A 60,107-nucleotide genomic window follows, 5' to 3' on the forward strand; every position below is an offset into this window, starting at 1 on the left:
TGACCCCATAATATCCACCATGAACCCTAGGACCACCCAAAACCCCAAAAACTAACACCTTAACCCGCGAACAAGTCATGAGCTATCATAATGCACCAGAAAATCTAGAAGAAACAGTCTGAGATGACCCATCTAGCTTTTAGGAGCCAACACGATGATTGAAACAATCTGAGATGACCCATCTAGCTTCTAGGAGCCAACACCATGATTGGCAATACTAGCTCCGATGACCCATCTAGCTTCTAGGAGCCAACACCATGATTGAAATATGGGCCATCTAGCTTCTAGGAGCCAGCACCAAGACCAGTAGCTCCAGCTCTTGGGGCCATCTAGCTTCCAGGAGCCAACACCATGATTGGCAACGCCAGCTCCAATGACCCATCTAGCTTCTAGGAGCCAACACCATGATTGAAACATGGCCCATCTAGCTTCCAGGAGCCAGCACCATGACTAGTAGCGCCAGCTCTAAGGGTAGCAATGCCAGCTCTGGGGGTAGCAATGCTAGCAACACCGCAATAGCTTCCAAGAACACTCCGAAATAGCCAAGTGAGCTACCAGACTTCAACACCATGACTGGCGACGCCAGTGCAGGGGGTGGCAACATCACCATATGGGCTATACGGATAGGATTAGGACCCCCAATGTCATTGCTGGTAGGAGTGACATCATGAAAATGGTAGTTCAAATTATGGGCCTACAAACTAGATGTTGGGCCTCGAAATGCAACTGCAGAAGCTCATGATTACACTACGATAGGGGTAGTAGCAATTACGACATGACTAGCAACGCCAGTCTCTCGTTGGTCCATACTCCCACCCACATGTCAGACCTTAAAATACTTGAATCGCAATAGAAAGTAGCCATCATTATGCTGGCGATGGTAGTAACAATGTTGGATCCACGACAAACAATACCCATACCGATCCCAAGTAAGCATTGCCGATCATTAGCCATCTGACATGCTACTGCCCAAGATCACATCACTCATAATGAAGGGAGTCGCCTATTACATAATCTGTAATGACTTTGCCTCAACATCATCACTGACATCTCAATTTTAATAATTTGATGGCAATAAGGCTGGCCGTTGCTGGTGGCAATGTTAATGTGGCCACCAATAACATTGAGAATAGACAGTCCAGTTTCAATCATGGATTTTTGGCATTACTTAAGGGAGGTCTTGTCTATAAAGAAGAGGCATCCCAATATGGTTATACCAAAATAATCATAAAATTAAAAAAAAAAAAAATGTCTTTAAAAAAATTTGAATCCCTCTCTCTTTTTCATTAAAAAAATAATTTCCCTCTCTCTCTCGTACTCCTTCCCTCTTTAGCCGTGCTTCTTTTTAGTTTCTCTCTCTCTTTCCCTCTTTTCTCTCTCTCCCGCCTTTCTCTCTCTACCCTCCTCCCTCTCTTCTTCCCGTAGGAGCTCTGTACCCTTTTCTTCTCTCCCCCTCCAGTTTCTCTCTTCTTCTTCTAATAACCCATCAAGGCCTCCACAAAAAAACACCTTTCTCATATTCTTCCCCAAAATCAACGACAAATCAAAGTTGATTCCTTCCAAGAATGGGATTTGAAGATCAAGAAAATGGCTCAGGATTTCTTCAGCTAACAAATCAAAGAGCAAATAAAACAACAAAATCAAAATCAAAATCAAGTATGTTGATTCCTTCCAAATTTTTTTTTTTTTGTGAGAAAGTCGAATTTTTTTTTAAGTTATGAAAATCTAATCCCCCGATTTTGGGTTGCAACGAATCGGTTGTGGATTTTTATTTTTTTGAATTTTTAGGTTGTAGGTTTCATGAGCTCCTGGTTAAAAAAAAATGATTTTGTTTTTATTAATTATCCTTACTGGAAATCAATGTATTTTAGGTAAAAAATAAATGATTTTCTTTATAAGGTATAAAAAAGCCCCAGTCATATTTTTTTAGTGTGTAACCAATGAGTTGTGGTTTTATTTTATTTCATTTTTTTATGTCGTAGATTTTGTGAGCTTCCTTGTCCAAAAAATGAACTCTATATCAAGATATGTGTGATTTTTTATTTGATTTGTGAAACCCTGTATCTGATTTTTGTGGATTTTTTTTTTTTTTTTGAATTTTTAGGTTGTAAACCCTACGACCTGATTTTTTCGGCTTGATCATTTGGGTTTCCATGTTTTATCTTAGTTTTGTTGATTGGCACCTTTCTTTATATGGATAATAGTTTTGATGACATGTTAGTATGAATTTTTGTTGCAATGGTTCATGCCATAACATTTAGCTTTTCTCTTGTGACTGCAAATTGTCTAAGTCCAATTGTATGTTTAATTGTACATGGAAAACAAAATCTGTATTAGATTAATTTGATGAGCGAGGGTTCTGATTACCATTGATTTAGCTTATCAATTTATCCCTTATCAGGTGTAGTAAAGGTTTATTTTTATCTTTTAGTGTATATTGTTGATCAGGGAATGGGAGATGGTAGAACAAAGTTTAGGGATACCATGGACCTACAAATAGTTGTTGAAGAATCAAGCAGTAAACTTTAAGAGTAACAAACTTAGCCTTGAATCTGATTTTTGTAAAGAAAAGAAATCATAGTCTTCTTGTTTTGTATATGTTGGTTCTCAAAAGCAGCATAATTTTGATTGAATCTGATGAGATTGAATTGTTGTTGATATTGTTGGGCTCTGTGTTGTGTGATTGATGATCATTTCTTGTCGCTTGTTCCTTGATTAGCTCTAACCCTTTAGATTAGCCAGCTACATTGTGGGAACTAGAGAAGAAATCATAGTTTTTTTATTTTGTATATGTTGGCAATGTTTTCAAATGAATTTTCTTATATTAATTAATTAGAGCATCGTGTGGCCAAATCCAAAGATCTAGCTGCAAGCAATAGCAACAACTCGGTTTGATGATGGGTTTGAAGATGGAAGTTGGATTTGGAACCATTCTCGATAATTGGACATTAGGTCTTAAGCCTTGTGAGATAAGCTCAAGCTCCCCATAGGTTCTATGTTCAGAGCGGAAGTGTAATTTTCTGTCGAAGAAACTTTTAGCGAGAAATTATTTGTATAAATTCATGGATGCATGGGGGTGTTACCAATGTAATAACGATTGATCATTGTATTCCAAAGAAATACATTCGGGATGTGAAACATCGTATCAATTTGTATACATGGGTGCTCTTTGTTCTCAATTTTAAACAAGGATTTTTATTTTTTATGTAGCATGCCTTGTGACAATCTCTATGAAGGAATTGTTTCTTCTGTATATCTTCTCTATGGTTTTTGTAAGATAAATTCAACAATTAATTCAATTAATGATCCACACTTAGAAGTCTTAGATACCCAGATTGTGGTCAACTGAATGTGCATATGGAATAGTTTTTCGTAATATTCTTTTGACAATCGTTTGATCTAGATATGAAATTAATGACATTTGCACGAGAGGAAACCAGGGACCATAACATTATAGATTCAGACTTTGCATTTGGGTCCAAGAAATATTCAAGGCATTGCTTAAATAAAAATAAAATAAAATAACTAAATAACACTCCCCAATTAGTATGTGTTCTTCTTTGTCACTCATTTTGGATTTGCATCCTTAAGATAAATACGTGTGTTAGGAGGAATTTGATGTTGGAAGGTACATCATCCCCACGAGGACTACTATGCATGTCATCATTGTCCTCAGTTAAGAAAAAATCAACATGGCTTGCAATCAAATCTAAATATAACCTACAAATAGACCAACTTAAAATTTTGGATCTTTTCATGGTACATTTTTTTATTTTCAAAATATTTTTTCTCATCCAAATCCGTAAGCTTTCTAATATTTATAAGCTTATTTATTTATTCTTCAGACATTTGTTCTCACCAAATCTATAAGCTTTCTGATATTTATAAGCTTTCTGATATATTCCTTGAATATAAATTAATGAAATTCATTTATAATGCAATTTAGCACTATCAATGTGGTTTTTACGCTTTCCTAAAGATGGGTTTTGCTATATAACATTATCTGTCTCTCTCTCATGTGGATTTTATTCTCATTATGAAAAGATGCAATTTCATCATTGAGCAACATAAAAAGCGATGATGAAGGCTGAAGTACATCATTGAAGTTTAACACGCATACCCAAAGTTCTTTTAGAGAAAATTTCATATAGAACCCTAATTCCTCATATTATTTCATGGTAGACCCTCATTCTGTTTTCCTTTCAAGTGTCATTCGAAAACCCCTAAAGATTTCACTGCACCCTTTCATCTTTTATCTCACTCTTTAATTGACTTTTGCCCATAAAAATTAGCCCTAACAAAAAATTTATACCATTTCAACCTAAAAACTTTTTTAACCCTTTTTTTCCCTTTTCACCCATTAAAAAAGTTTTTGAGTTAAAATGGTATAAAAAGATTTTTTGGGGTTAAAGTTTATCATCAAAAGTCAATAAAAGCGGGGGAGAATAGATGAGGGGATATGGTGAAATCTTCAGGGGTTTCCTTATGCCGCTTGAAAGAAAAATGGAATGAGGGTCTACAATGAAATAATATGAAGAATTAGGGTTCTATATGAAAATTTTCCTTCTTTTTAATGCGTTAATTGTTATATTAATATAAAGAGTAAATAAAATACAAGTATCATGTAGCCCACAAATAGGTTGCTCTATACAAAATCCCCATAAAAGGGCTCAAAACAATGTTTTACATCCAAAATATGAATAAGAAGTTAAGATACAAAAAATGGGGGTGCCCAAAAAAATCTCACATTTGTTGTCTTGCGTTGCTCCATCTTTATAACAGTGACCTCTTTAGAACCATCATTATTGCTTCCTTTTACCTATGATTCCATTGGTGCATATAGACTTTTCATGGGTGTCTGTTGTCATTCAAATGATTATTAAAAAATTATTAGAAATCTATGGTATGTTACTATATTAAAGTCTTATATAGAGAGAAAGATACAATAACTTCCATACAAATGCTATCAATTCTGATACGCTTAATACCTTGATAGTAATATCAATTTCTTCTGTATTGGCACCATACCATAAAGGATGATCCTCAATGGTTGCCTCCATGGTTAGAAGGAAAATCAATTTCTAGATCAAAATTCCCACACAAAAATTACCTTTATTTTAACCAATGGAAGCTTTGCGAGGAGAAAGCCAATAAATATAAGGGATTATATAGAAGCAAGGAGAAAACCAACAATTGAGCATCATCGTATAAGAAATGTTTTATCTTCTATTGGAAATACGACATTATGATGACATAGAGCATACCCAAAACTCGTATTTATCTCCAACAGTTCCAGGAAAGGGAAATCTCGTTTGCATTTTTTGACAAGCGCATCAAGCCCATAACCAGAAAATTCAAAAAAAAAAAAAAAAAAAACCCACAATCCATTCTTTATAATCCTATTTAAAGTCCCCACTACAAAAATTAGGTTCCATATAATTTTGTTACTCTCAAAGTTTACGGTTTGATTCTTCCACAGCTATTTGTATCCATGATCTTTGTCCTACCATCTACCACTCATCGATCAATAATATACACAAAGAAGAAGAAAAAAAAATTTAGAAAAAAAAAAAAAAACATTACTATACATGATGAAGGATACGTTGATAAGCTGAATCAATGGTAATCAAAACCCTTGGTCCTCAAATTAATCAAATATTGATTAAAAAGATACGAGACAATATTCCATGGACAATTAAACATCCAATTTGTACCCACAAGAGAAAAGCTATATGTTTCACATGAACCATTGCAATAAAAATTCATATTGGCACATTCGCTAAAACTGTTACCCATATAAACAAAGGTCTCAATCAACAAAACTAAGATATAAAACCTCCAAACCCAAATGATCAAGCTGAAAAATCAGGTTCAAGGTTTACAACCTAAAAAAATAAAAATCTACAAAAATCAGGTTCAATGTTTCAGAGCTCAAAAAAAAAAAAAAATCTTTGACAAAATCACATATATCTCTTTCTTTCTTTTTTCTAAGAAAAAAATCACAGATGTCTTGATATAGGATTTGTTCAGGAGAAGAAAGACATTGTTGTTTCTAATCCATCCCTTGCCCTTGAAAATATTTTTTATTTTCCTCTCTCCCAATGGGAAGATAGAAATGCCTGGAGCTGTCTTACTTTGAAGAATCCTTAAGGGCTTGCTTCTGGTCTCTATTCCAGATGTTCCTAAGATTCCACCGGTGCCGATCACTAAATCCTCTTCTGAAGAGGAAGACCTTAACCCTAAGGATGCTAACTGGTTTGCAGAAGCATAAGAAGGCCATAGCCAAGGACCGTGTGGCAAAGATGATGACTGGCATGCGGCTGAAGTTCAAAGGAACTAAATGGTGGTGCTGGCTTGCTACCTAATAGGATCAACTTTGGGACCAAGTCATCTTTGGGAAGTATGGTCGTGATCCTGATGGCTTCATTACTAGATGCTGCTCGAGACTCTCTACTCTTTCACCAATCTGGTAGGACATCAATCGAGTTCACAATTTTTTCCTATCTTACACTAGGATGCTGGTGGGAGATGGAAGAGCCACTAGATTCTGGCTTGTCAAATGGATAGGGGACTATCCCCTTAAACTTATGTACCCTGATGTCTATGCAAGATCTGTTTAAAAACAGGAGGTGATAGCCAATTTTATCTCTTCAGATAGAGAGAATCCCCTATGTAATGTGATGGTGAATATGCGAAGAGTTGACCAAGGGGTGGCGAACAACTATACCTCTTTATTGGCTTCCTTATACAATTTCTACTTTTTGCTTAGAAAGCCTGGTAGACTTATATGGTCTTTGAAATCAGATGGCTCCTTTTTTTGTCTCATCTCTGTACGATGTGCTCGTTAAAGATCGTTTCATTCAGAGCCATAGCCACCTGACAAAATTATGGAGGTATAAAGCACCAAGCTGGGTGAAATACTTCTTGTGGCTTCTTGGTAACAAGCGGTTACTCACTGGAGACAGGTTAAGGCGTTTAGGGGTTTGCTTGCCAAGTGTTTGTTTATTCTAAAAAAAATGCAAAAGAATGTATCGATCATCTTTTCTTGTGGTGCCCTTTTGCATAAAGCATTTGGGATTGGCTTAGTACAATCTCATGCTAGTAGACTCCTCGCCCCCGAAAAGTATATTCGACCTAATGCAACAGATTTGAACCCCACCTTTTTCGTCTCTAGGTATCTCTTTGTGGGAGTCTTTGAAAACAAGGGAACTTGAGGACTTTTGAGGGACGCTCCAAAAACTTGCTATTCCTTATCGACTCCATCAAGTGACTGTCTATCATGTGGGCTTTTGCGATGTTCCCGATGCTTTTCTTTCCCAATGACCTTCTCTTCCATAATTTTTGAGATATTGTCTTTTTGAAGAAGCCTCGCAAGCATCTCAACTGCTCCTGGTTTAAACCTTTGATGGGCCAAGTAAACTTAATTTTGGCAGAAGTGCTCATCGAAATGTTAGTGGGTATGGTGGACTTCTTCATGATAGTTTGGGATTTACTATTTGGTCCTACAAAGGCAAATTCCACTCGTGTGAGATTAATGAGGCGAATCTCTGGGCATTTAAAATGGGAGTGGAGCATCTGGCCCAAGATCATTCTAAAGTGACTATTGAAGGAGATTTTGCGAATGTCATCAATTGGTGCACTCAGCCGGACCTTATGTCGTGGCACTTAGTGGAGTTATGGATGCTATCATTCTAGCTTTAAGGTCACACGAGATTTCATTTGTTCACGTTAAGAGAGGCTTCAACATTGCAGTTGATTGACTTGCTAAAGCTGCTACCTGCTTAGGGCCTACCTGGTTTTAACGTTGGCTCTTTCTTCTTTTATTTTTCTTTTCCTCTTTTTTATTTTTCGCCTTGTCCTTTGTAATATTTTCATTAACTTATATATATATATATATATATATATATATATATATATATATATATATATATATATGGGTGCAGTTTATATAGAGCCTAGGCTCTAAACAATCAAATTAGAGCCTACCTTCAAATAGTGTTGAGAAATGTGGTTTCAATATTGGAAATCTTTGTGATAGCCTTAATATATATTTTCATAATTATTTATAAAATTTAAAGCTTCAAATATAGTGTTGATCAACAGATCTATAAAAACTTGAAAATCTTGAATATTGACAGTCCAAAAATGTGTTACAAAATACACTATTTCCAAAACTTTAAATCCATTTTTTTCTCATGTCCATCCATCTTGATGTCGAGATGATCAATTTGAAGATATTTGGGCATCAAAACAACGTCTTCTAGTGAAATGTTTGAGGTAGGCTCAAATTTGATTGTTTAGAGCTTCCATCTTAAAAATGGATGCAAATGGGTGGTTCATATAAAAACAATTGCAACTAACGGTCCAAATGTTTGTCTTAATATAATTATTATTTTTAGTTTTAAAAATTTATTTATTTTTTCATATTCATGATCTCTATGTTAAGGATTATATATTCTCTAAAAATTATGATCAAATTATGTTTAAAAAAGATATTTATTGCCAAGCTTGCATTTGTACATGTGCGGGCTTGGCCGCATGCTAACCGCGTCCAAAACTAAAACAAGTTATTATTTCATTTGTAGTTTTGAAAGCCCATTTTCTTAAAAATTCAAGGCATACTAAACAATAGAATTTTATATTAATACAAAGGGCGAGGTTTCCATAAAACACAAACCTTAAACAATCAAAAGTAAATTGTAAAATGTACTCTGTATCAAAAACCTATACAATGACCTACAAATCTAATGTTATTCATAATTATAAAATTTAATGCTTAAAAAATATACAAATCAAGCAAATCTATAAATAATTAAAATTTATAAAAATTGAAGGCATGCCCTATTTTAATAATATAAAGTTGACACCTTCTATAAACTTTTTTCTAATGCAAATTTGAATTTCACCTTGAATAAAACATAATACTCGAATTACAAATTTAGTTAAATTATAAAATAAAAAATATGCCTATCAATTTTTTCTAAATTTCTTTCAAATTAAGATGTATGAATAGAGAGTACCATATTTTGTCTTCTCAAGTTTTCTAAAATGTGACTACTTTTGGAGAGAGCACTCCCCCTGAATAACACAAATTTCCAAATATATACAGTAGCAAGTCTAAATTTTTAAAAAAATAATAAGGGTTGTACTTTCTCCTCAAGATGGTTCAATCAAGACGAGAGAGAATGATCTCCACAATTAAATTAGCAAAAAAAAGTGAATATATTTTTTATTAATACCTACTCAAAACAAAAAAATTCACCATTTTAAACTAAAGCCCAAAGCAATACTTTTTTTTTACTTAATTAATGTACACTGGTTTGTGTAGAGCCTAGGCTCTAAACAATCAAATTAGAGCCTACCTTCAGTGTCAAGAAATGTGGTTTCAATACTGGAAATATTTGTGATATCCTTAAAATATATTTTAATTTTTATTTATAAAGTTTAAAGCTTCACAATAGTGTAGATCGACATATCTATGAAAACTTGAAAATCTCAAAAATTGACAGTCCACAAATACATTATAAAATACATTATTTTCATAACTTGAAATCAAATTTTTTCTCATGTGCATGCATCTTGAAATCGAGATGATCAATTTGAGGATATTTGGGTACCAAAACAACCTCTTCTAGTGAAATTTTTTAGGTAGCCTCAAATTTGATTGTTTAGAGCCTCTCTATATAAACTTCTCCCTTTAAAGGGACATTTGAAACTCAAAATGATTCATTTTCCATACTTTACAAAGTTAACCCAAATTTTGAGGGATCATCTCTATCAAGCAGAGAAAAATGTTGTTGTTTATTAATTCAAAACAAATTATCTAATCCACAACAACCATACTCCCAAAGAACAATTATTTTACAACCATACCAAAATCCAATGGTCTAGATCAGTTTTTAAAAGAATGGTGATCTAGATCAAAATCCGTTAATCTGGTTCAATAATCAAAGGGGCCCATCCAATACCAACAAAATATCAAGAACAGCCCAATCCTCTCTGAACTAGAAAAATACTTAAAGTTAGGGATTTATCAATAGGTAATGTTGCTCCAATACCTAACCAAAGACTTATTGTCGTACCGAACAAGAGGACTATTGTAGCTACTGGACGACAAATGGATTTTGGAACTTATTAACACTCTTCAAAAAAGGTACTATCAATAATCCCCGTTAAGGCGGAACCTCAACCTGTGCTTGAGAGATAGCTATCCATACACAGAGATAGCTATCCATATGCTGACAAGGGATGTATGGATTTTCGAAAAGAGAGGAGCCATGATAGTCATTCGGGACCGCTCGGATCCCACAAGTCAATAGAAAGTTGGATCTACATTGAATCTCATCTGAATCACCCCATCTATCCTCCTGGGATAAGTTTGGTTTCAAACTCTGGCTCGCACTGGAGTGATGAACCTACCCAATTTTACTTTCTAATTTTTCAATTTTTCTTGTTCCCTTATTTTTTTCAAAATTTTCAATTTTTCTTGTTCCCTTATATTTTCAAATTTTTTATTAAGTTTACTTGCCAAGATTGCCAATCTACCAAACTAGACTTTATAATTTTTCAATTTTTCTTGTTCCCTAATATTTTTAAATCTTTTATTAAGTTTACTCGCCAGATTGTCAAATTACCAAACCAGACCTATTTTCCAAATGGGCCATGTGAGCAGTCGATCAGATGAGCAAACTAAATCACAATCAGACCGATTTTCCAAATGAGTCATATGAGTGGTGGGCCAAATGAGCGATCTAAGTCACTGATCCACTAGGATTGTATACAATGAGACCATTTACCTTTGGTACAGGGAGTTCACAATTACTCATAACAATCTGATGTGAAACCTAATAAATTGGGTGTGTCACAAAGTTCGAGAAAAAAAATTTTGAACTTTGAGCTTGGTCAATAAAATAAATGCAGCTACCCTATTTCACATCCAATGGTTAAGATTAATTATGACCATTTTATACCAAAGGTAAATGATCTCATTATATACTTTCTCTTGTTTTAAACCTTATTCTAGTTGAAAGTTTTTTTAAGTAAATTCCCCAAATCACTAACAATGTTAAACCTATTATTCAAAAAAAATTATCACAAATATACCTTAATTTTCATCTATTTAGAAGAAGAAAAAAATCCAACTTTTATAAACCTCATCCACACATTTTCTTCCTTCAATTTTAGGTGTATTGTTATCAAAACAACCTTAGTCGCATTAACGTAAAGCAGTACTTTAAGTATCATAATAAATACTATATTTTATACAATACTTAAAATACTGTAATAAATACCCCGTTTTATACGGTAGAAAAACAACCGTGATTGTTTCTAAAAACCATTAAAGCCCTTGTGAAGGTCCTCTCCAGTCCAAACTTGGATAGATGAAGAGGTTAAGAAACAGGGTGAAAACAGCTGGAGCACGCTGCTAGAACCAGTCCCATTTCGACATTTCTCTCTCTCTCTTCACTGAGATCCAGAGCCCCACTCTCTGTCTACATTTATACAGGAATTTGTACCCTCCCTTTCTGTATATAATTTTTGCCCTCCCTCTGCATATAAATTTGGCCAGGGCCCTGTGCATACCCTCATTTTCTCTCCCACTCTCTCTCTATTTATCACTCTACGCTTTCTCTCTCTCTATACTTGGCTATTTTTTTCAAGAGCCCTGTGCAACCCATTCATTCTTTCTCCTGTGGTGAATTTGGGCTCGTATCTTTTTTTTTTTTAAATAATTTAATTTGGGCTGGTTGTATCCACTTTAATGGCGCTCTCCATGTCTCTTGGCCAAGCTCAAACCAAGGCTCCTCTCGATAAGAACTCAACTTCAAAACCACGCCTCTCGTGGTAAGAACCCAACTTCAATTTCATTCATCTCTCACATGCATCAAAGAAACCGATCAAACAAACAGTAGCCAAAGCCAAACCCTTAATTTTACACTTAGGGTAATTGGAGTATCTTAATAATCTTTGATTATGTCCATATTATAAGATGACGAAAAACAAGAGAATTCATTACCGTACTTAAAATACCATAATGATACTAAACCTTAAAAATAAATATTCATTACTAAAATGAAATATTCTATTACAGTACTTTAAAGTACAGTAATTATACTAATCCGAAACAAGAAAAAAAACAAATAGTGGAGGAAATTTATAAAAGTTTGAGATTCTTTTCTACTAAATAAGAAAATAAGGGGGGAAAAGAGGGGAATAAAACCAATATCGCATCTGCTGATATCGAGAGCATAAACACATCTCCACAGGATGGGGAGACTGAGAAACTATATCAAACATGAATTTTTCACAAGTATTGTTAAATTACGTCTCTCAGTAAACTCAAACAACTATTTTCCAAAAGCATCACTAGCAATAACGTATTTTATTTGAAACAAATAAAGCTACAAAAAAAAGGCATCCTCCAACTCTTCATCAAAAAGGAAAAGCTGAGAGCACTTATCTTTCGAACAAAACGATCACAATTAATCTCGACCCTTCGATGGGAAATTGGGTGGTTGCATTTAGGGTAGTTGCATTTATTCTATTGACCGACCAAGCACAACGTTGTACAAAGTTTAAAAATAATTTCCTCAAATGTAGAACACTCAAGCTATGACATTCACATTGGACGATTATAAGCAATTGTAATCGCATATACAATAGGTTATACAAGCCCCATAAATAATCATTTATGGAATTGGATTTCAATATACTTCATCTCAAACAAATAACATTAAATCCTTTCCTCAAGTTCTCGTACAAAGAAATTAAGACAATTTGATTTTGTTAATATTTTGCCAAAAAACAGTGATCCCACCGCTTAGTTTCTGTTATTTTGATTCTACTACAGTCTTTCCGCTTATGCACTACATTAAAAAAAAATCAAAACTACATTAAGACAACCACATGCACACACTCAAGCTAGTTAGTGTCACCATTTACAAAATGGAGGTTCACATAGTGGTAACATTGCATATATAAGAAGTCTTGCTCAATAACCAGATCAAAAAGAAACACACACCACAAACTATCACCACCCACATCACCATCACCACCACCACCACCACCAAGCACCAACACCACCATGATATCATCTTCCTTTCCACAAAAAGCAGATCAAACCCTAACAATGCAAACCAGAGTCTATAACATCTGGCATAAGGAAACCCTACCTTCAGCTACCTAAACACTTAAATCTAGTTCCTCCAGCTACCTTCAGAAACACCTCCACTCCTTGAAGAATAGCGGGAACCACCACCTCGGCTATAACCGCCACCGCCACCACCACCATCACGATTTCCATAGCCACCATCACGATTTCCATAGCCACCACCATCGCTTCTGCGCCCATAGCCACCACCACCACCACTTCGAAATCCACCGCCACCGCCACCTCCACCGCTACCCCTCGACTGAGCCTCATTCACAGTAATGCTGCGACCATCGAGAGTGAAGCCATTCATTCCCTCGATTGCATCACGCATGGATTGCTCATTGCTGAAAGTGACAAAACCAAAGCCTCGGGAGCGGCCAGTCTCACGGTCATTAATTATCTGTTGAAATCAGAACAAGAAAGAGAGTTTCATAAGGTCCAATGTTTTCAAGAGATAGCCTGTTAAAACTAACATTACAATAGATTTTTAAACTAATGGACAAAGTAATGTCTGAAGAAAGCAGCTCAAGTAATGCTCAACGTTTCTTACTTTTATCTTCACAAAGTTCAGTAAATGACATTAGAAACATTTCAGAAGGAGATAGAGAACAATAGCTTTTCAAGATTGAATCATTAAAAGCTAGCTAAGTAAATAATAGTGTTGCCTCAAGCAGAGTAATTAATGGTGTTTTTTTTGAAGGGGAAGATCAAAAAGGAAATTAATCATCCATCATCAAACTCAGTAAGAACATGAAAGACAGAACAGACCTAGACCATCAAGAAAACTAATTCAAAAACAAGAAGAAACCACAAGATTGAAAGATCGGGTAACACTTAAAAAGTAAACATCCAAAACAGACGTAGACTATCAACATAACTAAAACAAGAAAAAAGGGGAAACAGGAATGAGGGAGATAGATCAAACCAGGCAACCAAAGAAGAACCATGAAACCGAGAACCATACAAGAAAAAATAAATCACAGATAGATCGGATTCATATAACCAAATCAAAGGAAAAAGAGAGCAAGTGAGAGATCCATTTAGAGAACCAAATCTGAGGAAAAACAAAACAGAGCAGGTGAGAGATCAATCTTTAAAACTAAAATGAAGGTAAAAACAGAGCAAGAGCTTCATTCAACAGAATATAATCATCAAAAGCATAAATCAGATAGAAGCAATACACAGAAATTCGTGCACATAAAAATACACGAGCCACATGAAACAACTAAAAAGAATACATAATTTCTGCAAACAAAGCAAAGGAAAATACAAAACAACGAAAAATAAAAATAAAAAGAGAATAAAGAGGGGACAAACCTTGGATTCGATAACATCGCCATAAGAACTGAAGGCCTTCCCAAGAGTCCTGTCGTCGGTGGTCCACGCGAGACCACCTACGAAGCAGCGGTATTCGACATCAGAAGACGCCATGGAGTCCCAGAAACAAAGATCCAAACCCTAAAAACGAAAAAAAAGAAAAAGAAAAAAAAAGAGAGCCGAACCTTGGAGAGAAAAAGAACCAAAGAAAAGAGGGGGACGACCCACCTCCACTGCGCACAACAAACCCTAGACCTCCTTAGCTATTTTATTTATAGGATTTTTACTGCCCTTTAACCTAACCGTGGTTAAACCTAATCGTGCTGATGGGTTGAGTTGGCCTCCGTGACGACTTCCGTGCTAACATTTTCCAATTAGAGATCGCCACGTCATTATACTTTTAATTCGAGGTTCTTGGGCCCCTCAGCCACGTGACCATTAACAAAAATATCTTCTCTTCCTCCTCTAACAAAAAAATTTTGGAAAAAATAAAAATACCCTAAAACAAATCTTTGCATGCAAGTTATCCCAAGCTAACACCTTTTTTTTCTCTTTTCTTTTTTATTTTTTTTATTTTTTTTTATTTTTACAAATACTCCCAACAAAAAAATAAATAAATATCTAAATTACCCTCCTTTACTTTTTTTTATTTTTTTCTTTCTTACCATGCCTCCTTCTCTATCTTACGAAAATAGGGCTCTAACACTGTGTAAGTACGGTTCGGCAGTGAATCAAGCACTTCGGCACTATGTAAGTACGGTTCGACAGTGGAACAATTTGGCACTGTCTAAGTGCAGTTTGGTAGTGAATCAAGGGCTCCGGCACTATATAAGTGCAGTCCGACAGTGGAACAATCTGGAGTCACAAGGTTTCGACATTATGTAAGTGCGGTCCCACAGTAGAATACTCTGAAATCATAGCGCTCCGGCAATATGCACAACACTCTGACAGTGGAATACTCTGGAATCATAGCGCTCCGACAATGTGACGGTGGCCTCCGACAAAATGCACAGTGCTCTGGCAATGCGATGGTGCGCTCCAGCAATGAGATGGTGCACTCCGGCAATGCGATGGTGCATTGTGGCAATATGCTATGGCCAAATTGATTTTTGTGCATGGGAAGGGCATTTTGGGCATTTTCATCTAAAAAAATTGAACGTTTTCCCTTGGGGGCATTTACATAAAAAGTTTGTTTTGGGGAAAAAAATGAGAAAAAAAGTCAGGTTGGGGTTAAGTTGCATAGAAAGTGTACTCTTAGAGTTTTTTGTAATTTTCTCAAATATCTTCTCTCTCCCCTTTTCGTCTCTCTATATTTTTTATTTTTTTACAAGAGCACAGATATTTTATGAATTGGTTTCTATGCACCCAAGCCCGCATATGTAGAAATATAGGCCTTTTAAGAAATCTATTTTTGAGATGGATTTTAAGACTTAATTTTTAAGAACATGTAATATATAATATGGAGATCATGAATATGAATAAATAAATAAATTTTAAAAACTAGAAATAATAATTCTAGTTAAAAAACATTTGAACAGTTAGTTTTCATTGTTTTTGGATGGAACACCTACTTGCATACATCTTTAAGAATGATGCTTTACATTCTCTTGATACGTAACTACAAAAGAGTTACATATCAAAAGCATAAGTAATAGTGCCAGAAAGAACCTGAACATCATTTTTAGCTAAAGAATCAGTCATATCGTTAGCTTCTTGATATACATGTTGAAAATAAACCACCCGATTTCGACAAAGATTCAAAATTTATTTCCAACATTCCTGCATTCCTACAAAGTCCATGGTGTTATTCCAATCAAATTACATCAATTGATGAAGTTTAAAGAATCCCCCTTCACTACCCAAAGCTAAATCAGCATAATTTAAACCTTTTAACAAAGCCATGATTTCAGCCTTATTAGCAGTTGCTTCCCCACACAGCACTAAAAAAGTAGAGATTACCATTGCCGCAAATTTTGATATTATCCCTCAAACACCAGCTGGTTCTGGGTTCCCAAAATAACTTCTATCAAAGTTTTAACTTCACACTGCCTTGCAAGAGTGGAACCCATTAACCATGTGGTCTAATTTTCACAACATTTTGTAAAATCAAATTATTTAAATTTCACAAAACATCGACTTTTGAACCTCCATATCCTTCTTTCGTGTTAGATTATCAAAACCAAACAGTATGAAGAATCATCTCCTTAATTCTTGCCATATCAGATTTCCATTAAACATACGTCTATTTCTTTCCAACCATACCTCGCAAACAGATAACCACTGAAAATATTCCAAATGATAGTACCTTTCTTTGGTAAGGTAGATAGCAAACAGATAAGCTCTGAAAATATTCCAAATGATAGTACCTTTCTTTGGTAAGGTAGATAAAGAAAGTTGTTGCACAATATCCAAATGTCATGTAAGCAACGGTACCATACATCCTATGATATTCATTGCCCATATCCACAAATGAGAAGCAATAGGGCAGTGCAAAAAAGGTAGTCTCATGTTTCCCCATCCCGTTTCCATAGAATGCACATATTAACGATCACATTTCTTCTTAGTCTCAAATCATCCACTATTAAAAATTTATTGTAAAGACTTTCGATTTCCATTAATTTATTTACTTTCCCTTTGCCGTAAATTCTTAGTTACAACAAGTCATATTTCTTCTTTGATGATTAGATTTTTGCTTCATTGAATCATCAATTGATCTCGCTTGATCAATGTAGTTTAAAGCTTTATCCAAACACAATTTGATATAGTCTTCCATAAGCTTTCTCCATAGATTTTTATAATATTTTTGGCTGATATTTCTTCAAGTTTTTAAAATATTTCTCCATGTAGTTTATATCTTTATCCAAACACAATTTGATATAGTCTTCCATAAGCTTTCTCCATTGATTTTTATAATATTTTTGACGGATATTTCTCCGAGTTTTTTATATTCATATCAATCACTTAGATCACCTTATTGTATTCCTAAATTGTTGATTTTACAAAAGAGAGACTACGCCAAAATTTCATGTGCCACCTTATGAACCAATTTTGCTTTTTAAAAAACTGGATCTCTCCCACGAACTTCCCACTTGTTTCATATATTTGAATATCTGCAAATCTTTCCATATTTGAAGTGTGTATCAGTAGATACTGGGCTTTCCATTTTACTGGATGATGAATTGGCTCGGATTTGTAATATGACATCACATGTAACCTATTGGTACATAGCTAAGACCCAAGGCAGTAAACTTAGCACCTGAGAGCTTCGATTGGCTTCCCATAGTCATTATGCACTTTATACTTGAGCAATTATATGTTAATGTAATGGAGATCATATTGTGATATACTAATATAGGGTGCAGTTTGTATAGAGCCTAGTATCTAAACACTCAAATTAGAGCATGCCTTCATATAATGTTGAGAAGTGAGGTTTCAATATTGGAAATCTTTTTGATAGCCTTAAAATATATTTTCATATTGATTTATAAAGTTCAAAGCTGCAAAAATAGTGTAGATCGCCATATATATGAAAACTTGAAAATCTTGAAAATTGACGGTCAAAAAATATGTTACATAATACACTATTTTCAAAACTTACAATCCATTTGTTTTTCTCATATCCATGCACCTTGATGTCAAGATGATCAATTTGAAGATATTTGGGAATCAAAACAACCTCTTCTAGTGAAGTTTTTGAGGGAGGATCAAATTTGATTGTTTAGAGCCTCAGCTCCATATATATATATATATATATATATATATATATATATATATATATATATATATATATATATATATATATAGGGTATAGGGTGTGGTTTGTATAGAGCCTAGGCTCTAAACAATCAAATTATAGCCTCTCTAATACTGTCGAGAAATGTGGTTTCAACACTGAAAATCTTTGCGATAGCCTTAAAATATATTTTCATTTTTATTTATAAATTTTAAAGCTTAAAAAATGGTATAGATCGACAGATCTATAAAAACTTGCAAATATTGAAAATTGACAGTCAAAAATTTCATTACAAAATACATTATTTCCAAAATTGAAATCAAATTTTTTCTTATGTCTATGCATCTTGATGTCAAGATGATTAATTTGAGGATTTTTGGGCATCAAAACATGCTCGTTTAGTTAAAATTTTGAGGTAGGCTCTAATATGATTGTTTAGAGCCTCGGCTCATTATAAACTTTATATATATATATATATATATATATATATATATATATATATATATATATATATATATATATATATATATATATATATATATATATATATATGTGTGTGTGTGTGTGTGTGTGTGTGTGTGTGTGTGTGTGTGTGTGTTGGTAGACTCATGTCCATGTTTGAATGATAAATTCTCTAAATATATTTTTGGGATTCAAGCCTGCCCTTGATCTTGTTGAATCTTGGGTTTTTGACAAGAAGAATTATGAAAAATATTGATGATACTTGCAAAGCACCAAATATTATTGTTACTAAAGAAATATAAATGTACTTATATTCATGAATAATTATGTAAAGCTCTATAAAATTATATAATCTGATAAATAAAAGTCTAATTACAAGTACATATATGATCCATTATTGGTGATCGAGTTTTAAAGCCTGGTAATTATAATTTTCCTACACCTCTGCTCTATATGATATTCAGTCAAACCAAAATCTTTTTATTTTTATCGATATTTAAATGAGTTTTTCCTTGCAAGTAAACAAAAATTTAGTTTTATTACAGTCATGCATTCACCCACACAAGAATCTTGTGAGTCATTCGGTTTTATTATTTTGCATGAAGAGACATAACGGAGTAGGCCAAACATAATACGTACTTAGTGCCATTTTTATCATAATTTGTGACAGTATTAACATGAAAGTTTTGAGAAGGATAAACTTGGGTTTCAAAAATTTTACAATGTTCAATAGAGAGGGCCTCTAATCTGCTGTGAGTGGATCATGGTAACATTGAATTTGATATGTAATTGGTATAACTATGTAGTGAGTAGTGTAGCCAATTGCATACTAGTTGCATTTGGTTTAGGAACTAACTTGTAGATGGAAGCAACTGTAGTACGCATGATTTCATGGTCCCATATTGTGTTGTTAAATACACCTTCAAGAATTTATGGATAGTAATACTCTGAGGATGAGAGGAGCTACACTCATTGGTGCGAAATGCCATGGATCACATATTTTTTCTTTTTTTTTTGACAAGAGCACAAAATTTTATTAATCACAAACATTATTCTAAAACTTGGCCAAGGCAGCTCAGACTTGACTGAGTAACTTGGCCTCGCCCTATAGGCGAGACGAGTTTTGGTTGAGTAGGTTGTACAACACTGTTTTAAACTTTAAATATATTACTACCTCAATTTTATGTTAGATACGCTTGAATGATTTACTCTCAAACGAATGAATTTTGCCCCAGTTGGGGGTTTGAATCCCACTTTTGCCACTTTTTTTTATAGACATCATTGTTTCAATTTTTTTTTTTTTTAAAGTTCCAAAAATAATATTGCCCAACATCATTTTATTGCTCCAACGAGAATGGAACACAAAATCTCCTTATAGACATCATTGTTCCAAAAAAAATATTTTTTTAGAGTTAAAAAAAATATTTTTTAAGAATTCAAAAAATAATATTGTCCAACATTATTTTGCTATCCCAACGAGAATGGAACTCAAGACCTCTTGTAAAAAAGTTCATTTATATAAGGGGGACTAACTAGCACATCAATCTACATCTTCATATATAAAAGTAGCGCTCATATTATATATAATTATTTTTTTTTCTTTTTTTTAAAAATATAACTATTTTTTCTCCAATTTTCTTTTTTAAAAAAATGAACTGGACTCGAGCGAGTTACTTGGACTCGCTAAATCGCATCGTCTAAATCCTGAGTATCTTGGCCAAGTCGATTATCTAAACACTGATCACAAATGAAAAACAGGGAAATTACAATTGAATGGTCAGCCAAAGCTCCACCTTCACCAAAGAATTTGCCCTATCAAGAAAATTACAATTGAATGGTCAACCAAAGCTCTTTCACCAAAGAATTTTCCCTATCAGGAAAATTACAATTGAATGGTCAGCCAAAGCTCCATCTTTCACCAAAGAATTTGCCCTATCATTTGCCTCCCTTTATAGACATCATGTTTCAACTTTTTTTTTTTTTAGAGTTTCAAAAATAATATTGCCCAACATCATTTTGTTATCCCAACAAGAATAGAACTCAAGATGTCTTTATAAGAGGTCCATTTATATAAAAGGGACTAACCAACATACCAATCCACTACTTTATTGATAAAATTGGTGCTCATATTATATATAACTATTTTTGTCTTCATTTACTTGGACTCACCCGAGTAACTCTCTTCGACCAAGTTCCGAGTATCTTAGCCGAGTCGATTTTCTGAACACTGATCACGAATAAAAACATCAAAATTACAATGTCAGAGAAACAACAATTAAAAGGTCAAGCCAAACTCCATCTTTCACCAAGAAATCTGCCCTATCATTTGCCTCCCTATAAATATTTATAGTTAAAAAATACGATCTGATCTCGACATATATCAAATACCTCCATCCAAAACTTTCTTAAAACTCCATAGGCTCCTACCTTTTCCATTACATAAATAAATAGTATTTAAAGAATCACCCTCCACCATCCAACCAAGGAAGCACATTTATCTTTCAAAAATTTCATAAGTTGTCAAGGTTTGAAAGGGATACATTAGAAAATATATTTGTTCACGATGCATATCGGGACGATCTCAGAATGAAGATCCGAACCACAACCTTGTTTTTAAGAGTGATAGAGAATGGGGATCAATCAAATTCTAATATGAGGCTAGATTTGTTCAAAATGAGTAGATCTGTTCTCAGAATAGTGGTAGAGCCAGTTTTGATCCAAAGAGCATGAAATACTGGAATAGATTAGATAAAAGTCCAAAAATATAATAAAAGACTAAAAATAAAGAAAATGAGAGTAAGAAGAATACCTGGCCTAGCCAGTTGGCTTGACAAACCTGAGGCTTCGAGGTCTTTCCCGTATCATGATTGCAACTGTAATTTATGCCATGGATCATCTGTGTTTCTCTTCAATACTGACCAACCTTTGGCTTGGTTGAATGATTTTCTTAATCTAAGGGTTGCAAGTTTAATGGGCTAAAGCTTGTTAATATTTTTCTAGATCTAAGGTTCACTTAGGGTCTTATCTCGAGTCGTAGAGTCTCAAGTTTTCTTGACATGCAAGCTTATAAGGTCTAACCTCAAAATGGGCCACAAAGATGAGTTTTTAAATATGAAAATCAGTTGGAATGGGTAACAACCAGTAACAAAGAGATTTCCTAGCCTGGATTGTCAGTTTGGGGGTCAAAGGCTAGTAGTGTCGCCCATAACAAAATGGTTAAGGTTAAATGAACCTGGCAAAAAATGATCTGGGGGATAAGCTGGGTCAAAGATACATGATTATGGACAATTTTGGTTGGGCAGCACTAGGTGTGTTGCCCAAACCAAATCTGTCCAGATTTGGAAATTTTCGATTCTGGGGTGCTCCAAAGGCTTTTGAGATATCACCTGACAAAATCTCGTGATTTGGGTCAGTTTGGGCTGGGCGACACACCTAGAATTGACAGATTTTGACTTGGAGGTGATTAAGAGGCTTTTGAGATATCACCTACCAAAAATCTTATAATTTGGATAAGTCTGGCTTGTCGTCTAGACCAAATCTGCTCAGAATCAGCAAATTCTGATTTCGGATAATCCAAAGGCTTATATGATAGGGCCTGTCAAAAATTAGGAAAAAATACGTGGGTTTGCTATTTTTACATGATTTATTTAAAAAATAGTATCTATAGGATTCTGGCATGCAGTATGGACTATAGTGGTCTATGATCCGAGGGTTTACTAAGATAGTATAGTCCTAAGGCTATCTAGGATTTAAAAAACCATTGAATTTGCCTCTTTTCAAAATTAAATATCTACATTATTGCACAAAGTAGGATTGAGATGATAAGTTCTTAAAGGAGCATCAATGCAAGAGAAAATTGCAACTTGAATGTGGCACCGATATCAAAATATACCCAAAGTCAAACAAAAAATTTCTAAAAAATTGGAATGCATCCCTAGCCACCCAATTCACATCTAATTGTCATATTTTTCATTGGATTTTTACGTTTTATTTCTGAAACATTACTATATTTATGCTTGTTATGTGGCTAACTGAATGTCGACAGGCAATGACTACAAGAAAGTATTATATCGTGTTTGAATAAAGCTTCATAATCTCGTAAAAAAAAAACAAAAAAAATATTTCGTATTCATGGCCAAGAGCTACACATTTATGCATCCCAAGAAAAATGTCACCAAGTAAATTGATTTAAGAAAGCATCCTAATACGCATTCCGCACTCTAGAAGAAGCAGAAAATGCTTTTGAAAATTTTCAGTACTAAAATCATTTTTTTTCGGACTAATTGAGGTCGACAAAATATAATATCAAAATATCAAATAATAGGTATGATGACACCTAATTCTACTAGTTTGCATCACTTTTTTGTATAACGATCATGCAGAACGGCTAGCCCGAAGAATAAGGATGATTGGCTCATAGCAGTTTGTTAAAATAGCTGAGAGAAACCGAAATAATAAACTAACAAATCAAGAAATTATGATCTGAATCAATCTTTTTCAGTCATACTGTATTCTGTTCTTCGCTATCGGCCGCTGAGCCACCCCTCTCTTCGCACCACGCCGCTATCAGCCGGAGCCCTCTCTTCGCACTCAGTCCTCGCTAGGATTTACTCATCTATCAGCCGCTGAGCCACCCCTCTCTCCGCACCACGCGCCCCCCACTGCCCTAACCACAGAGAAGAGACCATTTTTCGCCTTCTCTTTGCCCCTACGAGCCTCCTCACAAAGGTACATCTCGGTTTTTTTCTGTGCCCTGATTTTTTTTCTCTCTCTGGTTTTTTCTGTATCCCATGGTTTTTGCTCTGTGATTTTTTTTTCTAGGTTCCGAACATGGTGAAAATGGATCCCACGATTTTTTTCCTATATGATCAGTTTATTCTCTCTCTGGTTTTTTTTTCTGATTTTTCGCAAATGTTCCTATTTTTTTAGTGTTTATTTGGCTCATTGGGTTACTCAGCATAGACTTTGATGAGTTGATTAAGATTTTTCTGAGTTGCAAGGGGGTGAGTTCCTTCTGCTGAGCCCCATTTTCAAACATTGGTTAAAGCAAAGTGATTCAGTCTTGTGAAATTTGTTAATTGATTGCATCTTACTCGAGTTAGGCATGTCATGTTTTTCTTCTTGGCATATTTTGAGTTAATTTGGAGCATGTGTATTAAAATTTGAGATGAAGTCCAAAACTTTTGTAGAATGTAATCTGCACCAAAGAAATGTTATGGACAAGTAACGATAGGGGAAACAAATCGGGCGAAGAGCATTTTATCAAAGGAATTAATGTCAATTGATTTATGTATGTGCTGTAGAAATTGTGTGTGGTTTATTTATGTATTCGGCGTTTGTTTTATGTACGTGCTTTAGGAATTGAGACTTGTTTCTCTTTGTATGCCATACATTTACACCTCCATTAATGGGCTTATTGTGGTTTTTGGCCTCTTGAGTTGGGCTACTTGTTTTTAGTATTGTGTTCAACAGGGGTTTGGAATTCCCTTTTTTTTTCACATGAGTAGGGATTTCGTATTCTTGTGCATGCTTTTGTGTTTTCTCTTTCTGTGTGTGGGGAGCTAGGAGCGGGAAAATTGGTTTTCTTGGGGCTTGGCTGAAATGTTGGTGGTTTCCAACAGTTGGATTTATGCATAGGTGGTTTTTATTTGGGTCATGTGTTAAAGGGCAAAGGGGATTGTATTGGGTGATTAGAGGTTCTTGTTGTTCACTTTCGTCTTTTTTATTTATTTATTTATTCTTGTAAAGTGGCCAAATAAGGATTCTATTTATGGTGATTTAGATATAGGATTGGTTTCAGGAAGATGTCAGCGTGATATATTTTGAATTGGTTTCTACTTGTATAAGAGGTTTGTGTTTCTTGGTTCTTGGCTATTTGATCTGTTTGGTTATTCAATTCCCTCTTATTTAATTTTTCTGTTACTGATCTATGGTTATTTGATTTGATCCTTTCTGGTTGGACTTGATCATATTGGTTCTTTGCTTTTCAACTTCTGGGATTTGCTTTTTTGAGTCGTTCCAACAATGACTTTAGCAAAGTGTTAATAGCAAAGTGTTAACAAAACAAAGAGATAGAAATACTGAAAAAAATACTGAAAAAGCAGCCAATGAATGCAACTTCTCATGAAAAATTGGTCATAAGGCCATTTACTAGATAAGATTGATGAGTAAATAGAAACTCACCCTGTGTTTTTCTTCTCTTCTTTCAATATGAACCCAATAACCAAAGCAATGAGTAAAACCTTTGCTGCAGTAGCAGATGCCACCACAATAATGATTTGAATTGCTTGTTAAAAAGGTTGGGGTTTCATTCAAGTTCAAATGACCCACAATATCAGATGAAAGGGGTCCTAAGTGAAATATATTAAGAATGTGACAAGTGTTATGCTTGCATTTTTATCGAGCAATGTCCTTGGAACTTCTCAACTTTGATTGTTTCTTTCATCTTCTTTTTTTTTTCTTATTCATTCTTATAAACTGGCCAAATAAGGATTATACTTTTGTTTTGTTGTAAATTGGTCTCTGTAGGGAAAAATAATTTCGATGTTTTTTTGATATATAGTTCTCTGCCCCTCATCCCTCCCTTCAAGCCTTCTTCTCTGCACCCCAGGTAAATTTCACAGTTTCCAATTCTTCTTTTCATCTGGTTTGTTGTACTACACAGGTGACAATCATAACCATTTCGTGTCCCCTTTTTCCAATTCCTTTGGGGTTGTTGAGTTTTCTTAATAAATAATGCTTATGGGTTCATGAAATTTGATGTATTTTTTCTATAATATACAACTATGATGTGGGTTTATTTATATCTTTTAGTACCAGTAACCAGTGAAAACCCAAATAGGCTATTCTATCGATGTAAGCAAAGTAAATGTCATCGATGTCAGGTATTGTTTCAAAAAGCGCTAGGCGGGTCCTAGGCGGCCTGGGGGGTCCAAGCCGCTCAGCGCCTAGGCGGGCGCCCAGAACCTGGTCGGTCCAATTGAATCCAAATAAGGATTCTGCAGTTATGTCAGTAGCAATTATATGTATTGCAGTACATAATTCAAATTATACTACATATTAACATTTAGCACACACTCCATAAGCATAACCATAATCTATAAGTTGGTTCATACTCCATATCCAATTAAAACTCAAAATTTTCCAACCAACCAAATTATCAAACCAAGTTATCAAATAGTATCACACCAATACTGCAGTACACCACTATGAGGAAGAAAACAAAATTGAATTATGAAACAATGGGTAATGTTTTGATCAATTTTTGTTAACTTTCAGAAACCCTTCGATCCTAAAAAATTCACCAAAAACTAGTTTTTTGGGGGTTTTTTCTCTCTAAAATTGGCTCCAACAAGTTTTAAGTTTCAAATGAACTTAAACATCTAATTTTTGGCCCTTAAAAACAAAAAAAAAAACCAAAATTGCCCCTACCAAAAGTTATTTTCGGCCCTAGGCAGGGCCCAGGTTTTGGGCGGCCGCCCAGGGATCGACCGCCTAGATTAGCCGCCTATTGCCCAGGCCTTTCGGACCGCTTAGGTGTTGGGCGGTCTGCTTTTTGAATCACTGGTGTCAGGATGATTCTTGTAATTTCTTCCAATAGTGTGCTGAGTATGTAGCAGATGCCAACAACATGGCAAATTTGAGACGCCGACATGGACCACAGTGGAGTTACCCACAGGAATCATAGGAAGAACACCAAGTAAATAATGAACCAATAGCAGTACAACAAGCCGACATTGTTGACCTGAACCAATTACGAGATATTTTGTATTTTCTATGTATAATTAATGTTCTTCTTCTTTTATTTGTCTTTTTCTTTTTCATGCAACATCTGAGGTGAACCTGTAAAAGAAGAATGCATGAAAAATCAACAACTTTTATGGACATTATTTTGTTCTTATTAGAACTTGTTCTACATTTGATATGGACCTTATTTTGTGGCCACAAATTTTGAGTCCTTGTCAAATGTTGTGTTCATTGCATTGCATTTTCAATTATGTATGTTTAAACTATTACAGGTTATTGTTGAATGGGCTGGTTTTGTACATGATTATATATGGATGCATGAATTGTGAATGTTATTTACATGCATCACAAATGTTTTAAGAGATAACACACAAATGTTTTGTGCCATTATAATCTTAGAGAGAGAGATAACACAAATGTTTTGTGCATCACAAATGTTTTAAGGGACAGACAACAATGTTGTTTTGTTGTTGAATGATGTATATTTTTGAGGTTGGGATATGGATGCATCAGTGGTGAATGTATGTCTAAGTAGTGCTCAAGTTATTACAGGTTATTGTTCTATGGGCTGATTTCATACTACTTGCATTGTGCATGTGTGTTTGTATGTTGTGCTAAAGCTATTATAGTACAGTCCAATAGAATCCTGGAAACGAAATTCATAATTGCCATGGTCGTCGATAGATATGAGTGTGCATGTGTGTGTATGAGAAATAGCGAGAGAGCGAGAGAGAGTTTGTATTCGGTTTACGAAGAAAGTCATTGACAACCTACTTATGAAATTTAAACACCTATTCCACTTTCTAATTGTAAAAAGACTCAACATATTGTAAACCCGCAATAGTTAAGAAAATATATATTGATTTCTATTTTAAGATAGTCGATTAGGAAACTAGTGATTTGGTACACAATATTGAATTGAGATTGTGCTTCAATTTTGAGGTGCAATGAAGTTTATCATGCAACATGTGCTTCAATTGATGTACAGATATCTCTCTATGGCGCTTTTTCACTCATCAATAAAACTTTCTCATTCATCAATAAAACTTTCTCTCATTGATAAAAATCTCTCTCTCTCTCTCTCTCTCTCTCAATACAACGTACTTTACTTTCAATTGATTTTTTGTCCCAAAAAATAGTATTCTACAATTTTTTTTTAAAAATAATAATATCTAGGTCTCAATTTTAACATTTTATATCTTGCCTATTACTTCTAAAGCTAATCCAATACAGATACCCAGAAACCAATAACTTCTTAAACTTCCCAGGAAGTCATCAAACACTGAAACCAAGAACTTCTTTAACTTCTCAGGAGGTTATCAAACACAGAAACCAGGAACTTCTTTAACTTCCCAGGAAGTTATCAAACACAGAATCCAGGAACTTCTTATAGTAACTTCTATCTTCCCAGCAAGGAGGAACTTTTAATTTATAGTTCATGAACTTGCTTCTAATTATCAAACGGGCCCTTAAAATTACATGTTATGATAAAATTTGGAGGTGCACTTTAATTGGACCACACCCTTATAATTTTCCCACTAAAATTTTAGCGGGACGCTATTGTGTGGAGTTTGGACAACCTTATACCAACCTAATAGACGGATCGGCAAAAGCTCGCGTTACGTTTCGACCCCTCTCTCTCTCTCTTTGATCGGCAAAAGCTCGTGTCACTTTCGACCTCTCTCTCTCTCTCTTTCAAATGCTTTAACTCGCGGGCAGTTTTTGTTCTCTCCCTCTCTGCCATTTCCCGCTTTCGCCTTTTCCATTTTAGCCGCAGGTATTTACAAGCCTTCGTATCGTCTCCATCACGTGTTCCATCCTCTTTCTCTCTCTCAATCCTAAGTAGAGAGCAGGCTTTAATTTCTCGTTTCTAGTAAATGCCCTCTCATTCCCTTAAAACAATAATTTATTCAAGGGATTGAAGCTCTACAATCGATTGATAAACATCTATTGCTTTCCTCTCTCTTTTATGATAAATTAATAGCAAGTCCTAAAAACCGTTTTTAATAGTTATGATTTTATTCATGGAGAAATCTAGGGTTCCATTTTCTTGTTTGGTTTTAAGACCTTCATTCACTGAATTGACAGGAATTTGTGAGCGAATATATGATGGACAATGCAGCCCAGGTTCCAACTGGTTTTGGGCACGAGCTGAGGGCCTGTCTTCGATGCAGACTTGTGAAAACATATGATCAGGTTATATTTCTAGTTTTTCCTTCTCATTTTCCCCCTTCTTTGGCACATGCAATAAACGTCACATGCAGTTAGTTTTTCTTCGCCTTTGCATGTTATCTTTTATTTGCTTTTCATTCTTTTTATTTTTTTAGGAGCAAAAAGATAAATTTCTTTTTAATATTGTCCCTTCTATTGGGAATAAGTGGTGAAATTCTCATTTATAATGAAATTTTCATAATTATTTTCTTCAGGATCTAGCTGATGTTATGTTTGAAATATCTTTGATTTACTTTGCTATTATATAAATTGGGGTTTTTGGTTTTTGAGTTTATGTTATTTTGCGATCGCTATTTATTTATGCATATGGTGGGGTAATCCTATGAATATGTTGGTTAAATTCCTTTTTTGCTTCTTTAGGAATGCTTTTTTTAATCATGGTTCCATGTTTCATGTACAGTTTAGAGAAACAGGTTGTGAGAATTGTCCTTTCTTTAACATGGATAAGGATCATGAACGAGTTGTGGATTGCACTACTCCCAATTTTAATGGGTAAGTTGTGATTTATTTGGTTTTAAATTGATATGTATTTGTATTTGTGATTCCTAAATTTTAGAATTTGCTAGCTGAATCCTTAATCTGTTTTGTGTTAGCAAATCTTTCTGAAAAAATATATGGCATTTAATAAGTGGTGTACATGGTGATATTGCTTAGCTTACATTTTTTCCCCATGACATCATTTGAAAAGAACAAATGTAGAAAGTAATACTATAGAAGAACAAGTCTGAAAAAAGAACAACTGAGCATATGAAACAATTAAACTGAGCATATGAAACAATTAATACTGTTGAAGAAAAAATCATCCTAAAAGGAGCACTGGAAAGATGCAGTAAAATATTGCAAGGTATTTTAAACTCCGAGGTCTTTAACTCATTATTTCCAGATTGACTCTTTGTGGTTATCTGACAGTAACAAATGTCTCTGAAGGAATGTATCAATACATTTCCAATAACCATACTCAAAAGTATTAATCATTTAGTTTGTTTTCAAGAACGAGGTCTCTTGTAGAGGGTGAATTTTTTTGTGAGATTTGGTGGTTTCAGTAAGAGGCATGAGAGGAATAGTAGTATATAAATGAATCTTAAAGAGGATATTAGTACCCTTGAAAAGGGCTTGGCATTTAATGCTACCTCAAATTTCATTGGAGGGGGGAAAATCTATATAATAATGCCACACATGTTGCTTACATTAAGAGAATCAGGCACCCAACGCGCTACACACCTGTGTCGACTCACGATTCAACATACAGACTGAAGACATGGGACATGTGTGTCAAGGCATGATTGGTAATTTTTATTTTTTGGATCTGCAGGCACTACTTGCCTACCAGACATGTAATTCCACATATTGGACGAACAGGATAAGTGTCTGTTTTGTATGATATGGGAAAATTGCCGAAGTTTAGAGAACTGGTTATTGTTGGCTAAATGCTTGCATGCCTAAATGCATAAATCATTGGGCTTTTTTAGTCAGTTCCCTTAAGTCAGACTAAGGATATCCTCTTCTTGCAAGGTCGCTTTAATGCATTTGAGTTGCTCTTTGATGTCAGAGGTTCTGATGATTCCCCATTCTGCAGCTTCATGTTTATTAGAGTTAACTATTTGATATTAAGAGCTCTTAACATCTGAATATTTCTCATTTGATTTTCATGTTGTGATTTTGGATTAAGCAAATATTATTGTGGATTTGTTGTAATGCAACGATGAGTGGGATTGTCTCTGATATTGTAGTTTCCAGCAAACATGTCATAACATATTTACACACATGCTCTCTCTCTCTCTCTCTCTCTCTCTCTCTCTCTCGGCGATATGCAGAGAAAATTTGTGCAGGAATGAGGAAATATATTGGAACTGTTGAGGAATTCACCTGTTGTTTTCTTTTAACAGGATTATTTCTTGCATGGACCCAACAAAAAGCTGGGCAGCTCGATGGTTGAGAATTTGTAAGATTTGCATGTGGCAAAACTTATATTAGCTTTAGGAATTTTAGTTTTTAGTTTTGCTTTCCTGTATTTAACTTTATTGACTTGCATGTCATTTATGCATTCTTATACTCCTTGCACTACACAAATACGAAATAGATGAAATTTAAGAACAATATGAAATATAATGAAGCAAGTCAGTTTTCATTTTTACTTTGTTCTCTATTTAACCACCCAAATAGTTGGGAACATGCTTTGATGACTATGATGATGATGATGACTCTATTCTCTTTTTCCAAGAATGTATGGGTCATTTGTACTGTCATTCCTCTCATCTTGTTGTCAGGATAGAGCTAAAATAAATATTTTTATAAATGTAGCTGAGCAGAGGTGTGGTGCATTTACATATTCATTTGTAATTCTTGGAGTGTTATTGGTAAATTTTAAAAAAGATTGGAAACATGATAAATTATTGAGGGGTACTGGAGATTACTTCATATGATACAATTATTTGATATTACATAATAAGATGCAACTATTTTAGATTACTTAGTATGATACAGCTAATTGAGATTGTTTATTATGATTATATTAAGTTTTAATTTGTAAGAAGGACGAAAGGTGATGAGAAGAAAGGACCAATGAGTTTGTAATATAGATCAATAAATAAATTTAAGGGTGTAGTATATGAACAAGCTGATTACATCCTAATGGTGCTTTGCATTTTGTTAAGTCAATTGGCATGAAAGATTTCAAGTTGCATATATATGCAATAATAGCAAGTTAAATTTCAAAATCTACTTGTGAAAAGTTGATATTGCATAAAATATTGAATAGTAAAATCTTGAGTTCTTTTTTTGACCTTATTGTCGTTTGATTTTGCCGTGCCAGATAATTCCGAGACTTTTTTTGTTTACCAACTCTTAGCATCCTAAAATAGTAAAGGAACTCCTATATATGCTTTGGGATCCTATTTATACTATTATGCATTATCGTAATGTTAAGTGACTCCCTCATTGCAACCCTTTCTCTAGCACGTGTTTATCCTAATTCTAGAGGAGTCCCTTAAATTTTGGTTGATTCTCAAATGAAGCCAATCACGCTTGACTTTTTGACGGAGCCTTCAAGTTGTTTGTGTTTGTCTTTGTTTTTTATGGGCCTAGGCTATTGCATTTTTTCCTGTTCTTATTAAATTAAAGGATTTTGAAGTCTTGCAAGTTCAGGTTACCCTTTTAATTGAATACATTCCCTGTGGGGCATTCTTTTACCTTGTGCGACACATTCACATTACTGTTAATGACTTGTGTTTGAGCGTAGAAGTAAAAAGGATCACCTGTTTAGGACTTCCTGTGGTACTTTCATTTAATATTCTTGTTGGTAAACAATTTGGTTGTTCAGCCTAATTTGTGATGTGGTTCCCAATATCATGAATAATCCTGGTAGGTTTCTTACTTTGCATTGATATCTATGGTATCTTCGATTCTGTTGGGTCTCCTTGAAATATGGAGGGCTATATATTGTAACCTTAATTGAACTGTTTTTGCAGTTGTACACATATTCCCTAGATACTTTGAAATAAGGATTGCCTTCTTTTGTTGTGCAATATCTTGTTAACGGGTTGTAAGTTTTGCTTAAAAGATATAAACTTATTGGGTGTTTTTCATCTTCTTTTATTCTGAGTTTTATATGTCATTTTCTTTTAACAACTATAATCTTATCAATAGAAGTTTATGCAGTGACATGACGTTAGGGAATCCAAAAACTCCTATGGTTCATGCCGTGACATGACGTCAGAATTTTGCCTTCTTCCTGGGTCAAGTCTTGGAACCACAACTTATTGGGCCTAGATTATCTTCCTAATTGAGCTAGTATCAAAGTTGAGTTTCGCATATTGCCTAAGTTTTGGAGGACATCCAAAACTACTGATTAGGGGTGTCAAAAAATGAAGCTAGCGCTCTCACTCAACTCGGTTTGCAGTGAGCCAAGCTTGAGCAACATTTTTTGGTTCAATAGGTCACTCAAATCGAGGCCAAGCTTAAGCAACACTTTTTGGTTCGCCAAGTCACTCAAGTCGGGCCTGCTAGCTTGTTCAATGGATAAACCAAGATAAAAAAGGGAAAAGGGTAGACCCAAAAGGATATGGTTGGAAATAGTGAGAAAAGATATGGGGACTTATGATCCTCATTGAGGGTATGACCCTTAATAGAGTAGAATGACGGACTAGGATTCGTATAGCCAACCCCAATTAGTTGGGAAAAGGCTTTGATGATGATGATAAAGCTCACATGAGACATACTGGGATTGAGTTTGTTTAATTTATTAAATAATTAGAGCTTAAGTTACTGTATTATTGCATTAAAATTGCCTTGTGTCACGGGTTTGTTGTAGCTTGACTTTGCTTGTTTACGGGCTTGTGTGCGGAGAAAGTTAGGCAACGCCACGCTCATGCTTAGGTTCCCTTAATCAAGCCATGCTCAAGCTAGGGTGTTCAACTGCAAGTCATGCTGAAGTTGGTCCTCCACCTGTACTAGCCATGCATGAACCTGTCCAATCTCGCCTTGACTTGTCGACACCTCTAGTTCTGATAGGAATCCTAAATCACATTAAGCCATATTCCTTTGGGATGGGTATTACTTCCATAGTGTGTCAAGTGTGTTATGTATTCTTTTGATAATCACGATTTCTTTTGGGTGCAAATCTTCTTCTCTTTTAAAACCTCCAAGTCCACGGTTATGGTAGACAAGGTGATGCAAGGAAATTCTAGGGAAACAGTTAAATCAGCAAGAAACAAGCCAAACACATGCACAAGTCGAAGAAACCTGGGGTTTCTTTTCCATACCCGAAGTTAGGGTTCCAAAAGACTAAGCTTTTCTCTTTTCAATTTTTTAAAATCTGTGGAATTCCCTTATGAAAGCCCCACACATCTCTTATATATTATAATTCAATGTTCAAAGATATTATATGTCCATACAATGATTAAAATGACTTATATATCCTAACTTAAACTTAAATTTTGTAATGACAATTTTACCTATGTGAACAGTACCATGAATAATACTCGTGAATAGTACCATGAATACTACTCGTGAATAGTACCATGAAATAAACAAAAAAATTATAGATACTTTAGAATCCTTAAAAAGCTAAAAACCTTAGATATAAACCCTAATACTGAATTATAATATCAATCCTTTGAAATTGAATAAAAATAAAAAATAAGAATAATTTTGCCTTCTATCACTTCTTATCTACTTATTGTCTTTCAAACTTCCTCATCTTTCCTCTTCCTCTTTCTATTGCCTTCTATTCTATCCTCGTCGTCTCCCTATTACCTTGCTCAGACCTCTTCCCTCAGCTCCTGCCGGTCTTACATACCTTGGTCCTACATGTAGTTCGAAAAACTTAAATCTCATGGATCCCTTTTGTTGCCTATGAACTCAATTAACCCAATGAGCCCCCCCTCAACCTACACCCTTCCACACCCCTGGTTGAGCATCATCATCAACATCCTTAAAGCCTTTTCCTAAACTATTTGGTGGTTAGCTATACGAATTTTGGTATGCCATCTGCTCTATCAAAGGTCATACCCTCAGTGAAGTCATAAGTCCCCATATCTTTTCTCACTATTCTTTTGGGCCATCCCTTGCCCTTTTGAGCCTTCCACTTGAACTAACTTGCACCTCCTAGCAGGTACCGTACTGGGTCTGCGCTGCACATCGCCAGTCCACCTAAGTCTACTCTCTGATCCTATCGTGTATTGATGCCACACTTAAATATTTTTTGAATGTATTCATTTCAAATTCAATCCCTTCTCGTCTTGCCACTCATCCATTGTAACATCCGCATCTCAATTACACTCATCTTATGGGTATGTTGCTTCTTGACCACCCAACATTATGCCCTATAAAGCAAAGTTCGTCTCACAACTGTCTTATGAAACTTGCCCATTAGCTTCATTAGTATGCGGTGATTGCATAAAACTCCGGTTCTACATCCTTACTTCGCCCACCCAACACTAGTTATATGTGCGACATCTTCCTCAATCTCTCCAATTTTCTGGATTATCAACCCAAGATATCGAAAGCGCAACCTTTTTGGTATTTCTTGACCGTCAATCTTGACTACTTGTTTTTACTCCTATTGTTACTAAATTTTCATTCCATATACTTTATCTTAGTCCTACTAATTTTAAAACTTTTAGATTTTTGAGGATCCCTTTAGAGCTCTTTGTGTTTGACATCGTTTTGGGTCTCATCGATCAAAACTATTTCGTCTGCGAACAACAGATACCATCGTACCTCATCTTGTAGGTGCCTAGTTAAGTTGTCCATAACTTAGACAAAGAGGTATGAGCTCAACGTTGACCCCTGATGTAGACCTATTGTCACTTGGAACTCACTCATCTCTCAACTAGTTGTTCACACTCTACTCCAAAAACCCAAACCCCCCTAAAACAAAAAAACCCAAAAAAAAGAAGAAAAAAAGAAGTTAAGCCCCCAAACCTCTGAAAGGAAATCCAAAACAAAAAAGTGCTATTCCAAATCTCAAGTATGCCAAGCTCATTACATTACTTAATAACTTAATCCACCCCTCTATTTACCTTTGCATATTCTCACAACTCTATTCAATGCTCTACCAACCTCCCTATCAACACCATAACTTCCACCCTTGACCCAATCCCCCCAAACAACACAATATCTATAAACATCTCATTACCCCTCAAAATTTTGGATAAACCAACAGTAGCCAGAAACCATTACAAAATAACCCATCCTTAAACCTAGCACCACCCAAGGTCAACCTCTAACCTTGTTGAAAGATCCAAGCCTAGATATGAGATCTAGGGTGATTTCCTTCAAGAGAGATTAACTTCTCTAAACAACTCTCTAATTGCAACCTTCGACCCACCAAGGCATGACTGAAGAAATATAAAAAAATGGGTTGCTGCCACTTGGAATTTGCAAGACATCCTTTTGTACTAAGGAGGATATTGGCTTCGGTTCCCTTTTAAGGAAAACTAGAGACATAGCATCGACCAGTAAAAATTTGTTCTTTTGGAGAGTTAAGCTTCACCTTCAACCCTTGAGTTTTGAATATTAGCTCTCCAACATAAAAGAATATGGATTCATGTACAAGGCATCCATGTGCATGCCTGTCCCCTCACTACTTACAAGGCCCTTGGAGATTTCTATTTCGGTTTTCTCTACTTCAAACGCAAATCCTCTCAAAAGCTTAAGTTTTACTATTATCTTGGTCCCACTCTCACTAAACTCCTCCCTATCAAGTTTTCCTCAAGATAGGATACATCTTTGGCTGGGCCTCGATCTCGTCGCAGCTTGGGACCCGGCCTGAGATCACCCTGCGTGTGTGTGTGCAAGGCGCGTGCTCGTGTGTGGGTGCGGATAGGTGTACCAACGTTTGAGAGGGATTTTATGCAGCAAAGGGGCTGAGAAGCCTGCCTTGTCACGGGTTGGGTTTGTGGACGCGCCTGGGCCCTCTTAAATCAATTGTATGAAGCCCCTGTCCTTCTCGGCACGGTTTGGAAATTGCTCCCTTTCTAGTTCACTGTTGCTCTTGTGTGTTTTGCATTCTTTTTGAGTTATGGAGTCGGATTGCTCTTGGATCGTTTTGGGGTGGCTGAGGTTATAGGTGAGAAAAAGGGGAAGGGTTAAGAGAGGACGGTTAGGGTTTTGGGCTAAGGAGGGTGTGAGTTGAAAAAATAGAGAAGGGGGAAGAAGAAAGGGGTAACCTCTTGAGAATTGTGCAACCTTTGGAGAGAGAGAGGTAAGAGGCAAGAGAGAAGTAAATGGTAGAGTGAAGAGGAAGAAAGGGGGGTAGAGGGGGATAGAGGTAAGAAGAGGGAAAGGAGAGAAGAAGAGAAGAGAGGGATAGAAATGGAGAGAAAAGAGAAGAGAGAAGAGAAGAGAAGAAAAGAGAAGGGAAGGGGGAGAGAGAGAGAGAAGAGAGAGATCTGAGAAAAGAAAAGAGAGGGAAGAAAGGGGGTGGCTCAGCCGTTCCCTTTGGAAGGTGAGGAGAGAGAGAGAAGTGAGAAAGAGAGAGGGGAGAAAGGGGGACGGCCCAGCCGTCCCCTTTGAGAGATGAGGAGAAAGAGAGAGGAGAGAGACAGAAGAAAGGAGAGAGGGGAGAAAGAGGGATGGCCCAGCTGTCCCCTTTGAGAGATGAGGGAAGAGAGAGGGGGGAGTGAGAGAGAAAAAGAGATGCGGGCTGCCAAGCTGCCACCCAAGTGGGGGAGGAGAGAGAGTGAGAGAATGAAATGGGTGTGGCTTAGCTGCTTCCTAAATGAGGGTGAGAGAGAGAAGGAAAAAAGAGAAATGGGGGGCAGCTTGGTCGCCTTCCATGTGAGGGGGGGAGACAAGAGAGAGAGAGAATTAGGGAAAGAGAGAAAGAGAGGAAGAGAAAGAGAAGAAGAGAAAGAAGAAAGAAGAAGAAGAAGAAGAAGAAAAGGAGAGAGAAGAAAAAAGAAAGAAGGAAAAGAGAGAGAAAGAAGAAGAAAAAGAGACGGAAAGAGGAAAGAAGAGGAAAGAGAAGAGGGAGGAAAGAGATGGACCGGGTACCTAGGTGGATGAGGTGAGGGCTCAAACTTGCTGGCTAGGTATGCTCTCGAGGTCTCTTGAGTGCCCTTGAGAAGGATTTGGGTCTTTTGGGTAGGGGGCTAGGGTGCAAGGTCAGGTTTGGATGAACCTAGGTGAGTTATGGAGTATGGGTAATGGGTAATGGGTTAAGTGTGGATAGGCTAAGGTGTAGGGTATGGTGTGGTGTAGGGAATAGCGTATGGTATGGTGTAGGGAGTAGGGTATGGTGTGTAGGAAGTAGGATATGGTGTGGTGTACGGTTGAGTGGATTAGGATAGGTGGTCTAGGGTGTAGGGTATGGTGTAGTGTAGGGGGTATGGAGTATGGGAGGAGGGAGTAGAAGGTTTGGAAGCTTAGGGTATGGAAGTTTGGGACTCCAAGGGTATTCCTTTCAATGTTAAAATATTCTCTCTCCTCTCTTTTGAAGTAAGAAAGTAGTAAAAGGTTAAGCTCAAAGGGGCAAAGCTTATGATTTTTTATCAACTTTCCAATTTAGGTTACAATGAGCATAAAGAACTTATATAAGGTCTCCACAAAACAAAGGTGGATTACCAAAATACAACAAAATTGCTAAAAAAGGACATTAAAATGAATAAAATAATCAATCCCTTTTTTATGCAAAATGACCATTTTTCCCTTGGCCAGAATCTTGAAAATGATAAAACCATTCCTTCAAAAGGGGCCTCTTGCCATAGCCATGCCTCTTGGCTCTTTTCGGTGGCATTTTTGACGATAACACCGTAAAATGATGGTCGTCTCAATCTCAAAATCCAGCGAATATTCTTGAAATTTTGTTTCTTTGATCTTGCTTGTTTCTCCATGTTTTTTTTCACTTTCTTTATCACAAATCGAAGGGGAGGTCGTTGTGATCGTTTTGTAATGAAAATCCCTTGAATTGAGTGCCGATTAATCCATTTTCTTATTTTGGGTGGTCGTTGGAAAATGGAATTTTGGTGCCAGAAAATCTTGCCTCGTTTTGAGCCAAAATAAGGTGTCTTCCCCCTTCAATCTTGAACAAAATTTACCTCAATCAAAGCTCTCTGAGTCGCGGTCGCAACGGACTTGCACTTGAGGCTATCCGATGTCAGGGACTTGAGAAAAGGCCATGGGAATGAATATATGTTTCTCTTAAAAATTCGGCATTTTATGCATTTTTTCCCAACTTCTCTCCAAGATTTCTTCCGTTCTGGACATTGTCTCGGACCATGCCATATATCAAAACGTGCATCTTGATGAGACGCATGACATATAGAAATTTGGGCTTGATTGGCATTGGGATGAAGAAGTTATAGCCTCCCAAAGAATTCCCGTTTTCAAAAAACATAGTTTCCATAAATGGAAATTGGTTCATTGAGGCTACATAGGAATAGTGTAGAACCTACCGGTTTTGGGTTAAGTTGGGCCTAAAATGCTCCAAAAGCATTCAAATGAGCTGAAATTTACTCATCTGAGACCTTGGCAATATAGCGCTAGTTATGAAGTACTTTTTAGCATGTTAGAGAGCGGCATTGCGAAATGTAATTTTTGTCCTAATCTGCTTTATCTCGATCGGATTGGGACGAAACGTGGCGGGCACTCTTAGAGCATCAATGCCACCCTCTCGTGCTTTTTGGGGCCAAGGGGACACCTTTTCAAAACCTGCTAAAAATCAGACTTTTTGGCACGGCTCCATAGGTGTGACTAGCACCTATGGGCATGGGTCGTAACCGCCTCCTCTATTATTTGACCTGGGGTGTTAGTGCGTCAAAAATATGCTCAAACAGTCTTACTCCATTTCTATTGTTTCTGTAAGCCTCCCACGGCCATTGTGGAGCTCCACAAGCCACCTACTTCCATTGCGGACCATGGTTGAACACTACGTACTCTTTCAGACTGCAATTTAATTCTCCATTCCCCTGAGGTGCCTAATGCTAATGATGGATGGACAATGGTGGTCTGCAAATGATGTTCCCCTTGTAGAGGTAGGAATCATGGGCATGTATGCACCAACAAGCGCCATATAATCTAGGACCACCCTAAGATATCATCCACGCCATGTTTCCTTTGAGAATTAGTGGTAATTGAATTAGCTATTATTGCAATTTACCAGTTTCTACCGAAGGGCTGCCCATTAGTCACTTCATAGGACGCATGCTTTAATAGCTGAAGACATCGTGTCATTCGAGAAGCTCTCGTGCCTTAGTCTTCCTGCATTGCCATTATCTTGTCATGTGCTGTCCCAAGCGATCTAGTGCCATCAACCTGGAGGAATTCACAGTCCATCCCCTCTATTGATTCCCTCGACAGCCCAGTCACTACTGGTTCTCATACCCTCCCCCTGAGACTAATTCTTGAGGTGCACCCTCCAAATGATGCTCATACCCTCTCAGAATCCTTTGAGATTTTGAGTTCCAATCTTGTGGGTAGACCTTGTGACTCTTGTTTTCTTCTTTCCATCTTTTTTTGATCTCTTATTTGGGCAATCACTTTTTTGGTGATCTTTTTTTGCTTTGTAGAGTCCCGGCTTGTGGATGCCTTTCCTCACTTTTCGTGAGAACATGTCTATACTCCTATACATAATATAATGTCAGCACTTAAAAAAATGCTCTAATTCCTCTCACAACTACTTGTGCTGCAAGTTTAGCTGATGATATGAATATCGAAATGTTGAAGGTTAGGAGCATCACTACCAAATTTGTACCGCCATTCCACTGAAATTAAATAATAGGGAAAATAATGAGAGATTGTAATTTGCGTTTAACTCTTAAGATGCAGATAATATAAAATTAATCTGTAAATTAAACGAATGAGCAATGGAACTTTGAACTGATAAATTGAGTTACCTAAGAGGATATCGTCACAAGTCTTTAATGCCATCTTTCACCCAAAATTTCCCTAGCCTCCTCTTACAAGTTCATCCTTGCCAATTCTCATGTGCATATGGATCAGGATGCAACATCCTAATTGTGGTATGCAAGCCTTTTAAAATATCTTGATCGCGAAATGTGGATTTGTAGAAACATTTTGAGTTAAGCTAGTAAGCAACTGCATGTGTAGGGTAATGCAATTGCCATCTCCTATTAATAATCTCTCAAGATTTCATGTACTCGGACTTGTTATACTTAAAAATGTTGCAGCATCGACCTCCTTATCCCTAGTCATTGCCTCATGGAAGGCTTAGCATCACTGTATGCCAACCTCAAGCTTCATTGATCACTTAGTGACTCTAATCACATTGGCAACTGTGGTCCAAAATGGGCTAATCAAGATCAACTTCACCATGGCTGTACTACTATTGTATCTTGCCTGTACATAATCTAATTTAGTTGTTGAGGTGACCTTTGCTATCAAGCCATCTTTTTTCTGCAATGTGCTTTTCAATGTGTGGAAATCAGCTGCAAACCTTGCAATTGCTGGTCCTATAGATCTATTCCGTGCGCTTTCTTGCTAGATTGAAGACAAATGAATGGTTCCAGATGAATTTTGTAATTGTTTTAACCCTATATAAAACTTATACGACATCCTCCATCTTCCCAATGTCCTCGAGCATTAGATCTTTGCAATGGGCAGCATACAAAAATCTAAAATATATTGAACAGTGATGCAGGGAAGTATGGAGGGAAGAAATAAAAAAAAAGAAAAAGAAAAAAAAGATGAGAGAATATACCATCTCTCAAAGTCTACAAGGGAGTCTACCCCAAAAATTTCTTAAGATCAAAACAATTTATTTTTTCTTAAAATAACCAAGTTTTTAAAAAAGGGACCTCTTCCCTTTGAAGACAAACTGAAATAATTAATTAAAAACAATATAAAAGAAAAACCATCAAAAACCTCATCTCCCCACTTTTTTCACTCTGTCTATCTTTCATGTTTCTTTGTTTAACCTCATGTAAGTATCTCTTTCTCTCTCTTTCTCAATCCAATGTGAGCCCCCTTTAAAAATCTCTGTGCATCAACTAAATCCCATAAATATAGAAGACTCCTTTTAACTCCTCCATACTTCTCTTGTAACCTCCAATATCTATCTTCCTATCTTAAATTAAAATAAACTTTCTAATTCTACTCTTGAAATCTCTACAACCATAAAAGACAAAATTGATCAAACACTTATATCTAGCTTGTAACGGACATCTGAAATGCCCAACTTGATCTTGATTTCTCCTTCGATCTCAAAGGGTGTTGTCACACCCCAAGTTTTATAATATTAAAACTCCTGAGATGTGGCAGTCAATTCTTAAAGAACAAAACAAATTTGAGATTTTCACCAGTTATTGTATTTTGCTTTTTTTTTCATTAAGGAACTTTCAGATTTGTACAACGTCTATTCACAAAGTATAATTAACATGAATATCTATGTATATATACAACTTTGACAAAACAAAAGTTACATAGGAGAATATATCCATGACTACAACTTTTTTCAAACTACTCTTGCTCTACATACAAACAATGCGGCTGCGATTACTCTGAAAAAAATTTCACAATAGCTTGACAAGTTTGGTTACTCAGTAAGTGACCATCATTATCCCTAAAAAAAAAGTCATGGTTGGAAAGTGTAAATATTTTCTAAAAGAATGCATATTAAAAACAATGAGGAAGCACATACATGGAGAACAATTTCAAATTCAGAAACACAATTTAACATACTTCACAAGATTTGAATGCATATTGAATCAATATGAGAAAGTGCATATATAAATCTTTTAACAGAAATGCTTAGCTTAACATGACTCAAAAGATTCACAAAGTACCCTATTGGCGTCCCAAATCGAACATCTATATACCCTACCAACCTCCTGGATGGGGTCCACTTAATTCCTACCGACGTTCCGAATAGATCCACTCATACCTTACCGGCGTACCGGGTGAGTCCACTTATTCCTTGTAACTGACATCCTGGCTAGATTATTATTCTCTACATGGTGTTGCATAAGAGCAACCATATTTTTCAGGGTTCTATGAATTCCTCCCATGCTAACTCTAGTTATACGAGATCTTGCCATCGTAATAAATATGACTTAAAGTGTATTCCTATTCAGATTTCTGATATCAAACTTACTCCTGAAGTAGAAGTGCTACCCATTGGGCTAGTCAAAACCTGATGCGTAGAACTTCTATCATCACAACGAGGAGAGAGACACCATCAACAGTGAATCCTTTGCGTAGTGCATCACACATGCACAGAACCCCAACGCGCTTTGGGGCTTTTGATCGGCACTGGCCTTGCAAGACACAGCCCTCGCATTGGCCCTTATGGCGAGAGAGCGTTACACTATCAAAGGGGTCCCAATGAGTAGTGCCTCACAGGTTTTGGGGGTGCGACCTCCCAAACACACTCCTAACTCTCATCCTATCATAGAGAACAAGGATAAATCACAGCTGCCGACGCAAATATCTTATCAGATCATAGCATAAGCATGTTTCCACGTGCACATATTCTATCAGAATGCATGTTACCATGCATCGAACATATAACAAAAACATGTCAGCATGCACGCATATCTTTCCTGAAGCATGTCTCTAGGCACACATATCTTATCAGAAGCATGTCTCCAGGCACACATATCTTATCAGAAGCATGTTTCTCATGTAATCACCAGAAACATAAACATGTCTTTGCTATACGTGTAATCACAAGGGACATCATCATGTCAATAACGTGCCACATAGCAATGTAACAGACATTACTAAATATCTAGAAACAATAATGTTATGAATTCACATGAAGCAATTTATAGCAATCACTTTCACTTACTTTTTTGAAATATAACAGGATAAGCAATCTATTCTCAATTAGAGGAATTCTTATTGAAATCCAGAGTCAAATTTCAACTATCTAAAATTTTTAGCAATAGATGGAAATACAAAATTCAAATAATCATGTTACAGAAACACGAAAAACTTATAGCTTAGAAACTCAAATTTTTAAACAACTGTTTGTCAGGAAAGTAAGGCCTTTTGCACATAACACTTATAGTATCTACAATTCTTGCTGGAGATATTACAATTAAATACCAAAATACGTAAAACTTACAATATTGGCAATATTACAATTAAATGCAGAAATATCAGTTTTTCAAATAATGATATTATAGGAAAATGAAGTCACTTACCTATATGTCACTCTGAGATAGATATGTTACTATTGTTGTTGGAGTAGAACTGGAATCAAGCGTGTTTAGCTAAAGGTAGAAGAGAGACCAAATGAGTTTCTATGGGGAAGGAGCATAATAATATGTTCATATAAGAGAGAAAGAAATATTATAGAAATATTATTATTATTATTATTTTTTATTTTTATTTTTATGAGGACATGATGAGAGAAAGAAAAACTATTATAAGTCTCTTAAATATTTTGAGAACACTATCATTATGAGAACATATTATAACGTGTGATGATATCTTACTATAACATGTAATATAAAAATTATAATAAATATTTGTAATAACATTAAACAATGCATATAACATAAGTGCAAATATGCATATATTCATATGTAAATAAAAAATGATGACACATATGTAAAAACCATTCATAATATTATAATAAAATTAACAAATTAGCTAATTGAATTCCATAATTCAAAATTAAGTGTATAACATCTAACTGAATAAATCATGTGTAGTAATTTAAAATTGATACACATAATATTGTAATGTTAAAATTTACTACTTATTATTATGAGAAAGTAATGAAAATTTTATGAGTGAATTTTTTTTGATTATTTAATAAGACTATCATCATTATTAGAATAATGAGAATATTATTCTTATGAAAATAATGCGGCTTATTATGAACATATTATTTTATTATCATTATAATACTAATAGTATGAAAATGAACTTCGTTGGAGAGAGAGAGAGAGAGAGAGAGGGGTAATCTTATGAGAATAATTATGAAATAATTTAGTCACTACTTATGAGAGAATAATACAATTATTATAAAATCATTATTCAAGAGAATAATACAATCATTATTCATGAGGAAATAATGCGATCATTATTCATGAGAATAATTATAAGAATAATTAAGAAATAATACAATCATTATTCATGAGGAAATAATGCACTCATTATTCATGAGAATAATTGTAAGAATAATTATGAAATAATGCAATCATTATTCATGAGGAAATAATGCAATTATTATTCATGAGAATAATTATATGAATAATTATGAAATAATATAATCATTATTCATGAGGAAATAATACAATTATTATTTATGAGAATAATTAATACAATCATTATTCATGAGAAAATAATGCAATCATTATTCATGAGAAAATACTAGAATTTAGGGTCATCACCTGTGATGTTTCACATATCGCAACTAGCGTATCTTCTTCATAACTGTTTACATCTTTTGCATTGAGATTTACCTCTACATGTTGTTCCTCCTCCTTTTGCAATCTATTATTTGTAGGCACATCAGATCTTATGTGATTCTTTCAAATTTTTGATCCAATCGCTCAAATATTTGATTTATATGCTCCATAATTGGATCTGTAGATATTTGTTAAAGTATCATGTTTTATGGTTCCCAAGGCTCTGATTTGAAAGCTATGACACCAATTGATACAAGGAAGGATGGAGGGAAGAAATAAATAAAATAAAAATAAAAATAAATAGATAAGAGAATATACCTTCTCTCAAGGTCTGTAAGGGAGTCCACCCCGAATATCTCTTCGCCAGATCAAAACAATTTATTTATTCTTAAAGTCACCGAGTTCCTCAAAACCCTTTAAATACAAACCAAAATAATTAACAAAAACATAAGATGAAGGAAAAACAAAGAAAAACCTCATCTCCCCTCATTTTTTTCTCTATCTCTCTATCTTCCACGTTTTTCTCTCTTTTATCTCATGTAAATCTCTATCTTTCTCAATGCAATGCGAGCCCACCTAAGAATCTCTCTCTACGTCAACTAAATCCCATAATTATAGAAGATTCCTTTTAACTCACCCATATCTCTCTTGTAACCACCAATATCTTTCTTCTTATCTTAAAATAAAATAAAATTTCCAATTCTACCATTGAAATCTCTACAACCATAAGGCAAAAATAACCTTGACCCTAAATTTTTGTTTCTAAAAATATCAAGATAAAAAGAAAAACTCATTGCATCAAATAGTGATCTTGAGACAATTGTCACAAAGGGAGTAGTTGGCTGCATTATTTGTTATAAACTAGACCATATTGTGCAACCCCACATGATCAACGTCTTTGAATAAATGAAATCATGGTTAATGGAATCTCTCACCCAAGGTCACAATTCCGATTCTCAATCCCAATTCCGTGACTCGATTATGCTATTCCTACAAGGAATCTTCATGGAATATTCTTTATTTTAGGAATCTCAATCCCAACATTATAGAATCTTGTTTCTAATATTTATTAATTCTCAATTCCTTAGTTGTTGAATCTTGATTCTAAATTTGTTGAAGAATGATACTCGATTCGATTGTTTTCGAATCAAGATTCCTGAACATCAAGTACCGCAGTGCTTAGATGTAAGAGACCATGAATTATTCAAACATTGAATCTTGCTTTTACCCTCATAGAATCTCGTTTTAATTTTTTTTGGAAGTAGTACCCTAAAATCAGATACTAATGTTCTAGGGGATTGGTTCAAATGTTTATGGATTTTGGTTTGAGTTATTTGGAAACCATTCTAGAAACGATTGTCTCCTATAGTTCATATGTGCCCCGAATAATAATTTGATGAACTCAGTGTTGAAGTATTTGTTGCGAATGTTTAAAGTTCTTAACAAGTGTCTTTTGCAAGTAATAAAGGCAAGTATAACTTCTTTCATGGGCAACAATCGCAAATATAACTTGGGCGTTAGAGCATTAAAATTAAGAGCACTTGGGCCTTGAAACGTTAAAAAATTGAATACTCCACATCTTTGCCCCCGTATCAAAGGCGCATACTACAACATATGCAACACCGTAGCACAAACAAGATCTCATTTTGAACTATAGTCAAATCAAAATCACATTTTAAAAATACGTGAGATGATATTTGTATCTTTTGTAGATATTTCCCTAAGGGGCTACGAGTGTCTATTAATTGACCCTGCTTCTCAGATTGTGTTCGAGGCTCAATAGGCGATACAATGACTTCAAATCTAAGGAGCCCTTCTTCAAGTCTTACAGACCTCTGATCTCTATTGCTTGATGAGATTCTATGTTGTTAAGTCACGATATGTCATTGATATAGAAATCTTGATTCTAAGGGGGTTTGAAAGTCGACCCCATAGAGTTACAAAATCTCGATTGCCAAGTGGATCGAAACCTGATTCGAAATTGATATGAATCTCAACATCAGAAACTCGATTCCAAAGATGTTGGAATCTCGATTCCATATATGAATGAATCTCAATTCCATATAGGTCGATTTCGAGTAGGTCAGAAACTCGATTCCAAAGAGGTTGGAATTTTAGGTCGAATCTTGTTTTCTATACAGTAGGAATCTCATTTCCCACAATTCCCCTTGCATGTACGTGAATTCGAAAAACAATAATCTTCTAGCTAGCCACTAGTCCGAGATTCTGATCCCTAAAATGATTCGAAATTGCAGGCGTTTCCAACAACTATGAATGAAACAATATTTGAGGCAGCAATTGACTTTAGCAGAATGGCACTCTTGTGCCAATACAAAAGTTGATCAGTTTTTGACCTCGACCATCAGTCCTCCCATCAGTCATGACTGGCCTAGATCTCGTTGTATGTCTTGACAGAGCCTGGACCTCTTCTACATTATTCTTTGGTAGCCAACTTTTAGCTTCATGGCAACTAGGGCCTTTGTATCCTTGGCCAATAGGTTGAAGATAGGAGTCGAATGCATTAAAATGCATGACAGTACCATACATCCTTTTGGCAAAAAAACATGTGTACTCTTTCTACTGCTTTAACAACGCACTTTTTATTGTTAGCTGGGTGCCCACTATTGTCTTTGGTGGGAAATAATCTCCCCACGCCACTATACTTTGTACGTCTACTAGTAACACTTGGAGTAGGTTTTTTTTCCATTCTCCTCCTAGGTTGGTCTACATTGGGTGTCGATGTGGGATTCTATTCTTCCTCCAAATCAAATGTCATCACTGGGGCAGGTATGGATCCATTGGCAATCAATTGGCGTCTTTGCTTCATTTCCATGATTCTCAATGCTCTTTTGCATTTTGTAGATGAAATGGGCAGGCATTTTAGGACATTTGCTTATGTTGCCAGATTTTTGAGCCAAATGCTCCTTGATGTGGTGTATGCGCCCTTCCTTTAATATGTTCTTGCAATATATATATATATATATATATATATATATATATATATATATATATATTCTCATACTTTTGACTTTTCCTTATCAAAAAACTATGTTTACATGTGTCCCCATGCTATCTGATTTGCCACCAATTAACAATTCATCATCATCATCCTCTGAGCCTTATCTCAACTATTGGGGTTGTCTGCACAAATCGTGTTATGCCATTCCACTTTTTCAAGGGCCATACCCTCGATTAGACCATTAGTTACCATATCTCGTCTCACTACTTCCATCGATGTTCTTTTGGGTCTTTTTTTTTGGGTCTTTTTTTGCTCTTTTAAAGCCTTCCACTTGAACCGAATCATCCCCCAATCGTTGCTATTCGAGGTCGATGCTGCATATGGCCAGACCAACCAAGTCTACTTTTCCTCATATTGTCCTCTATTAGAGCTATCCTTGAGTTTCCTCAAATATGTTCATTCTGAAACCTATCCTTTCTTGTCTTGCCACTCATCCATCTTAACGTCCTCATCTCAATTAAACTCATTATGGATATGTTGTTTTTTGACTGCCTATAAAGCATGACTGGTCTTACAACCATCCTATAGAAATTCCCTTTAGTTACCTTGGTATGTGGCAATCATATGAGACTCTAGAAGAATCTCCATTTCGTCTACTGAGCTCTAATTCTTTGTTCATACTTTCTTCAAACTCTCTATTCTCATGAATTATCGACTCAATACATCGAAAATAATCTCTTTTAGGCACTTCTTGGCCATCAATATTAACCACTTCTACTAAACTTGCATTCCATAATTTTGTCTTAGTCCAGCTAATTTTATAATCTTTAGATTCTACATCATCCCTCGAACGTGCTTTGTATTGACACCATCGCGAGTCTCATCAATCAAAGCTATGTCACCTGAAAATACCATAGTATCTTATCTTGTATATACCTAGTTAACACATCCATAACCAAATCAAAGAGATATAGGCTCAATGCTGACCCCTACTATAGGCCTACTATCATTGAAAATTCACTTCTCCACTAGTTATCATCACACTAGTTAGCTCTCCCTCATATATATCCCTCACCATGTTAATATATCCTCTAGAGACTCCTTGAAAGGCGTTCTTTGGATCAATAAATACCATGTACAGGTCTTTTCTCTTCTTCCTAACAATTGCCTAAATAATTAAGAACTTTAATGGTTGACCTCCCTAGCATAAAACTGAACTGGTTTTTTGATACACTCATTTCATGTCGTAGTCGTTGCTCAGTTACTCTCTCTTACATCTTCATAGTGTGGCTCATAAGTTTGATCCCTCGATAGTTCGTACAACTCTGTATGTATCCTTTGTTCTTGTAAATAGGTGTCACAATACTTTTTCTCCAGTCTTATGCCTCATTCTTGGTTCTCTTCATGATGAATGACTTGGTCAAACGTAATGTGCTACTCTCCCGTGCACTTCCAAACCTCTATTGGTTTACCATTTAGTCCTAAAGCCTTTCTTATCTTCATCTTTCTTAAAGCTTCTTTCACTTCATATATCTTAATCCTATTAATGTATCTATGACCTCGAGCCTTCTTTATGTCAAAGGTTCTTTCTAGTGCTTTTGCTCCTAAAGTGGTCTTTGTTTAACAATTTTTGCAAATAAATTTTCTACCTTTCATTACCCCGTCATCCTTTACCAGGACCCTCTAGTCCTTACTCTTTGCATTTCCTTGCTTATTTTTGCTAGTTTGAAGACATCTTTTTCACCTTCTCTTGACCCAATTCATTGTGTAGATCATTTATGCCTTGAGCTTAAGCCTTATTTAGTATTTTCTTAGCATTCTTTTTGGCACTTTTATATTCTTTTAAGTTTTGACCATTTCTATTCCATCGGCAAACTTTGTAACATGATCGGTTTTTTACTAATAGCCTTTTGAACCTCATCACTCCACCATCAAGCTTCCTTATCTGAATGTTTTTTTCCTCTAAATTCTCCTAACGTCTTTTGCCATTTTCGTACTACAATTAGCCATCTCATTCCACTTAACATTAACTTTGTCCTTGAAATTTTGTTTTCCTTCTTTTATTAATATTCCTAGATAAGTATTTTTTCCATTTTATTATTCCACCACCTAGTTCTTACATACATATTAATTTCACTTGTCTTCCATTTTTTCATATGAAATTATGAACATCCATAACCATGAGCCTATGTTGTGTGGATGAACTCTTTGGGATGACCTTACAGTATTTAGATGATGGTCGTTTTGCATTCTTAACAAGAAAAAAGTCTATCTAGCTTTTATATAAAGGAAAAGTTTATATAGAGCCAAGGCTCTAAACAATGAAATTAGAGCCCACCTCAAAAATCTTTTTAGAAGAGGTTGTTTTGATGCCCAAATATCCTCAAATTGATCATCTCAACATCAAGATGCATGGATATGAGAAAAAATGGATTTCAAGTTTTGGAAATAGTGCATCTTTTAACGCATTTTTGGACTGTCAATTTTCAAGATTTTCAAGTTTTCATAGAAACACAATTTTTAAAGCTTTAAATTTTATAATTAAATATTAAAATATATTTTAAGGCTATCACAAAGATTTCCAATAGTGAAACCACATTTCTCGATACTATTTGAAAGTGGGGAGCCTGCTCTACACAAACCACACCCTTTATATAATCCACATTTGTAAGTTATTAAATATTTGTACCGTTTTTTAAAGTAGGTATTTGCTATTGTTAGGTCGTAAGTCATGGTCAAGAATAGCAACACTTATCTCATTTCTTTCCCCAAATCCATATACTATATGTACCAATTAACAATTCTCCTACCAAAAAATCACAATTACATGCAACTAGGACAATTCTACCAAAAAGATACACAAACTCAATGCAAAATTTGAAATACATACAGAAAATTCGAAATATAAATTATGGACTTAATAGGATATTCATAATTGAGATATTAGAATTAAAAAACCTTATATTTTACGAAACCATTTACTTTTTTCTTTACAAAAAGTAAAATCCCTTTCACTGTAAATATTCAACGGAGAAAAGAAAAATCCAAATTAACAATGGAAGAAACCCATTGTGACTTCCGTTCTTCCAGAGTGAATAGCCAGGAACAATAATAGAAAAAGAATTACCTTGAAAAAATATTGATTAATTCATATCAAAATAAAAGAATCCGAAAACCCAAATACCTGATTATGCATACCACAAAATGCGCAAAAACCACACAATATGCATCCCAAAAACGAGATATAGTTTTTTTTTTTAATTATAAAATTTTTAATTTAAAGAAAGTGTGGGCGGCCCACCCTTTATATCTACAATAAACACAATATCACATCCCCATAAGTAAAATCCATTACAATGTTTTGAAAAATAAATTATTTCAAAACCCCTAGTTCTTTTCTAAAGTCTCTAAAATCTAAATCAATGAAAGAAACAATTAAATACATCTTACTTACTCCGGAAGCTGAACAGAGTCCCCAAAGTCACCAGAAAATAGCCGAAATATTGCTGGAAAATGGCCCTGAGTTTTGGGGGTTTTATGGAGAGAGAGAGAGAGGGAGAGAGAGAGAGAGAGAGAGTCTTGAAATTCCCTCCCAAAGCTATGGGTACTTGTTTAAAGTTTTTTTGAGTGTAAATTGAGGGTTTTTTATCTTTTTAATTGAGTTAAGTTGGGATCTGTTCATCCAAATAAAACATCTAAAGGTTTTTGGGATTTTTTTTTCTTCTGTTTTTAATGTTTGAATGTTGTTGCAACTACACATAATTCTTATCCATTACTCTACTTCTATTGTGTTTTTTTTTTTTTTTGACTCATTGACTGGCATCTATTCCAGAAAAACTATGTTAGCACATCTGAATCGTATTGAAATCTATTTGCTTTTTGTTTTGTATTTTGTTTTTCTAAATATTGGCAATCATAGCTTTGGAAAACAATTATTTGTTGTCATTGCATTCGCAAGAATATGACTTTCTAGTATGATTATCTTTCTTGGCCATACTTGCGCATTTATGTAAGTTTTAATAGTGTGCGTAGTTGAATTTTATCCAGAACATCATAGATTGCATGGTTTTGTCTATTAGTTTCGCTTCTGAGGGTAGTTTTGATTCTAATATTTTTGTTGTCGCTGGCAGCAAAATTTGTTCCTGGTTGCTATACCCTTGCTGTTTCAGAGCAACTCTCAGATGAAATGCAGGTTTTACCACTCAAGCGATCTTCATAATTGATAATGCCCCAGCCCTGAGAAATTTTGCTCTTTCATAATAACAATAAGAATAGGACTAACAATAACAATAATATTAATAATGATAATAGTATACTTTTTTTAGTTTAGGTTGCTGACATTTCAAAACCCGAAAAATTCTCAAGTATGTATAACATTGAGAGATGCACTCACATAAACCAATTAATTTAGTTTCTTTTAAGTACGGTTTGCTTTTGTGGGTTTTTGATGTGCATTTACTTTTTCAATCTGCAAACCTAATGGGAAATTTAATTGGGTTTGCGCAAACTAAATTTCATTTGTGCAAATCCAATCCAGGTCTAAATGGTTTAAACTTTTAATTTAGCCTTCAACAACTAAAGAGATTCTATATGTTGTAACTATAACAAATAATTATTTCTTCCGCATCTGTTGATTCTTGGTCACATGAATCTTGTATGGCATTGTCACTCATTTTTCGTTTTCTGGGTGTCCTCGGATGTAAGCTATTTGAGATGTAAGCTATTCTTTCAGAGTGGTAATGTGGTATGCACATTGTGTGTATACTGGAAGATTCACGGGCATGGCATCCACTGTCCATTCTCAACGATAGACGGTGGAAACAAACCGTCACAAGGACATGACAAAGAAAATGTCTAAGCTACATCCATCTCCGTTGTGTCTTTACGATGACAAGTAGCCTGCCTATGTATCTTCTGGTGCACACAATGTGTACTCTTGTTTCCTTTTCTTATATCAAAAAGAAAAAGTATTCCTCCTTGTAAGTTTTTTTCTTTTCTTTACTTTCTACTTCCACTTAAAATGAAAATATTCAATTGTTTTTTCTTCTCTTTTTCCTTAGAATGTATGTGAAGACAACAACGTGCCATATGTTCCACCAAAGCGCATCTGAAATAATCGGGCAATGCAGGACAAAGGTTAGGCATGGTTTCTTCTCTTTGTAAGTTTTATTCTTGGAGTGAAAGGCTGCATGATGGGTGGCTTTAGTTGTATATATTTTACAAATATATGGACTTCAAAAGGGAAAATACAAGAGAAAGGGATATTTAGTTATCAAAGAAAAAAGATACGGTGATCCATGGTATTTTTCCTAGTACATCCATGGAAATAGCTGTTGGCATGTCTCGACGAAAGGAAAGTCTCTATTTTGTAGATACGATCAGGGTCATAACAATCTTGGTCGCCTTGCATATTCATAGGAAAAATTATGCTTATGGAAGTCTTTTAATGTGCAGCACGCAGCCTTGATGTTAGAGATCGCATTATAGTATGCCTATTAATTGATTGGTAATTTTTACATTTCTTAGTCATTGTCTGTGTGATTTGGGCATGTTATAATGTCAATTTTGATTATTAGCAATCGTGGTTAGGCACATATGAGTTGAGTTGGCCTCAAAACCAGCAAGGTTAAACACCATTTTCTTTTTAATGAACGAATAAACATTACTTCATGCATATATTGGAAGATATCGGGCTGGCCCATGCAGCAGGTCCTGAGAGAGAGAGAGAGAGAGAGAGAGAGAGAGAGAGTTATTTGGGAATGGCTTTTGTGCATATTTATTTTCGAGAAGAGGAGCTGTTGGAGAAAAATAGTGACAGAATCAATGATGTGCTCAAGGAACCAGGCAATCTGGATGAACTGGTGATATGAATGAACTGAATCGCTCGTATTTTTTATTTTTATTTTTGAACCTTTAGTATCTTTTAAATATTTTTGTGATCGACTCCCTCGGTGGAGAATTAGTATGGCCAGGGAACCTGATTCGGATTTAAAATGCTGCTTCCCCCACCACAAATGGCAAAATTCCCCCTGTTTAGCAAGATAAAAATCTGTCCGGATGGTCGCTACCGAAGTCAACCAATCCACCATTGTTCTTAGTGCCTCATATTGTTCTTACTTGGCCGAACATTTTAAAATGTGACTTGCAAGAGATTGTTCTTACTGGTTCTTTGATATGACCTCAATATGATTTTAAAATGTTTCTGAACATTCGAGTAGGGAACCATTCAATTTTTTGATATTGTAAATGCGATGTCTATAGTGTGTTTGACTTAGCGAGTGAAGATTTACAAACAATTAGTAAATTTTGGTTAAAAAATGTATCGAGGTCCTAAATGTTATCATCATTATAGCATTTTTCCAACTATTTGAGATTGCCTACACAAATCTTGATCTATAAGACTTAGGTTTTATGAAAACAAAGTAGAACTTCACCTCAAATTCTCGTTTGTGTTTTAGGATGTTGGAAATATATACAATAGCTTTAAAATCAATTTCCAATGCCAACTATGAAATTTGAAGATAAAAAATAGTACAAATCTTACGGATTCGTGTACTCTTTTTTTTTTTTAGGGGCAAAACGTAATTTGTTACAATACACACTCTTTAAGACTTGAAATCATTTTTTTTACAACAATAATATTCAAGGCCGAGATTATCAATTTGAAGGATGCCTAGCACCAGAATTACCATTTTTATGTGAGTTTTGATATGCAGCCTTATCAAACCGTTTTCCATTATGTATCTATGCTCTAAATTGTCGGTAGGGTATAAAACATTCAGATTTTTTTTTGAAAATGTTGCAGGAAACTGTTAAAAGAGAACAAGAATAAGATTTGATTTCTGCATTCAGTTATTCTTTTTTGTGTTAATCATCCCACAAACTTGTGTCATAAACTGAACTTCATAGGAAAACTTTCATACTGTTTATGAAAAGGAAGAGTTCATCAAATGAGAGGGGAAAAACCTTTAAACTGCATAAACTAGTCATCTCACCTCTTGATCTTACCGAAACCATGACTCCCAACGACAAGGAGGTCTGCATGTGTCTGTTCAACAGCTTCATATCATTTCCTTGGGATCGCCATCAAGCACCATGGTCTCTGCTTTGACCTGCATTGATAATTACAAAAAATAAAAATAGAGCATAAATATCATGGGGATGGGGTTAACTTTGATTCCTTTGAAACCATATATAAATGCACTGGCACCATTCTATATCATATGGCGAATCAAATCAAGTATTCTTCTCCAATTTGATGTACGGGTTAAGGGGGTGCTGCAGTTCCAGGAAGATTTGGTGAGTGTCTATGATGGTTCGTTACCAAGGACTTGGCCGTGATACTTGCCTCAGCCAAGGTAAGATTTGGTGTGCGTCTATATAGTTCATTACTAAGGATTTGGCCGAGATAATGTTCTTGGCCAAGGTCTGAGTAGTATTGCAGAAGACTGTTACTAAGGCAAGAATTTCCTTAACGAGCATGAAAATAATGGGAAATTGCTGATTGTGTTCAATATGATCAACAATGAGAGTAAACTTGGGTCTATGTGATGTACAGTCCAATGAAATTGGCCATCAATATCTGGGGCTTTTGGTGAGTTCTTCGTCTTTTTCCTTGACATCATATGCGCTATTCCCTGAGCTGGATGGTGGAAATCAAGTTTTAAGATTACTGGATAAATGTCAAATTTGGCCGTTTGCATTTGGGAATGGATGCTAGCTGCATCCATTACTTACCATTTACCATATACTACGTTTAACTAACTATATGTGGTGTACTCCGCTTTCCCTATTCTTTTTCATGCCCTGTTGTGCAATAGTTTAGCATGATTTTAGAATAATCAATATCATGAAATGTCAAATTCAGCAGGCATAGTTGTATTCTAAGGGCTGGTAAGGTTTCAAAAAACGGAATGGTGAGATCTAGATTGTGCATCTAGATTTTCAATCCCATTTGGTGGATATGCAATCCAGATCGGCAATCTAGTCAATAATAAATAAATATAAGAAATATAAAAAAAATTTGAGGCTGGTTTTAACTGTTTATGTCAGAGAATCGGCCGTGTCATGGGGAGAACCTGTCATTTCCTGATATTTCGCGGAGCTGAATCTTTCCCCGATTCTTGATCTGCATTGGTTGGTTTCGATTTGGATTGACGTTTTTTAAAACCTTGGCTTGAACCACGCTGCATTAAGTGATACTTCTTATAATAGGAAAAAAAAAAAAGGAATACATAAAGACTTTTCCCATTGCAAGTGGGATTTTTCAAGTGATTGACACAAAAGGCCTTTCATTGAAAGTCTCGGGTGCGGTGAGAGGGGCGGAGGCCAATGAAGCGGGCATTGATTTGGAGGGAGGGATCGGAGACGAGGGCAAAGTTTCCTCCAGTGCGGCCATGGAAGTAGAACATGACGCCGTCTCCACCCACGAAGCGTGGATCGTAACATGCTGCCACAGTTCCCTCACAGTTAGGCCTTCGATCGGTTTATCGCCATGAAGTGAAAACAATAACCAGTTAGGGACCCGAGGTGAATCATAATTTACTGATCTCCATAAATATTAACCACAATCTTAGCCAGTTATTTTGAAAGTTAAAACTTCTATTTCTGAAAAATGTTGGTATGAATAATGAGACTAGGGCAAATTTGGACCATTTTTTTATTTATTTTCTGGATTTGAACTACATAGAAAATATCAAAAACAGGGGGGGACTCCCTCCATAAATTATGGATCGCCTCATGCAAGTTACTAGACCAATGCCACATCTTAACAAACCAATGCCTCAAACACTAGGAACCTTCCATAACCAAAGCGTGTTTCAATGGCAATCCAGCAGTCAATTATGTGTGTTTTGGGAGGCAATGGACTTTCAAAAACCTTAGTCTATTACCATGTAATGGGCTCATGGATTGGTGGGGAATTCATTTTCTCCTCTAATGGGTTAGTTATAGTCCCTATCATCACCGTCCATCATTTCATTAACCAGCATGCATGGGCGTACCATAGTCCATAGTCCATTGAGCAAGGCCGTTTCGAATGCCTAACCTCTGTTGCAACCCATGACTGAAAGTACGGTGTTAGACAGAAATGGAAGAGATTGGAGGACTAATTCTGAACAAAACATGGTTGGGCACTCCCCCAACAGATGCTTTTGAGATAGAAAACAGGCAAAATCCCTAATATCAGGTGAATACCTAAACAATTTTTAACATAAAATTGTTGAGGTATTTCACTGTAAGGCACTTGATGCTGAACCTAGGAGGTTGTCGGTTTGAATCCAACTCTGCCTACCCAAAGAAATGCTCATTCAGGAAAATGATGAATTCTGTTGCCTAAGTTTCTTTACCACTTACATGATTTGTGCGTGTTTGTACATGTGAACAAATGAAGTTTCTAAAACATACTTAACAAGCTAGGTACATGAACAGTACTTTTAGTCAATTTTGTTGAGCTCAAATAGCATCCACATGTTTAAGATGAGCCAGCATATTTACTAAAAAAATGAATCATCACTTTTACTTCTAAAAGACTAGTTTGAGCAATGGTACATTTTTTCCTTTCTCAGGACCCCAAAAAAATTAAGAAGAGAAAAGATAAAGAAATAAAATATGAAAAGAGCTTCACTTACTTCTGCACACAGCTTCACATGTTGGCGAGTTACAATTCACATAACAAGCTTTGGCCGTTGGATCGGCAGGCTTGAATTGTGGGCATTGATCCAGGCACACGATCGTCTACCGGAAACATTTTGTCTTCGCTTTGAAGCAGCTCAGCCTTTGTGGAGGCTGTGTTTTCCCGGACACAGCAAAAGGTGGAGCGGTGCCTGATTACCATAAGCATCTCCCTTAATCTCACCCATAATTGCCATTAAAACAACTGCAAGAAAAGCCAATACTTTCATATTGAAGAGCTCCATTGGTAAACTTGGAGAGCTTGGCAATGGATCCAAGATCAAGGTGTTTCGCTACAGAGGAATTTTCTTTCAACTTTGGTCTCAATTTATAGGAGGAACTTTAGGGGTTGAGGTAATGGGAATCCATGGACTGAAACCAGTTGGAAGTGTCACTTGCCATTAATTACATGTAAGATATTAAAATCCATAGGGTTTAAAAATGGCCATTGTTTCTTTGAGGTGCTCTTAAAAATTAAAAAGAGCCGTTGAATCCTTAAGTTTCGGCTGCCAAACTCTGGTTGGCAGTCCACGCAGGGTTCACGCCTTGCCCTGTGCTGGTAAAAGTCAAAGGAGTTCATGGTAGTAAATTTCAGTTCACCATTTGTTTAGCTGGATTTCACTATTATAATATGCTACTTATTTACCCCTAGTTCCCCTTTGTAGCCTATTTTTTTTGGTGCGGTTTGCATACGCACTAAACAATCAAATTGGAGCTTACATTCAAATAGTATCGAGAAATGTGGTTTCAATACTGAAAATCTTTTTAATAGCCTTAAAATATACTTTCATCTTTATATATAAAGTTTAGAGTTTCAAAAATAGTGTAAGTCTATGAAAACTTGAAAATATTGAAAATTGACAGTTCAAAACTTCGTTACAAAATAGACTATTTCGAAAACTTAAAATCCATTTTTTTCTATGTTCATGCATCTTGATGTGACGATGATCAATTTGAGGATATTTGGCCATTAAAACAATCTCTTCTAAAGAAAATTTTGAGGTAGGTTTTAATTTGATTGTTTAGAGCCTCGGCTCTGTATAAACTTTTCCCTTTCTTTTTTTTCTTTTTTCTTTTTACTAGCTGACATATAAGATGTCTTGTTTTTAAAATATCTCCTTCACTGAATAGGTATCAAGCTGATCATGTAATGAGCAATTAAAAAAAAAAAAGCACAAAAAAAAAACTCTATTCTAGATCTTGAAAAATAGTTTTTCAAACAAGTTCCTAAACAAACGAACGACAGATTACTGAACAAAAGAACAAGCTTTCCCCCAACAAGTTAATACATGAGAAAAAAATATACTAACCCCTTGGAAACCCAAGCAAAACACTTTCCATAAGAAACAAATGCACCCTTTCCGTGGGGCATAGCAGTGTCCTTAGTGAGATATCGTTATGGGCATATTACATTGATACGGGTTTTTGTACAGGGAAAGTTTAAAATGGGAGCATTTATCTTTGATCCAAGGTGGTCATATTAATTTTAATCATTGGATGTGAAATTGAGTGGTTGCAATTATTTCGTTAACCAAGTTCAAACTTCAAAATAATTTTTTTCAAACTTTGTGACAAATCCAAGCTATCAAATTTTACATCAAATGGTTATAAAGAATTGTGACCATCTTATATCAAAGGTAAATTGTCTCATTGTATACAATCCCAAATGAATATTATAAAATATATTCTAATAAAACATTTTACTAATGAATAACTGAATATTACCTAAAAATATAAAAATAAAAATTATAATAGCAAGTGTTAATTTTGAAAAGTTAACTTTGCTATTTAATATTTATATATTATAATATATTTACGTGTTGTTAATTATGAAAATATCAATAAGAGGATAATAAAGAACAACTTTTCCATAAGAGAAATCCTATATATTTGTTTTGCAGTTAGGCTTCCATATTTAGCGTTCACAAGGATTTTTTTTTATTTTTTTTATTTCAAATTTCAACACCAATCCTCTTTCTTAAAAAAGGTGGACCCTATTTCTTCATGGATGACCAAATTTCAATTCTTAAATACAATCTTTTCAAAACAGCAACTTACAATTAATACCATCAATCGCTCTATATTTATAACAAAAATTTTCAAGCAAATTGCCGATCCTCTTCATCGATTAGCTAACATAAACATTTCTCAAATGGCTAGTTCTCGGTAAGGTCTACTTATGCGTTGTTATTCCATAATCGAATTGGGTGGACTAGAGCGGAGTTTAATGATATCTGGAGGTGGAAAATTCCCTAAAAAGTTCAAAGGTTTTTTATGGACTATGATTCAAGATAAGGCTCTGACTGTGGACAATTTACGAAAGAGGGGAAAGATTTTAGTGAATGTGTGTTTGTTTGTAAAAATGATGAAGAAAGCTGTATTCACTTATTTTTTCATGGCCGCCTTTAGATTCACATTTGGCAGTGGGCTTTGCAAAAGGTAGGGATTGTGATGGTCAGGTTCTTTGATCAATATTTTAGAACAATTGAAATTGGTTGGTTTCCCAAAAATAAGGGGATTGATTTGGGACATTTTTGAGAGGTGCTGTTATTGTTATCTGGAAGTTGTGGTTAGAGACGAATAGAAGAAATTTTTATGTAGTATCACTAGGTCTATTGGAACTGAACTCAAAAATAGAATTCTGAATACAGTGTGGAATTGGTTCCTAGTGACGAATGAGGGGTATGGGGTTTCTAAAGTTAATGTTTTCTTAAGGTTCGACCGAGAGTGAAATGGATCCCACCAATAGAAGGAAGCTTTCAGATTAAATTTAATTGTTCTTTCGAAAATCCAAAGAATGCTAGAATGGGTGGTGTTTCTATTATTTTGCTTTGCTAGCCCGTATGAGGTGGTTATAGCTAATCATGCTGCCTTCTTGTTGCAAGGGCTTTTGAAAGAAAGGAGTATGGGGAATGCTTTGGTTATAGAAGGGCACTCTCTCAAGATTATCAACTCTTCTTATGTCTCTAAACCCCCTTGGAGACTAAGAGCATTATGGTTACAGATCATGAA

General features: G+C 35.3%; 2 protein-coding genes and 1 long non-coding RNA gene across 6 annotated transcripts; 1 reads left to right on the plus strand and 2 right to left on the minus strand.

Annotated features, from left to right (window-relative positions):
• Positions 1-12,907: 12,907 nt before the first annotated feature.
• LOC18444419 (glycine-rich RNA-binding protein GRP1A) lies at positions 12,908-14,725 on the minus strand. Of its 2 annotated transcripts, XM_088852617.1 has the most exons (3): positions 14,656-14,725; positions 14,471-14,547; positions 12,908-13,553 (listed from the first exon to the last, which is right to left on the minus strand). In XM_088852617.1, the coding sequence occupies exon 3, from the start codon at positions 13,482-13,484 to the stop codon at positions 13,197-13,199; it is 288 nt and encodes a 95-aa protein (XP_088708743.1). In that variant the 5' UTR covers positions 13,485-13,553; positions 14,471-14,547; positions 14,656-14,725; the 3' UTR covers positions 12,908-13,196. The 2 variants fall into 2 exon arrangements, with proteins under 2 accessions (XP_088708743.1, XP_006854654.1); XM_006854592.4 differs by having other exon boundaries at positions 14,471-14,725.
• An 8,592-nt stretch (positions 14,726-23,317) lies between these two features.
• On the plus strand, positions 23,318-52,941 carry LOC18444420 (transcription elongation factor SPT4 homolog 1). Of its 3 annotated transcripts, none has more exons than XM_088852618.1 (7): positions 23,318-23,393; positions 24,466-24,514; positions 28,500-28,607; positions 29,044-29,135; positions 30,530-30,585; positions 51,554-51,615; positions 52,484-52,941. In XM_088852618.1, exons 3-7 carry the CDS (start codon positions 28,518-28,520, stop codon positions 52,532-52,534), a joined length of 351 nt encoding a protein of 116 aa, XP_088708744.1. In that variant the 5' UTR covers positions 23,318-23,393; positions 24,466-24,514; positions 28,500-28,517; the 3' UTR covers positions 52,535-52,941. The 3 variants fall into 3 exon arrangements, with proteins under 3 accessions (XP_088708744.1, XP_011627133.1, XP_011627132.1); XM_011628831.3 differs by lacking the exon at positions 24,466-24,514 and adding an exon at positions 25,228-25,275; XM_011628830.3 differs by lacking the exon at positions 24,466-24,514.
• Positions 52,942-53,178: 237 nt separating this feature from the next.
• LOC148779727 (uncharacterized) lies at positions 53,179-57,587 on the minus strand. The gene is made up of 2 exons (XR_016045077.1): positions 57,053-57,587; positions 53,179-54,535 (listed from the first exon to the last, which is right to left on the minus strand). It is a non-coding gene; the product is annotated as an uncharacterized LOC148779727 (long non-coding RNA).
• Positions 57,588-60,107: the final 2,520 nt, after the last annotated feature.

Source organism: Amborella trichopoda, chromosome 11 (assembly GCF_054954075.1).
Source record: "Amborella trichopoda isolate Santa Cruz 75 chromosome 11, AtrichopodaSantaCruz75HAP2 v2.0, whole genome shotgun sequence".
In the NCBI taxonomy this organism is placed as follows: domain Eukaryota; kingdom Viridiplantae; phylum Streptophyta; class Magnoliopsida; order Amborellales; family Amborellaceae; genus Amborella; species Amborella trichopoda.

What these genes read in the sequence shown, in the direction of transcription:
- LOC18444420 (XM_088852618.1), top strand. Translation starts at nt 28,518, where the DNA reads ATGATGGACAATGCAGCCCAGGTTCCAACTGGTTTTGGGCACGAGCTG. An exon ending in TTGTGAAAACATATGATCAG is followed by an intron (nt 28,608 to 29,043) that starts GTTATATTTCTA and finishes TTTCATGTACAG; the next exon opens with TTTAGAGAAACAGGTTGTGA. An exon ending in AGCTCGATGGTTGAGAATTT is followed by an intron (nt 30,586 to 51,553) that starts GTAAGATTTGCA and finishes TGTCGCTGGCAG; the next exon opens with CAAAATTTGTTCCTGGTTGC.
- LOC18444419 (XM_006854592.4), bottom strand. Translation starts at nt 14,584, where the DNA reads ATGGCGTCTTCTGATGTCGAATACCGCTGCTTCGTAGGTGGTCTCGCG. An exon ending in GCGATGTTATCGAATCCAAG is followed by an intron (nt 13,554 to 14,470) that starts GTTTGTCCCCTC and finishes TGATTTCAACAG; the next exon opens with ATAATTAATGACCGTGAGAC.